This window comes from Cricetulus griseus, chromosome 5 (assembly GCF_003668045.3).
Source record: "Cricetulus griseus strain 17A/GY chromosome 5, alternate assembly CriGri-PICRH-1.0, whole genome shotgun sequence".
In the NCBI taxonomy this organism is placed as follows: Eukaryota; Metazoa; Chordata; class Mammalia; order Rodentia; family Cricetidae; genus Cricetulus; species Cricetulus griseus.
This window is the reverse complement of record NC_048598.1, coordinates 191109453-191170400: the sequence shown is the minus strand read 5'-3', so window position 1 is coordinate 191170400 and position 60948 is coordinate 191109453. Positions and strand designations below refer to the sequence as shown.

At 45.3% G+C, this 60948-nt stretch overlaps 3 protein-coding genes across 3 annotated transcripts; 2 read left to right on the top strand and 1 right to left on the bottom strand.

The window, feature by feature from the left end:
- Positions 1-7592: 7592 nt before the first annotated feature.
- LOC100763422 (interferon alpha-inducible protein 27-like protein 2A) lies at positions 7593-26795 on the bottom strand. Its single transcript, XM_035445917.1, has 4 exons — positions 26774-26795; positions 8926-8955; positions 8249-8410; positions 7593-7792 (listed from the first exon to the last, which is right to left on the bottom strand). The coding sequence occupies exons 1-4, from the start codon at positions 26793-26795 to the stop codon at positions 7593-7595; spliced, it is 414 nt and encodes a 137-aa protein (XP_035301808.1).
- A 920-nt stretch (positions 26796-27715) lies between these two features.
- Positions 27716-29053, top strand: LOC100763703 (interferon alpha-inducible protein 27-like protein 2A). The gene is made up of 4 exons (XM_027416446.2): positions 27716-27722; positions 27840-27869; positions 28362-28523; positions 28980-29053. Exons 1-4 carry the CDS (start codon positions 27716-27718, stop codon positions 29051-29053), a joined length of 273 nt encoding a protein of 90 aa, XP_027272247.1.
- A 6434-nt stretch (positions 29054-35487) lies between these two features.
- On the top strand, positions 35488-36976 carry LOC107978250 (interferon alpha-inducible protein 27-like protein 2A). Its single transcript, XM_027416443.2, has 4 exons — positions 35488-35608; positions 35705-35734; positions 36245-36406; positions 36840-36976. The coding sequence occupies exons 1-4, from the start codon at positions 35488-35490 to the stop codon at positions 36974-36976; spliced, it is 450 nt and encodes a 149-aa protein (XP_027272244.1).
- Positions 36977-60948: the final 23972 nt, after the last annotated feature.

The following is a 60948-nucleotide window of genomic DNA, read 5'->3' as shown; positions in this document are numbered from 1 at the left end:
ATCTCAGCCACTGAAGACTCGCTAGAGGATATACATTCATCCACCAAAGAGAACCTCAAGTCCAACAAAACCCTAACACAAAATATCCAGGAAATATGGGACACCGTAAAAAGGCCAAACCTAAGAATAATAGGTGTAGAAGAAGGTGAAGAAATACTGCTCAAAGGTACAGAAAACATATTCAACAAAATCATAGAAGAAAACTTCCCCAACCTACAGAAGGATATGCCTATGAAAGTACAAGAAGCTTACAGGACACCAAACAGACTGGACCACAAAAAGAAGTCCCCCGACACATAATAATCAAAACACCAAATCTACAGAATAAAGAGAAAATATTAAGAGCAGCAAAGGAAAAAGGCCAAGTAACATATAAAGGCAAACCAATCAGAATCACACCCGACTTCTCAATGGAAACTCTGAAAGCCAGAAGGTCTTGGATAGATACCCTACAAGCACTAAGGGAGCATGGATGTCAACCCAGACTACTGTACCCAGCAAAACTTTCAATCACTATAGATGGAGAAAACAAGATATTCCACGACAAAAACAGATTTAAACAATACATATCAACAAATCCAGCACTACAGAAGGCTCTGGAAGGAAAACTCCAACCCAACGAACATAACTACACTCACAAAAACACTGTCAGTAGTTAATCGAATTTCACCAAACACAAAAAGAAACAGAAGGGCAAAATCCACACGCAATGATACCACCAACAATAAATCCAAAACTAAGAAGAACCAATGAACAATGGACGTTAATATCCCTGAATGTCAATGGTCTTAACTTACCCATAAAAAGATACAGGCTAACAGAATGGATACGAAGACAGAATCCATCCTTCTGCTGTTTACAAGAAACACACCTCAAATTCAAAGACAGGCGATACCTCAGAGTAAAAGGATGGGAAAAGATTTTCCAATCAAATGGGCTCAAGAAACAAGCTGGGGTAGCAATACTAATATCTAACAAATTAGACTTTAAACTGAAAGCAATCAAAAGAGATAAAGAAGGGCATTTCATACTCATCACAGGAAAAGTCCATCAAGACGAAGTCTCAATCCTGAACATCTATGCCCCTAATACAAAAGCATCCACTTTTGTAAAAGAAACATTACTAAAGCTCAAACCACACATAAAACCACACACACTTATAGTAGGAGACTTCAACACCCCCCTTATACCACTGGACAGAACTACTAGACAGAAACTTAACAAAGAAACAAAGGATCTGAAAGAAGTTATGACACAACTGGGTTTAACAGATATCTATAGAACATTCCATCCAAACACAAAAGAATATACCTTCTTCTCAGCGCCACATGGAACCTTCTCAAAAATTGACCACATAGTTGGCAGCAAAGCAAACCTCCACAGGTACAAAAGTATTGAAATAACCCCCTGTATCTTATCAGACCACCATGCATTAAAGCTAGAATTCAACAGCAATACGAATTGCAGAAAACCTACATTTACGTGGAAAATGAATAACTCCCAATTGCACCATTCCTTGGTTGAGGAAGAAATAAAAAAAGAAATCAAAGACTTTCTAGAATTTAATGAGAATGTAGACACAACATACCCGAACTTATGGGACACCCTGAAAGCAGTGCTAAGAGGGAAGTTCATAGCACTAAGTGCTCACATGAAGAAACTGGAGGAAAGTCACATTAGAGAATTGACAGAACAACTGAAAGCTTTAGAGCAAAAAGAAGCAAACTCACCAAGGAGGAGTAGACGCCAGGAAATAATCAACCTGAGAGCCGAAATCAACAAAGTAGAAACTAGGAAAACAGTACAAAGAATCAATGAAACAAAGAGTTGGTTCTTTGAGAAGATCAACAAGATAGACAAACCTCTAGCCAAACTAACCAAAAGGCAGAGAGAGAGCATGCTAATTAACAAAATCAGAAATGAAAAGGGAGACATAACAACGGACACTGAGGAAATCCAGAGAATCTTTAGGTCATACTTTGAAAACCTGTATTCCACAAAATTGGAAAACCTAAAGGAAATGGACAACTTTCTGGATAAATATCACTTACCAAAATTAAATCAAGATCAGATAGACAGTTTAAATCGAACTATAACCCCTAATGAGATAGAAGCAGTAATCAAAAGCCTCCCAACCAAAAAAAGCCCAGGGCCAGATGGCTTCACTGCAGAATTCTACCAGAAATTCAAACAAGAGCTAATTCCAGTACTCCTCAAACTGTTCCACACAATAGAAGCAGATGGGATATTGCCAAACTCTTTCTATGAGGCTACAATCACTTTGATACCCAAGCCTCACAAAGATATGACTAAGAAAGAGAACTACAGACCGATATCCCTCATGAACATCGATGCTAAAATACTCAATAAAATATTGGCCAACCGAATACAAGAACATATCAGAAAAATCATCCACCATGATCAAGTAGGCTTTATCCCAGGGATGCAAGGATGGTTCAACATACGAAAATCCATCAATGTAATCCACTATATAAACAAACTTAAAAAGAAAAACCACATGATCATCTCACTAGATGCTGAAAAAGCCTTTGACAAAATCCAACATCCCTTCATGATAAAGATCTTGGAGAGAACAGGAATAACAGGAACATATCTAAACATGATCAAGGCAATATATACCAAACCAATAGCCAACATCAAAGTAAATGGAGAGAAACTCAAAGCGTTTCCTCTAAAATCAGGAACAAGACAAGGCTGTCCACTCTCTCCATATCTCTTCAATATTGTACTTGAAGTTCTGGCTATAGCAATAAGACAAGAAAAGGGGATCAAAGGGATACAAATTGGAAAGGATGAAGTAAAACTTTCACTATTTGCAGACGACATGATAGTCTACATTAGTGACCCGAAAAACTCTACCAGGGAACTCCTACGGCTGATAAACACCTTCAGCAAGGTAGCAGGATACAAAATTAACTCAAAAAAATCAGTAGCCCTACTATATACAGATGATAAATCCAATGAGAAAGAAATCAGGGAAACATCACCTTTCACAATATCCACAAGCAACATAAAATACTGGGGGTAACACTAACCAAAAAAGTGAAAGACCTGTACAATAAGAACTTTGAGACTTTAAAGAAAGAAATTAAAGAAGATACCAGAAAATGGAAAGATCTCCCATGCTCATGGATAGGTAGAATTAACATAGTAAAAATGGCAATCCTGCCAAAAGCAATCTACAGATTCAATGCAATCCCCATCAAAATCCCAACACAGTTTTTCACAGACATTGAAAGAACAATACTCAACTTTATATGGAAAAATAAAAAGCCCAGGATAGCCAAAACAACTCTTTACAATAAAGGATCTTCTGGAGGCATCACCATCCCCGACTTCAAGCTCTACTATAGAGCCATAGTTCTGAAAACAGCTTGGTATTGGCACAAAAATAGACTGATAGACCAATGGAATCGAATTGAAAACCCTGATATCGACCCACGCACCTATGGATACCTTATTTTTGACAAAGGTGCTAAATCTATACAATGGAAAAAAGACAGCATCTTCAACAAATGGTGCTGGTACAATTGGATTCGGACATGCAGAAAATTACAGATAGATCCATACCTGTCACCATGCACAAAACTTAAGTGCAAATGGATCAAAGATCTCAGCATAAATCCAACCACACTGAATCTTCTAGAAGAGAAAGTGGGAACTACCCTTGAACAAATTGGCACAGGAGACCACTTCCTGAACATTACGCCAGAAGCACAGACATTGAGGTCTGCAATTAATAAATGGGACCTCCTGAAACTGAGAAGCTTCTGCAAGGCAAAGGAAACAGTCAGTAGGATAAAACGACCACCCACAGAATGGGAAAAGATCTTCACCGATCCCACATCTGACAGAGGACTGATTTCCAAAATATATAAGGAGCTCAAGAAGCTAGCCACCAAAACACCAAACAACGAAATTAAATTAAAAAGTGGGGTGCAGAACTAAATAGGGAATTCTCAACAGAGGAATCTGAAATGGCTGAAAGACACTTAAAAAAGTGCTCAAAATCATTGGCCATCAGAGAAATGCAACTCAAAACAACTCTGAGATACCATCTCACGCCTGTCAGAATGGCTAAAATAAAAAACACCAATGACAATCTATGCTGGAGAGGATGTGGAGAAAAAGGAACACTCCTCCATTGCTGGTGGGAGTGCGATCTTGTAAGACCACTCTGGAAATCAGTATGGCGGTTGCTCAGAAAAATGGGAATCAGTGTACCTCAAGATCCAGCCATTCCTCTCTTGGGTATATACCCAAATAGGGCATGTACTTACAACAAGGACATATGTTCAACCATGTTCATAGCAGCATTGTTTGTAATAGCCAGAACCTGGAAACAACCTAGATGCCCCTCTATTGAAGAATGGATTGAGAAAATGTGGTACATTTATACAATGGAGTACTACTCAGCAGAAAAAAGCAATGGAATCTTGAAATTCGCAGGCAAATGGATGGAACTAGAGGAAACCATCCTGAGTGAGGTAACCCAGTCACAAAAAGACAAGCAAGGTATGTACTCACTGATATATGAATTTTAGACATAGAACAAAAGACTACCAGTATATAATGCTCTTCACCAAAGAAACTAGGAAACATGAAGGACTCTAAGGGTTAAATGGTCCCCAGGAATGGAAATGGCATGAACTCCCGAACTAATTGGGGGCATGAGGGTGGGGGGGGAAGGAGCTGCTACAATAAGAGCAAGAGAAGAGGAGAAGAGGAGAGGAAATGGAGGGGCAGAAACATTGAGTTGGGGGAAGAATAGAGGAAAGAGAGCAAGATGAGAGAAACGATATCAGAGGGAGCCACTGTAGGCCCGAGAAGGGATCAGGAACCAGGGAGATCTCCAGAGACCTACAAGGATGACACGATCTGACAATCCAGGCAATGGTGGAGAGGATAACCTAAAAACCCTCCCCCTAAAATGAGATTGATGACTTCTCTTTATGCCATCCTAGAGCCCTCACCCAGTGGCTGATGGAAACAGAGACAGACATCCACAGATATACAATGAGCCGAAATCGGGAATTTAGTTGAAGAGAGGGAGGAATGAAGAACGAAGGGGTCTGTACTAGGATGGAGAAACCCACAGGAACTGTTGGCCTGAACAAGGGAGAGCACATCGACCCCAGATGCTGTCCAGGAGGCCTGTACAAGACTGATCCAGACCCCAGAACATAGATGTCAATAAGGAGGCCTCTGCACTCCAGGGAGCCTCTGGTAGTGGATTAGTATTTTTCCCTGGTGCAAAAAGGGACTTTGAGAGCCCATCCCATATGAAGGGTTACACTCTGGCCCTGGACACATGGGGAAGGGCCCAGGATCAGCATAGGAAGACTTGGTGGACTTTGCTGAGCTCCCGTTGAGGGCCCTACCCTGCCTGGGGAGTAGTGGGTGGATGGGGTTGGGGGGATGGGCTGGGGGTGGGGGAGAAAGTTTGGGGGTGAGGGGAGGGAGAGGGAGAAGGGACTTGAAATAAGCTTGTTCCCTAACTAGAACTAATAAAATAAAATAAAATTAAAAAAAAAAAAAAGAAGTGGTCATCTCTTCTGGCTTGGGTCCCCACTCCCTTACACACACAAAGAATGATTCTAGCTATTGCAGTGCCAGGAAGAATTTTCCTGGGGCAGAGGCAGTCCTCATCCTCCCTCTAAAGGAGTCAACTCGCTGCCCCAGTGTCCAAAACCAAAGGATGCCACGGTCTCCATTTCATAATTCATATCTTCTTTTCAGGCAGTGGTGTATGGGATTGGAAGATTAAAAACCACCATTATCTGGAAAACTCCAGGACCTCATTAGTCTCCTAGAGAGAGTTTTTACACCCACCAATGACCTGGGGTGACTCCCAACAGCTCCTGGATACCCTCTTCATGGCAAAAAGGGAGGGACAGACTGCAGCATGGCAGCAGATAGACCAACCTTTGGCCTGACAGAGGATCACTGCCAGACACAGTAGTCCAGTTAGAGTGGGTTTTCTCTCAGTCTCACCTGACTAGGACTCCAACACTGCCCAAGGTGAGGAGGCTCTGAAGAGTTCTTGCCAGGTCATTTTGCATATATTGAAAGCAGCTGCTAGAAACATATCTGAGTTGTCTAAGGTGACAGAGGTAATACAAAAGTCCTAGGAATCACCTACCGGGTTCCCAAAGGGCTTCTGTGACCCTTACCTGATGCTCACTCCCATAGACCCAGAGTGACCAGAAATGCAGTGAGCAACAGTCAACACCAGATAATGGAAAGAAAACTTCCAAAGTTCAGAAGGGTTTGCAAATATGAATTGATCCCAATTATTAGAGATCACTAACAAGGTTCACCATAATATGACCCTGTAGGGAAAAAATGCAAAATAAAAGTAACTGCAGTGCTTGGGGAGACAAACAGAAGACACCCTGTACCTGAGAGGGCAAGTCAGAGACACCAGGAAAGGAAGAGGGACAAGGGTGCACTGTCGTATGTAACTATTTGCAAATGGGGGAGGTGCCCTAACTGAAAATTCTGACCCTGGACAAGGTCAGTGCCCAATCTGTCCAACAGATCGATCCTGTTTCTGTTGGTTGGACCCTAAATCTATGCTAATAAAAGAAGGTAAAAAGTTGATTTGGGGCCAGGAACGATTCCTAACAGCACATACCCTGTTAAGGTCCTTTTGAAGGAGGACCCCATAGAGGTGGGTAGCCAATGTTAGAATGATGCATTGTCAATCACTTCTGGGTCAACCCCACACCTGTTTTTGTAAAATTTCAGCCATCAATCCAGCCGGTCTGCTGCAACACAAATACCCAACAGAGGCTCTTCTTGATTGCCTGGAAGTGACTGATGCAGTCAAACCTATCAGACCTGACCTAACAGATGTCTACCTACAACCGCATCTCTCTCTGAGTGCTCCCACGATAGACTTCTTCGAGCATTCCTGTGTCCCATCCATTTGTCCCTCCTTCAAGAAGTCTTATTCCCCTTGTCTCTAGCTCTTTGTGTGTCATGTCACTCTGTCCAGCACTGCCTTTTGCATGCCATGGACAATGACTACTACCCTTGGATGAAGGTATGGTCAGTGTCCCAGGACATAAGGCAGGAATTTTAGCCTCCTTTTCAACTTTGAAGACATTGTATGGTGGTGACCATTTTTGATTCTATCTCCTTCCTGAGGCAGCAGGACAGTAGCTTAGCCCCGTGCATCCCCGGAGCAGTGGGATATCTGTGTGCTGCTCATAGCCATGCACATCCAGGACCATCAATGAAGAAGGACCAAGGGCTCTGGGGTCAATGTTCTTGGCTTCCTCTCACCTTTGCCCCAGGACAGGAACCTCTGTTAGCCCAACCTTTAATCAGGAACAAATAAGCTCCTTAATGACAGCATGGGGGGGTTGCCATACAGACAGACCATCTCCAGTGAGGCAGGGATCACCTAAAGCCCTCTACCTATTGACTGTGCTGGCCAACCTGTCACCTCTCATTTATCTCCTGCCTAAGTTAGTCATAGTAAACTGGAAGACTTGACACTCCCAGTACTCAAGTCCCTTCAAAGAGTCACCAGAAGCAAAGGTAAGAACACCAGCACAAGAACTTTATTTTTCATCTTTCTCTGACTTCAATGATGAATTTGGAGGATCATCTTCAGGTTCACTGTCTTCTGATTCTTCTGTTGGGTCCCGCCGTTGTTTAATAAATTCAAGCAAGGTTTCAGAAGCTTGCTCAACAGCTGCCCCAACAGCTGCCCCAACTGAGCCCAGGATGATGTTGGATGATGCAGAGAGTCCAACTGCCCCTGGGATGGAGACAGTGCAGTGACACTCAGTGGCCTGAGGCTTAGAGATACCCACTGCCTTTTGACTGAACCCTAGGGCTCTGCTTTAGACAGAGATATCAAAAGTGGACCACAAGGAGAAGACAGATTTGGGTAAACAGAGATACAGCAGGGGGAGCTCCCAGAGAGCAATGCCCCCTCCATATAGCAGGACAGATGGGGACACCCTGAGAAGGACACCCAGGTAGGGAAGATTCAGAGCCCAGGTAGCATGTATCTTGGACCAGGGCTCCTTCCTGCTTCTGCCATCCAGTGCCCCTTCTGCCTGCACCACAACCCAACCTTACTCACAATGAACCAGAGAGTAGCCATAGAACTAGCAGACATAGGTCCTATATGAGGTGGGAGTGTAGGGAGAGAAAGGGAGATGCCTTTCTTGGCTGGGTCTCCAGTCCTCTTGCCTGGACTGACACTTACCCACTGACTGCAGTGTGGCTACCAGGCTTCCTGCTGCAACTCCACCCCCATTGGCGATTGCTGCTGCTGACATCATCTTGGCTGCTATGGATCCTGCTGCAATTCCTGCTCCAGTGAAGCCCAGGGCACTCAGGGCTATGGGAGCAGCAATCACAGCCCCAACTGTGGGAAGAGGAGTATGGTGTGTGGACTCAGGGAGAAAAACCCATTCAGGAATTCCTTGACTATTTGAGGGGGGTCTTTCTATTCTGAGCAGCAGGGAAAGGGTCCTAAGGTAAAGAAGGATAGGCCAGGGAGCCAGGTGGAGTCCAAGAGGTCTGAGGATGATCTGACAGAGCCATGGTCTTACCAGGTATGTGACACTAGAGAAGTCATCACCCTTCACTTCAGGTATGTGAGGTGTTATTAACTACCCCATACAGTAAAGTAGCAGTCCTCCCCTCCCTCAATGAATTTTCTACTTGCTGCTCATCATAAATACAGCCTGTAGGAGAAGTCAGGCAGGAAACCTTAACCTGGTCTGTAAACTTTAAGCTCACAGCTCTGGTCCTGTCCCTTCACACAGGCAGCCCCAGAATGCAGTAGAAGGCCAGGGCTGAGGTGGAGCCCACAGCAAAGCAGCAACTGCAAGCAGCAGCAAAGCTCCCACAGCCTCCCAGCAGGTGCAGGAAACATACCTCCTCCTATTGCAGCACCAATGATGGTTCCTGAGGAGAGAAGGGTGGGTAGAGGAGATTAGATTCAGTTGATGGCAGTGAGTTCTTGGTGGGTTTTTGTCAGGGAGCCCAGTTTCCATCCCATACCAGTGCTGAGGGTTACTAACTCTTCTTCATGGTGAGATGTCTTGAAAACAGGTAAGCTTAGGAAGTGACTTAAGTCTGAGGAGAGAAGGAAGGACAGTTCCTGGTCAACCAATATGGACATGACCCACCCCTTGCAATGAGTCAGAGTCTTGGGTGAGGTTTGAAAACAACAGGAAGTAGGCACCTGTCCTCTACTGTTTTGCTGATCTCTGAGTAGATGGTTTGCCTTAGATTGGTTTCTGCCTTGGCTGACCCTTAACACACACACACACACACACACACACACACACACACACACACACACACACACAGGCATGGTCAGAGAGAGACAGAGACAGAGGTGATAGCTGTTTGCTGCTAAATCAAAATGAGAGGAACAACACTCACATATATATTCAAACTTAGCAAAAAAAAAGTGGGACAAAATTCATTTATCTCACCTACAATTGCATGAGAGTTTATTGTGGAGCTATGGCTGCATAACCACATAAGACTACCCAAAATGTCATGTTCCCACACAGTAACAGTTTCGTGAGTTTTTTGTATAACAGAATAACGTGAGTCATAAATCAAGGCACTTCAAATACATTTATTAGTGAAGACATTAAGTAGGAGGGTCAAAGTTGATGGGGGAGCCTCTGCCATAGGCCTCAGGTGCTAAATGACCCCCCCCCAGGCATGGTGGGAGCCTGGTTCTTTTTTTTTCTGGAGAAATTTTCTTTAACAAATATTTTTATTTGAATTACAAACAAGATTGAATTGCATGACAATCCCAGTTCCCTTCTCCCTCCCTTCCTTCCCTACCACCCCTCCCAACTAAAACACTACCTATTTCATATCCTCTCTTCTAATCTACACCTGATTAAACCTTTCTGCTCCCTCATGACCTCTGCATCCCTCCTCTTCCCTTCTCATTCTCGCATGTCCCTCCCACCTCTTCCCATGTTCTCAATTTGCTCAGGTGATGGTGACACTTTCCCCTTCTCCAGGGGACAAATTTTGTCTCTTTTAGGGTCCTTCTTGTTTCCTAGTTTCTCTGGCAGTGTGGATTGTAGGCTGGCAATCATTTACTCCATGTCACAAATCCACATATGAGTGAGGACACACCATGTTTGTCTTTTTGTGACTGGATTACCTCGCTCAGAATGGTTTCTTCTAGTTCCATCCATTTTCCTGCAAATTTTAAGAATCCATTGTTTTTCTCCTCTGAGTAGTACTCCATTGTGTAAATGTACCACATTTTCTCTATCCATTCTTCACTTGAGGGGCATCTAGGCTGCTTCCAGGTTCTGGCTATTACAAATAGTGCTGCTATGAACATTGTTGAACAGATGTCCTTGTTGTATGAATGTGCTTCTTTTGGGTATATGCCTAGGAGTGGTACTGCTGGATCTTGTGGTAGACTGATTCCCATTTTCTTGAGGAGTCACCATACTGATTTCCAAAGTGGCTGTACAAGTTGGCACTCCCACCAGCAGTGGATGAGTGTTCCTCTTTCTCCACATCCTCTCCAGCATGAACTGTCATTAGTGTTTTTGATTTTAGCCCTTCTGACACGAGTAAGATGGTATCTCAGAGTTGTTTTGATTTGCATTTCCCTGATGGCTAAGGATGTTGAACACTTTCTTTTGTGTCTTTCAGCCATTTTTGATTCCTCTATTGAGAATTGTCTATTTAGTTCTGTACCCCCACTTTTTAATTGGGTTGTTTGGTGTTTTGGAGACTAGCTTATTGAGTTCTTTGTATATTTTGGAGATCAGCCCTCTGTCAGATGTGGGGTTGGTGAATATCTTTTCCCAGTCTGTGGGCTGCTGTTTTGTCTTACTGACTGTGTCCTTTGCCTTACAGAAGCTTCTCAGTTTCAGGAGGTCCCATTTATTAATTGTTGATCTCAGTGTCTATGCTACTGGTGTTATGTTCAGGAAGTGGTTTCCTGTACCAATTAATTCAAGGGTATTTCCCACTTTGTCTTCTAATAGTTTCAGTGTGGCTGGATTTATGTTGAGGTCTTTGATCCATTTTGACTTAAGTTTTGTGCATGGCAATAGGCTTGGGTCTATCTGCAGTCTTCTACATGTCTGCATCCAGTTATCCCAGCACCATTTGTTGAAGATGCTCTCTTTGTTCCAGCGTTTAAATTTGGATTCTTTGTCAAAAATCAGGTGTTCTTAGGTGTGTGGGTTAATATCAGGTTTTCAACTCTATTCCATTGGTTGGTCTACCTGTCTATTTTTGTGCCAATACCAAGCTGTTTTCAGGACTATAGCTCTGTAATAGAGCTTGAAGTCAGGGATAGTGGTGCCTCCAGAAGTTCCTCTATTGTGCAGGGTTGTTTTTGGCTATCCTGGGTCTTTTGTTTCTCCATATAAAGTTGAGAATGGTTCTTTCAAGGTCTGTGAAGAATTGTGTTGGGATTTTGATGGGGATTGCATTGAATCTGTAGATTGCTGTTGGCAAGATTGCCATTTTTACTATGTGGATCCTACCTATCCAAGAGCATGGGAGATCTCTCCATTTTCTGGTATCTTCTTTAATTTCTTTCTTTAGAGACTCGGAATTCTTATGGTACAGGTCTTTAACTTTTTTGGTTAGTGTTACCCCAAGATATTTTATGTTGTTTGTGGCAATTGTAAAATGGTGATGTTTCTCTGATTTCTTTCTCCACCAATGTGTCATCTGTATATAGTAGAGCTACAGATTTTTTTTAGTTAATCATGTATCCTGCCACTTTGCTGAAGGTGTTTATCAGCTGTAGGAGTTCCCTGTAGTGTTTTTTGAGTCACTTATGTAGACTATCATGTCATCTGCAAATAGTGTGAGTTTGACTTCTTTTCCGATTTGTATTCCCTTTATATCCTTTTGTTGTCTTATTGCTCTAGCTAGAACTTCAAGGACAATATCGAAGAGGTATGGAGAGAGTGGACAGCTTTGTCTTGTTACTGATTTTACAGGAATTGCATTGAGTTTCTCTCCATTTAATTTGATGTTGGCTGCTGGTTTGATGCATATTGCTTTTATTATGTTGAGGTATGTTCCTGTTATCCCTGATTTCTCCAAGACTTTTATCATGAAGGGGTGTGGATTTTGTCAAAGGCTTTTTTGGCATCTAGTGAGATGATCATGTGGTTTTATTTCCCTCAGTCTGTTTATATGGTGGATTACATTGATGGATTTTCATATGTTGAACCATCCTTGCATCCCTGGGATGAAGCGTAGTTGATCGTGATGGATGATTTCTCTGATGTGTTCTTAGATTCGATTTCCCAGTATTTTATTGAGAATTTTTGCATCAATGTTCATGAGGGATATTGGTCTGTAGTTCTCTTTCTTAGTTGTGTCTTTGTGTGGCTTGGGTATCAAGGTTATTGAAGCCTCTTAAAAAGAGTTTGGTAATGACCCTTCTGCTTCTATTGTGTGGAATACTTTGAGTAGAATTGGTATTAGCTCTTGTATGAATTTCTGGTAGAATTCTGCACTGAAGCCATCTGGCCCTGGGCTTTTTTTTGTTGGGAGACTTCTGAAGACTGCTTCTATTTCATTAGGGATTATAGGTCTATTTAAGTTGCTTATCTGTTCTTGATTTAATTTTGGTAAGTGAAATCTGTCCAGAAAATTGTCCATTTCCTTTAGATTTTCCAATTTTGAGGAATATAGGTTTTCGAAGTATGACCTGATGATTCTCTGGATTTCCTCTGTGTCTGTTGCTATATTCCCCCTTTTCATTCCTGATTTTATTGATTTGCATGTTCACTCTCTGCTGTTTGTTAAGTTTGGATAAAGGTTTGTCTATCTTGTTGATTTTCTTGAAGAACCAACTCTTCATTATATTGATTCTTTGTATTGTTCTCCTAGTTTCCATTTTATTGATTTCAGCCCTCAATTTGATTATTTCCTGGTTTCTGCTCCTCCGGGGTGTATTGGCTTCTTTGTTTTCTAAAGCTTTCAGTTGTGCTGTTAATTCTCTAGTGTGATTCTTCTCCTGTTTCTTCATGTGGGCATTGAGTGCTATGAACTTTCCTCATAGCACTGTTTTCAATGTATCCCATAGGTTTGGATATGTTGTGTCCGCATTCTCATTGAATTCTAGGAAATCTTTAATTTCTTTTTCTATATCTTCCTCGACCCAGGAATTGTGCAGTAGGGTGTTACTTAATTTTTATGAATTTGTAGGTTTTCTGTAGTTCGTGTTGTTGAATTCTAATTTTAAATCATGGTGGTCTGATAAGGCACAGGGGGTTATTTCAATTTTTTTGTACCTGTTGAGATTTGCTATGTTGCCAAGTATGTGGTCGATTTTAGAGAATGTTCCATGTGGCACTGAGAAGAAGGTTAATTGTTTTATATTTGGATGGAATGTTCTATAGATATCTGTTAAGTCCAATTGTGCCCTAACTTCTATTAGTTCTTTTGTTTCTTTGTTAAGCTTGTCTGGTGTTCCTGTCCAGTGGTGAGAGTGAGGTGTTGAAATCTCCCAGTATAAGTGTGTGCAGTTTTATGTGTGATTTGAGTTTTAGTAATGTTTCTTTTACAAACGTGGATGCCTTATATTAGTTTACAATGCTGCTGGCCAATTGAGACTTCATCCTGATGGATTTCTCCTGTGATGAGTAGGAAATGACCTTCTTCATCTCTTTTGACTGATTTTTAGTTTAAAGTCCAATTTATTGGATATTAGGATTGCTATCCCAGCTTGTTTCTTGGGTCCATTTGATTGGAAATTTTTTCCCCAACCTTTAATTCTTAGGTACCATCTGTCTTTGAAGTTGAGGTGAGTTTCTTGTATGCAGCAGAAGGATGGATTCTGTCTTCTTATCCATTCTGCTAATCTTTGTCTTTTTATAGGGGAGTTAAGACCATTAATGTTGATGGATATTAATGACCATTGATTGTTCATTCTTGTTTGTTTTTGATTTGATGATGGTGGCGAGATTATTTGTGGGATTCTATACTTTTTTTCTTTTGGCTGTTGGTAAAGTGGGGTTATCTATTGCCTATATTTTTCTGGTTGTAGTTAACTTCCTTGGGTTGCAGTTTTCCTTCCAGAACTTTCTGTAGGGCTGGATTGGTGGATATGTGTTGTTTGAAACTGTTTTTTTTTTTTCATGAAATATCTTGTTTTCTCCATCTATAATGAATGAAAGCTTTGCTGGGTATAGTAGTCTGGGCTGGCATCCATGGTCTCTCAGTATAGGCAGAATATCTATCCAGGACCTTCTGGCTTTCAGAGTTTCCATGTAAAAGTCAGATGTGATTCTGATAGGTTTGCCTTATAGGTTACTTGACCTTTTTCCTTTGTTGCTCTTAATATTTTCTCTTTGTTCTATATGTTTGGTGTATGGATTATTATGTGGCAAGGAGACTTTTTTTTTTTTGGTCCAGTCTATTTGGTGTTCTGTAGGCTTCTTGTATTTTCATTGGCATGTCTTTCTTTAGGTTGGGAAAGTGTTCTTCTATGACTTTGTTGAATATGTTTTCCGCGCCTTTGAGTTGGATTTCTTCACCTTCTTCTATACCTATTATTCTTAAGTTTGGTCTTTTCAGGGTATCCCATATTTCCTGGATATTTTGTGTTAGGAATTTGTTGGACTTAAGATTTTCCTTGGTTGATGAATCTATTTCCGATAGTGTGTCTTCAACTGCTGAGACTCTCTCTTCCATCTCTTAGTCTGTTGGTTATGCTTACATCTGTAGTTCCTGATCGTTTACCCAGCTTTTCTATTTCCAGAATTACCTCAGATTCTGCTTTCTTTATTGTATCTATTTCAGTGTTTAGGTCTTGAACTTTTTCCTTGAGAGATTTTTTGATATCTTGTATTTTTTGGTTTGTTTTTTCCTCCATTTCTTTAAGGGGTCTTCTCATGTCCTCTTTGAGGTCCGCTATCATTTTTCTGAGAATGTTTTTAAGGTCATTCTCTTCTGGTTCATCTGCATCATGATGTTCAGGTCTTGCTGGTGTATGGTCCCTAGTCTCTGGTGGTTTCATTTTGGGTTTTCTGTTGTTGAATGTGCTTTTACCTTGTCCTCTTCTCATCCTTTCTTCTGGTGGGTGTAGCAGGAGTTTCTTGATCTCCTGGTGGGTGTGGGACCAAGGTTCTCTTCTGGTAGATGCAAACAGATCCAATGCTCTGATGTCTGTCTTCTTCTCATGGAGGAGGTGTCACTGTTACCCGGGCATGCCGGGTCCCACCGGGCCGGTGGATGGAGGCAGAACTGACCCCGGCCCTCGGTGTGTCTGATCCCACTTCTGAACTCAGTCTGGCACACAGATCAGATCGCTGGTGTCAGATGACTCTGAGCAGTGATAAATGGGAACCGGAAACAGCCACCAGCCTACCAGGAGCCTGGCTCTTATATGTTCCAAAGGATTTGCCTAATAGTCACAAAGATGATAGGTTAGGTACAGATGGGGACAGTGAGTGGCTATTATAAGGGCTAAAGATGTCCCAAGAAAATTTGGCTCTGGAATTGCAACATTTGAAATTCTCCACAATCATTAAGGTTCTAGAGTTAATCAGGGGCTGTAGAGATGGTTCAGAGGTTAAGAGCATTGGCTGTTTTTCCAGAGGACCTGGGTTCAGTTTCCAGGGGATCTGACACCCTCACACAGACATGCATGCAGGCAAAATATCAATGCACATAAAACAAAAATTTAAAAAATCATTTTGAAGAAGAGTTAATCACATTCATCAAGGGCTCAGACAAAGGTACAGCTTCTCTCCTGCAACTTTGGTCCACACAAATGTGTCTGATTTCAGCAGTGTCCTGCAGAGGAAACTGTCCTAACATCTAGGAGCATTTCCTTCCTCCTCTGTCCCAGTGTAACCTATGCCACCGCCAACCATTCTGACTCCACTGGGCATGCTGCTTTGCAAATAGACCCTCTATTGAACTGGCTGTTTAGATCTCTATGGCTGTTTCCTTGGCATCCAGTTTACTGAGGCATAATTTAGGCAAGATATCCCACTTTCAGTTCAAGCTTCTGTAACTTCAGATTCAGTTACTTATGCAAATACTGTCTCAGATCTAGAAACCCTCCTCACTTCTCTTCTCCCCTACATTGTCTCATTTTTCCTTTAGTCATTTGCTCCCAGCCCTACCAGAGACTCCCATTCAGTCTCCACACACTTGCCCTTCCAGAATGCCTGTGTTTGCCACCTGAAATTCTGCCCTGTAGACATGTGCTAGCCCACTGTCCCAGCCTCTCCTCTAAGGGTGTGAATTCTAACACTGGCTTCTGTAAGTTAAATAACCTGAAATGCTGACATCGATGTGAACCAGTATTACCTGGTTTTATGTTCCTATTGATGAATCTGCAGCTCAGTGCTCTTGTTCTCCTGAAATAGGGTAGATTTCTGCCTTAGTCTGGGTTCCTATTGCTATGATGAAACGCCATGACCAAAAGCAATTTGGAGATGAAAGGGTTTATTTGGCTTAGATTTCCACATCACTCTCCATCATCAAAGAAAATCAGGAGAGGACTCACACAGGGCATAAGCCTCAAGGCAGGAGCTGATGCAGAGGGCATGGAAGTGTGCTGCTTACTGGCTTGCTCTTTTTCAGTGAGACCCAGAGTAGAATGATCACTAATAACCAGTAAACAGAATCAATATTGCACTGTCGTGAAATCCCTCTGCCAATGAAATTAGTTAAAAGCTCTTTGCTTTTGGCCTCAGGAATATCCTTAGAACAAGGGTGGGGGAAGCAGTTACTTTCTTTGCCAAAATACCACAAGAATGGTCTCTAGCCCAGTTCTTTATATTTTTCTCCTATAAAACCTCTTGAGCTCTTCTACATAATCCACATTGCTCTCAGCACTACTGTATAGTGGGAAATTACCAATACGGAGCCAAGTGGAAATATAAGGGTATTTAATAGGGAAAAGCCTTACTTACAGAGCAACCTAGCCAGCCGGCTTGGCAGAGGTCTGTACACAAGTCCAGCGGGGGTCCAAACTGAAAGAGAAACTCAGCCAACTCAATCTCTTACTCTACTAACCTCGCAGGCATGGTCAGGCAGACCTGTAGCCAGCCCCTAAGCAGGCATGGCTACAGGTTACCGTACACTACTGTCTCCAGGCTCCTCTGGGAATGGCCCACCAGACCCACTTAAATCAATCAAGAACTTCCCTAATCCAAAGTCCCAATGTTTCCACAATCCTCCCAAGACAACATGGTGGAGCCTGCCATAGCAATAGCTCACTTTAAGGCACCAATTTCTATAATCGTTACTTTGCTATTGCTGTGAAGAAACACCATTACCAAGGCAATTTATAGAAGACAGAGTTTATCAGGATTATAGTTTCAGTGGTGAGTCCATGACCAATCATGGTGGGAGCATACCAACAAGCAGCAGGCTAGCAGGCAGATATGTAGTTAGGCATAGCAGTTTAGCAGCAGCTAAGAGCTTAAGTCACATTTACATGCAGGAGGCAGAGAAAGAGAACTAACTGGGCTAGACATGGCCTTTTGAAACTTCAAAGCCCACCCCCAGTGACAAGAACTCCTTCAACCAGACCCCACCTCCTGATCCTTCCCAAACAGTTCCACCATCTGGGAACCTATCATTCCAATATATGAGAATTTGGGGGCAATTTTTATTTAAACCACCACACTTACACTCTCCTACAAACATGTGGGAGACTGTTCCTCATCCATTCCTTAACACCACTTAGCTTTGTCATCAAAGGAAGCTGTTGTTGGCTGGAAGTGTAGCTCAACATTAGAGCTCTTGTCTAGCCCTGGTGAGACGTTAGGGTCCATCACCAATATAGCAAAATGAAACAAAATCAACCAAACCACAAACCCACTTTTAGTGACAGGTTAAAATTGAAATGATTACTCAAGTTACATTTCTTTTTACGTCTAGTGAGATTAAACAGTTTATTGGGTTTATTCTGAGTTATATTTTCTTTCTTTCTTTCTTTTTGTTTTCAAGACAGGTTTTCTCTGTGGCCCTGGTTGTCCTGGTAGTGGAACTCACTCTGTAGAGCAGGATTTCACAGAGATCTGAAATGTCTTTACTTCCTGAGTGCTGGGATTAAAGCATGTGCCACCACCGTCTGGCTCTTATGCTTTTTGAAAAATGTGTATGGATGTGGTTTTGTATGTGTTCAAGGATATGAGAGAGGTGTCAGCTCCCGGAAGTTGGAGTTTTAGGCAGTTGTGAGCTACCAGATTCCTGTGGGTGCTGCGAATTGAAGTCAGATCTTCTGCAGAAAGGACTCTAACGTGTGTTCTTAACCGTCGAGTCCTTTCTCCAGCCCATCTTTTCTCATTCCTATACCTGTTTCCTACTGCTATTTTTCATTGTGGACTGGCGAGATGGTTAGTGTGTAACAGCACTTGCTTACCTATAGGCTTTGAGCTGGGCTCTCAGCACCTCGGGCAGGCAATTCACAGCTTCCTATAACTCCTGCTTCAGGGGACCTAACAGCCACTTTTGTCCTCATCACCCACTCTCACACATGTGCCACTGACATACATGTGCATGGAAGTAAAAATTTAAAGACTGAAATATTTTTCTGTGTTAATCATACATATATGGTCTTAATCCAATCACATGTGTAGTACAAATTTAATTTCTAGTTGTCATTGTCTGCTTTTGCTGTGGTGGTTTTGTTTTGAGTCAGAGTCTTGCTATGCAGCCCAGACTAGCCTAAGACTTAAGATCATCCCATATTAACCTTGTGTGTGCTGAGACTATAGGTGTGTGCCACAATGCCCAACCAGGGTTATTTTGTTGTTATTTTGGTATTTGCTTGTTATCACCCAGAAATTTTATAATACCCATGTAAAATGACCAAGATTTTACTCTTTCTGTTTCTCATTAAAAAAAAAAAAACTGCCCCTGCTAGATACAACATACATCATCCTTGTATTTTATTTAAAGTCTTCTAAGTGGTATTCTTTAATGTTAACTTAGTCATCTGGCATTTAGTTGAGTACATATTGAATGTTTTACATAGATTTTTATGTCTTAGACCATTACCCCAACACCATTTATTAAATGATCTTTACTTTATCATTGATTTAATAATCAATTTTTTTCTGCTCAAAACTCATGTACTGGTGTGTGTACACATATATCTGTGTAATGCGTGTGTGTGTGTGTGTGTGTGTGTGTGTGTGTGTGTGTGTGTGTGTGTGTGTACCAGGACACTAGTTCTGAAATTTCCTGTGACGTTCCAAAGATTTGTCTCTTCTAGCAACAACATCACACTGTTTTGATGCTTACAAACTTATTATTTGCCTTAAAGTTTAAATCAAAGTTATATGAGAACACACTTTAAAAAATGAAGTTAAAAGATGCTTTGTAAGGGGCTAGAGGGATGGCCTAGCAGTTGAGAACACTGGCTGCTCTTCCAGAAGACCTGGGTTTAATTCTCAGCACTCACATGGCAGCTCATTATCTGTCGAGTTCATCTTGGTGAGAAGTTCAGTTTACTGAGCTATTTACAGGAGCATGAGCAATGCAAAAAGACCACTCCCGGGCAAAGTTCTCTTCCTCATGATCCCTTAGTACTGCTAGGATTATACACTGCTCAGGCAGGGGTGGGCAGAGCTGAGTAATGGAGTCACAAGCCAGGAGTTTCTACTCTTTATGAGCAACTGTTAACAGCCCATTACCATAGACATAGCTATAACCAGGGTTGGTCTATTCATCTTCTTGATGGACCCATGAACCATCGGTTCTGAAGATGGTTTGTAGGTTCCCAGGCCGCCCTGCTTCAGAAGAGTCATGGTCATATCAAGGCTGGAGGAAAGGCCTATAGCACACCCTTCTCCTTACACCATGTGTCGCTCAGACTATCATCCAAAAGACAAATGAAAGAACACTGGAACAGCACATGTTATAATATGCATATGCAAGGCTGGAGAAATTGCTCAGTGCTTAAGAGCACTGGCTGCTCTTCCAGAGGACCCAGGTTCAATTCCCATCACCCACATAGGAGTCCACAACTCTCCAGTTGCTGGGGATGTGACATCTTCTCACAAATGTACATAAAATAAAGTTAAATAAGTTATATAATAATAATAATAATATGCACATGCCCAAAAGTACTGAAAACAGATGACATAACAAATCAGTTGCTTGTATCCTTACTAGTTTGGATTTCAGATGATAAATTATTCAACAAAAACTCCTGGTTGCTTTTCAAATTTGTTTTGAAAGATGCTATTTGCAGATGATATGATAGTCTACATAAGTGACTGGAAAAACTCTACCAGGGAACTCCTACAGCTTATAAACACCTTCAGCAAAGTGGCAGGACACAAGATTAACTAAAAAAAATCTGTAGCCCTACTATATACCAATGACACATTGGTGGAGAAAGAAATCAGAGAAACATCACCCTTTACAATTGCCACAAACAACATAAAATACCTTGGGGTAACACTAACCAAAAAAGTTAAAGACCTGTACCATAAGAATTCTGAGTCTCTAAAGAAATTAAAGATACCAGAAAATGGAAAGATCTCCCATGCTCTTGGATAGGTAAGATCAACATAGTAAAATGGCAATCTTTCCAACAGCAATCTACAGATTCAATGCAATCCCCATCAAAATCCCAACACAATTCTTCACAGACCTTGAAAGAACAATTCTCAACTTTATATGGAGAAACAAAAGACACAGGATAGCCAAAAACAACCCTGCACAATAGAGGAACTTCTGGAGGCACCACTATCCCTGACTTCAAGCTCTATTACAGAGCTATAGTCCTGAAAACAGCTTGGTATTGGCACAAAAATAGACAGGTAGACCAACCAATGGAATAGAGTTGAAAACCTGATATTAACCCACACACCTAAGAACACCTGATTTTTGACAAAGAATCCGAATTTAAACGCTGGAACAAAGAGAACATCTTCAACAAATGGTGCTGGGATAACTGGATGCAGACATGTAGAAGACTGCAGATAGACCCAAGCCTATTGCCATGCACAAAACTTAAGTCAAAATGGATCAAAGACCTCAACATAAATCCAGCCACACTGAAACTATTAGAAGACAAAGTGGGAAATACCCTTGAATTAATTGGTACAGGAAACCACTTCCTGAACATAACACCAGTAGCATAGACACTGAGATCAACAATTAATAAATGGGACCTCCTGAAACTGAGAAGCTTCTGTAAGGCAAAGGACACAGTCAGTAAGACAAAACGGCAGCCCACAGACTGGGAAAAGATATTCACCAAACCCACATCTGACAGAGGGCTGATCTCCAAAATATACAAAGAAATCAATAAGCTAGTCTCCAAAATACCAAACAATCCATTTAAAAAGTTGGGTACAGAACTAAATAGACAATTCTCAATAGAGGAATCAAAAATGGCTGAAAGACACATAAGAAAGTGTTCAACATCCTTAGCCATCAGGGAAATGCAAACCAAAACAACTCTGAGATACCATCTTACTCGTGTCAGAAGGGCTAAAATCAAAAACACTAATGACAGTTTATGCTGGAGAGAATGTGGAGAAACAGGAACACTCCTCCACTGCTGGTGGGAGTGCCAACTTGTACAGTCACTTTGGAAATCAGTATGGCAACTCCTCAAGAAAATGAGAATCAGTCTACTACAAGATCCAGCAATTCCACTCCTAGGCATATACCCAAAAGAAGGACATTCATACAACAAGGATATCTGTTCAACGATGTTCATAGCAGCACTATTTGGAATAGCCAGATTGGAAGCAGCCTAGATGCCCCTCCAGTGAAGAATGGATAGAGAAAATGTGATACATTTACACAATGGAGTACTACTTAGCGGAGAAAAACAACAGATTCTTGAAATTTGCAGGAAAATGGATGGAACTAGAAGAAATCATTCTGAGCGAGGTAACCCAATCACCAAAAGACAAACAAGGTGTGTACTCAGTCATATGTGGATTTTAGACATAGAGTAAAGTATTACCAGCCTACAATCCACACTGCCAGAGAAGCTAATAAACAAGGTGGCCCCTAAGAGAGACATACATGGTCCCCTGGAGAAGGGGAAAGGGTCAAGATCTCCTGTGCTTCCTCCTGGGAGCACGCGAAGAGGGGGTAAGGAGCTAGGTGAATAAGAAGGGGAGAAGAGGAGGGGTGAGGAGGACAGAAGGGAGCAGAAAGGTTGAGTGAGGGGAAAAATAGAAGATAGCAAGAATGGAGGCACCATAATAGAGGGAGACATTTTAGGTTTACAGAGAAATCAGGCACTAGGGAAATGTCTGGAGATCCACAATTATGACACCAGCTAACAATCTAAGCAACAGAAGAGAGGCTACCTTAATGCCCTCCCCTGATAATGAGATTGATGACTGACTTATATGCCACCTGATAGCCCTCATCCAGCAGCTGGTAGAAGTAGAAGCAGACACCCACAACTAATCACTGAACTGAATTCGAATCCAGATGCAGAGAAGGACGAGTGAAGAGCAAAAGGGTCCAGACCAGGCTGGTGAAACCCACAGAAACAGCTGACCCGAACATCAGGGAACTCTTGCTCCCCAGACTGATAGCTTTGATACCAGCATGGGACAGATCCAGACCCCAGGAACATGGGGTTCAGTGAGGAACCCTCAGAAATCTATGGTAACTCCTGTAACAGTTCAGTACTTATCCCCAGCACAGGTGTGGACTTTGGGAGCCCATTCCACATAGAGGAATACTCCCTGAGCTGAGACACACGGGGGTGGGCCTGGGCCCTATCCCAAAGGATACGATAGACTCTTATGACCCCCTATGGAAGGCCTCACCATCTAGGGGGAGCAGAAAGGATACGTGATAGGTAGGGTTTTAGTTGAGGGTGGTAGGGGAGGACAGGAGGGAACTGGGATTGTCATGTAAAACAATCTTGTTTCTAATTTAAATAAAATTGCAATATATATATATATATATATATATATATATCCTCTCTCTGTCACTATGGACCTGGAGCTGAAAATACAGATGGATGAAAGTATCAGATCTACTTTCTGAAAGGTCAGTAACTCTTGGTCCAGTGCAAGAGAAACCAAGGCACAGTCTAGCCCTTGCTTATTATAAGGCATTTTTTATTTCAGGAAAATTCCATCTGCTTGCACACCACACCATGGTGGCACCTGCAAACATGGTGCTCCTAGGTTTGAATAAGTATGTGTTTTATTTCTGGGCAATAGCCTTAAAGTTTCTATAGGCCACATCTGGGCTTGGTAGCACATGTGATCCCATCAACCAAGTGTCTGAGACAGGAATGGGTCCTTAGCACTGAACTAATGTCACTGGATTGTTGGCAAGTGTCCTCATCTGCTGAGCCATTTGAGTTGCCCTCACTCAGCCTTTACTTCTAAGCCAGGAAAGAGCATGAACCAAAGATCTAAGATGCCTAAACTCTGTAGGATTAATTTCTTCTTAGGAATGATGCCCAGTATCTAATTAAAGAGAATTATAAGATATAGGAAGAATGAAATTCATACTCATGGAAAATACTACTTGATAGAAAGTTTCACCAATTGTCTATATGGCTGAATTATCTAAAACAGTACGTAATCATGTTTAACATAGTAAAAAAAATGTGTAAATATAATGCTTGGAGAAGTTAGAAACTTCAGAATGTGAAAACTGCAACAAGGAATTATATTCGAAGAGACTAAAGTAACACCATTGCCGGGCGGTGGTGGCGCACACCTTTAATCCCAGCACTCTGGAGGCAGAGGCAGGAGGACTCTGTGAGTTCGAGACCAGCCTGGTCTACAAGAGCTAGTTCCAGGACAGCCTCCAAAGCCACAGAGAAACCCTGTCTCGAAAAACCAAATAAATAAATAAATAAATAAATAAATAAATAAATAAAGTAACACCATCTTGTCCCAACTCATTTTGTGTTTGCTTACACAATTCTCAACCTTCTATCCCCTAACAGACACCTCTGTCTTGGGAACACATTTGAGATTTCCATAACTCTGACCATGGTCCTGATGTATTAACCAGAATCATTAATATTTATACAAACTAAACATAAATGAAGATAATTGAAAAAGGTATAAATTAAAATTGTCATGCTATGTCTGAGATAACTATGTTCTGTCAAAACAAATGCAGGGTTACTCTGACACTAACGCTATTGTGGTTTTTGCCTTTAAAGATGTTGGGTGGAGGCACACACTTTTAATCCCACCACTTGGGAGACAGAGGCAGGTGGATCTCTATGAGCTGTAGGCCAGCCTGGTCTACAGAGCAAGTTCCAGGACATGCTCCAAAACAACACAGAGAAATCTGTCTGGACAAAAAAAGTTTTACCACTAATCTTTGGCACCAAGAGACTCTGAGGCATGAGCCTACCCTTGGTTGTGTGTCAAAAAATAAAGGCCTCATGCTTTTAATTAATTGGCTTAATCAGCCTGGTTTTCTGTATCTTTCTCAAGTGTATTATTTCATATAGAAATGAGGAAACTGAAAACTCCAGTAGAAAAGATTAGTTAAATCAAAGAAGACATGAGCACAAGTAAGAAAACCAGAAAAAAAAGTAACAGAAAAAGTATGTTACATATTGATATCATAGTTGTGAAGTAAACAGATGAAACAAAATTCACCAAGACTAAAATGAGTCACCACATCATAGGACAGGATGTGAAAGAGATGACATGAGCAAGTTTATGCTATAAATTTGATAATATAAACAAAATGGAAAAATTCATTGAGAAGTTAACCTGAATTAAGAAGCAGAAAATCTGAAGTCAGTGGCAGTCTGTTATCAGAGCCCCAAAGAATTCCTTCTTCACACAGCCTGGAGGTACAGGGTGCCCATAATGTCTCCCAACTGTATGTAGTAGGCAAATTTAATTCGTAATTAAATTGTGCATTCCAAAAGGTATTCCATGCTCAGCTAGCTGCAATGTGAAATGTATCAGACATGCAAGGAAGAAAGAACTCTACCTGCTCTTTGTGAGCTCTTTCAGAAAATGAGAGAGAGTGTTTCTAATTCGTTTCATATTGTCTTTATCAGTCTGATGCCCAGATCTGACACCAGCATTTCAGAAAAAGAAAACTACACTCTAAGATCTCTTATAGCCAGACAGTGGTGATGCACACCTCTATTTCCAGCACTCCAGAGACAGAGGCAGGTGGATCTCAAAGTTCAAGGCCAACATGGTCTACAGAGCAGAGTTTCTGGATAGTCAGGGCTACAAAGAGAAACAACCCTGTCTGGAAAAACCAATAAGTAATAAATACATAAACAAAGAAAGAGAGAGAGAGAGTGGGGGAGGGAGGGAAGGAAGAAAAAAATAAATGTAGGGAATGGTATTGGCTCAACACACCCAAGACCAAGTTGTCAGCGCAAACATTTATTTGCCCCAGAGGGACAAAGGGCAGGAAATACGAGACAGAGACAGAACACAGAAGGACGCAGAAGGCTAGGAAGGGGGAAGGGAACATGGGAGAGGGGGAAGGGGTACCTGTCTGGAGGCAGGGGGACTGCCTCTGGATAGAGAGGAAACAAACTTAGCCCAGAGACACATCGTAGTTACACTGGTAAAAGGGGAAACCCCATGTGAGGATGAAGTTACAAGTTTAACTGTACTTGAGCATGTTAATTACATGAGCCAAAGAGGATTTTTGATTGTTGGACTTCAACACTGATAGCTGGACCTTGATGGTCAACCTCAGAAGGAGGAAGGGGCTCGGTTGGGGGTGATTATGCTGGTAGGGTTTGCAGAAGGAGGAAGTGGCCAAATAAGGGAATAGACCTTGGTGGCTAGCTTTAGAAACATAATCTGTTCTAAGCATAGCTGAGGGAATGAGGGAGAAGGGCAAAGCCTGCTAGAGCCATGCTTGCCATGCCCTGGTTGACTAGTGTCCCACCAAGAAAAAATAAAGAAAACTGAACAGAAAAATGTCTCCATCTGAGAAAACAAAACTAACTCTGAACTGCAGACTGCTTTGTTAACATCCGGCCTTCCTGTTTTTCTGAAGAGTCACATCTTCTCTTCCTTAGATGTGACCATCAACAAAATCCACTTAGCATGTTCTGTTTGTTAAAGCTATAACTGGCTTGACCAGAAACATGCGAATCTCAGCTTCTGTAAAACTTGCTTACGTCTGGAAAAATCTCCTTTGGGGTGGGAATGAAAAGAACACCCTAAGGTTACGGCAATGCTTAACCCTCTATAAACCATGAGTTATTTCTGCTCTAGTCTGCATCTTTTTAAGCGACAGCTGGAGGCTACAGCTGAACAATACTTAAATTTTTCCTTCATCTCTGAGTGCTGAGAATTTCTCACCAGGGAAGCTTGAAGTTCTCAGCCTCAACACTCAAGCAGAGAAACAGTCCCCACAGTGTACATTGTAACTTTCTCCAAAAGCTATTGAACCTGGAAAGGACAGCATCCTAAAAGATTGTCCTTTAGTTCATCTTGAACTAACAGGTTATATGAGTGTCAGGTCTCATACCCAGGACAAATGACAGTCATACCCACTTAGCATATCAAAGCAGACCTGACAGCCAGGCTCTCCCAGCATCTCTCAGTCCCTACCCATTATAGGGTGTGGCTACCATACTGTACCATGAATTCTCTAGGCCAGGGGCTGGGCTGCCCTTCCCCCACAGGCTCTCCCCTGTATAATCCAGGCATTTTTAGCTACTCACCACTTTTGTACCTTCAACCTCCTGGCTGGTGCACCTGGTTCTTCATCCTCCTCTCCCCACAGGGCCTGGCTCCACCTGGCCATGTCTACTCTGGACTCTCCCAGATATCCATACCTCTGACTATGCTCTCACCCATATCTGCAATAACCGTTCTCCTCCAGCATGCCTAGGGGCAGTCACGTCCTTTCCTTTTTATGTTTTATTTTTCATTACCCACTGCTTTAATATTTTGTATTAGGAAAACACATTTGAAACCAGGCATGGTGGTATATGTATTTAAACTAACACTAGAGAGGCAAAGGCAGGTAGATCTCTGAGTTCAAAGCCAGCCTAGTACGCACAACGAGTTGGTGGGCAGCCAATGCGACACAGAGAAACCCAGTCTCGAAAAAACAAAACAACAGAACACATTTGTGTTTTCTATATAAAAGGCAAACTATGTATGTTTTACTATTAGCTTGACTGTACACACTGGTAGAGGCTTATTTGTTTTATGTTAACCTCTTTCAGTCCCCTTGAGGAGTGCAAGGTTGACACCACTAGCCACTAGTGAACTTAGCATTTCAAAGCCTGAGCCCAGACATCCATAGAATGGGTCAAGAATGCAAGAGATAAGGGAAGAGGCACAAACACAGGGCATCAGGGGGCTCATATCTTGCCTGACCATCTGCTCAGAGGAGCAACTACTTTGTGTCACCACCCCTGTGCCACACACGCTCCTTCCCACCTCCTCATCCCTGTAAAGCTACACTGGCTGCCATATGCTGGAGATAAAATGTGAGATGTAAGGCAGAGGTGTGTGTGTGTGTGTGTGTGTGTGTGTGTGTGTGTGTGTGTGTGTGTGTCTGAGTCTCTCTCTCTCTCTCTCTCTCTCTCTCTCTCTCTCTCTCTCTCTCTCTCTCTGGAAGCTTCCCTATTGCCTTCAAAACTTTACCAGGGGGCTGGCACTGTGCAAGGGGCGGTGTTTGTCCCTATTGGTTCACCAGCAAGAGTCTGTCTTTCTCTCCTCATATATAAGTCACTTTCTAAGCTTACCAGCTACCAAGACTTCTCACCATGTTGGGTTAGTAGACCTCACCCTCCTGTGGGTTGGGAAACTGGGCTCCCTGACACAAACCCACAAAGAACTCACTGCCATCAGCCAACTCTAATCTTTTCTACCCACCCCATCTCTCCCCAGGAACAATTGTGGGTGCTGCAATAGGAGGAGGTATGTTTCCAGCACCTGAAGGGAGGCTGTGGGAGCTTTGTGCTTTGCTGTGGGCTCCACCCCAGCTCTTGCCTTCTGCTTTATTCTGGGGCTGCCAGTGCTAGATCTGTGCTCACTCATTCCAGGGATGACATTATGGTTTCCTGCCTAGTTTCTCCTCTAGACCTTATATATGATGAACAAAAAGTAGAAAATTTATTGAAGGAGGGGGTTAGGGGAGGCATCTCCTGAAACTGCAGTGATTAACACCTCATAAGCCTGAGGCCCAGTGAAGGATGATGACTCCCCAGTGTCACAGCTTGGTAAGACCATGGCTCTGGCAGATCTTCCTCTTAGCCTACACCTTGCCCTATCCTTGGGACCAATTTCCAAGCTTCTCAGATCAACAACAACAACAACAACAACAACAATAATAATAATAATAATAATAATAATAATAATAGAGTGGGTCTTTCCCCCTGAGCCCACACCACCCAACTCCTCTCCCCACAGCTATGGCTGTGATTGCTCCCCCAGTAGTACTGGGTGCCATGGGCTTCACTGAAACAGGAATTGCAGCAGGATCCATAGCAGCCAAGATGATGGCAGCAGCAGCAATCGCCAGTGGGAATGGAGTTGCAGCAGGAAGCCTGGTAGCCACACTGCAGTCAGTGGGTAAGTGTCAGCCCAGCCAGATGACTGGAGGTCCAGCAAAGGAAGGCTTCTCCCTTCCTCTCCCTACACTCCCACCTTACATAGGGCCTGTGTCTTCTAGTTCTATGGCTACTCTCTGGTTCATTGTGAGTGAGGTTGGGGTGTGGTGCAGGCAGAAGGGGCACTGGATGGCAGAAGCAGGAAGGAGCCCTGGTCCAAGATGCATGCTACCTGGGCTCTGAATCTTCCCTACCTGGGTGTCCTTCTCCAGTGTGTCCCCCTCTGTCCAGCTATATGGAGGGGACATTGCTCTTTGGAGAACTCCCCCTCCTGTATCTCAGTTTACCCAATCTGTCTTCTCCTTGTGGTCCACTTTGAGTATCTCTGTCTAAAGCAGAGCCCTAAGGTTCAGCCAAAAGGCAGTGGGCATCTCTAAGCCTCAGGCCACTGAGTGTCACTGTACTGTCTCCTTCCCAGGGGCTGCTGGACTCTCTACATCATCCAACATCATCCTGGGCTCTGTTGGGGCAGCTGTTATGGCCTTGCTTTGAACTTAAGAGATAACACCTCTACCAGTTGAACCCACGGTGTATAAGGAATATCAGAAGACAGTGTACCCAAGATGATCCTCCAAATCCCTCATTGAAGTCATAGAAAGATGAAAAATAAATGTTATATTCTGATTTGCCTATCTTTGGTTTTGGTGACTCTTTGAAGGGGCTTGTGGAATGGGAGTTTCAAGTCTTCAGGTTTCCTAAGACAGATTCAGGCAGGAGACAAAAGAGAGATGACAGGCTGTCCAGCCCACAGTCAGTAGGCAGGAGGTTTTGGGGGACCCTGCCTTAGTAGAGATGGTCTCTGTGACATGAGGATTTTTTTTGGGGGGGTGAGGTTTTTATGTATCTCATTTGTTCCTGATTAAAGGTTGGGCTAACAGAGGTTCTTGTCCTGGAGCAAAGGTGAGAGGTAGCCAAGAACACTGACCCCAGAGCCCTTGGTCCTTCTACATCGATGGTCCTGGATGTACAGGGCTATGAGCAGCATATAGCTAACCCACTGCCCCGGGCTAAGCTACTGTCCTGCTGCCTCTGGAAGGAGATAGAATAAAAAATGGTCACCACTCTACAATGTCTACAAAGTTGAAAATGAGGCTAAAATTCCTGACTTATGTCCTGGGACACTGACCACATGGGGGCAGTCATTGCCCCTGTGATGCAAAATGCAGTGCTGCACAGAGCCCACAATGACACACAAAGGGCTTCGGGACAGGAGGATTTTGGCATCTATGAAACAATTTTGTCACAGGACACTGTTCACTCTGGTGACAGGTACCAGGCACATTCATGTAATACAGAGGCTGGGATCTGATCTCATGAAAGATAGAGAAATAAGGGCCATGGAGAGTCAGGCAGAAGTCTATTGGCACACAGAGAGAAAAGGTTGTGTGGGGGCATCTGTTAGCTCAGGTCTGCAGTCTCGGACTGCATCAGTCACTTCCAGGCAGGGAAGGAGAGGCTCTGTTGGGTTATTGTCTGGCAGAAGCATGGCTGGATTGATGCTGAAGTTTTACAGAAACAGGTGTGGCCTGGTCCAGGAGAAGTGCATGATATTGCTTCATTCAGGCATTGACTTCTCTGGGGTCCCCCCTCGAAAGGGCATCAACAGGATATGTGGTGGTATAATGGTTCCTCAGCCAAAGTCAGTTTATCAGCTTCTTTTATTAGCATAGCTATGGTGCTCTATGGACAGAAACAGGATCAAGTCTGATGGACAGATAGGCCACTGGCCTCTTCCAAGGTTCTAATACCTGAACTAGGACACCTGTCCCCTTTGAAATCATTCACATAGGACAGGATGCCCTTGTCCCCTTTCCTGGTATCTCTGACTTCCCCTCTGGGATGTCTTCTTTATGTGTCTCTGAGCACTGCAGCTACTGCTCAGATCAATCTTTTGCTTTGCATTTTTTTCCCTGCACAGTCATAGTTATTGTTAACGTTTTGATCAATCTCCAGTAATTGGGACCCATTTGTATCCTCAAACCCTTCTAACTTCAGGAGTTTCTTTCTAATACCTGGGTCAGACTCCATGACAAAACCAATACTGGTTATTCGCTGTTTTTCTGGTCCCTCTGTGTCTATGGGAGTGAGCATCAGGTGAGGGTCACAGAAGCCCTTTGGGAACCCGGTAGGTGATTCCTAGGACTTTTTTGTATTACCTCTGTCGCCTTAGACAACATGGAAATGTTTCTAGCAGCTGCCTTCAATACATGCAAAAAATGACCTGGCAAGAACTCTTCAGAGCCTCCTCACCTTGGGCAGTGTTGGAGTCCCAGTCAGGTCAGGCTGAGAGAAAACCCACTTTAACTGGACTACCCTGTCTGGCAGTGATCCTCTGTCAGGCCCAAGGGTGGCTTATCTGCCACCATGCTCCAGTCTATTCCTCCCTTTGGCCATGAAGAGGGTGTCCAGTATCTGTTGGCAGTCTCCCCAGGTCACTGGTGGGTATAAAAAACTGCCTCTAGGAGATTAATGAGGGCCTGAAGTTTTTCAGAGAATGGTGGGTTTGAATCTTCCAATTATACACATCACTGACTGAAAAGCAGACATGAATCATGAAATGGAGACAGGGGAAACCTTTGGTCTTGGACACTGGGGCAGGGAGTTGACTCCTTTAGAGGGAGGATGAGGACTGCCTCTGCCCCAGGAAAACTCCTCCTGGCACTCCAATAGCTAGAATCACTCTTGTGTGTGGGAGTGGGGACCCAAGCTAGAAGAGATGCCACTCCCTGAGATCAAGTGTGACATACATATTACCCCTCCCCAAGCATGGCCAAGTGTAGTGGCATCTTTCTTTCAGCTGTTTTGAATGTTGGATCACCTGGAGATCACCTGCTGTTTCCGTCTTCACTTGTACCTTTAGGAAGTCACACACTTGCACTTCCTGCCTACCTTAGCAATGTTATTTCCCTTCTCAGGTCTTTGATAAAGTTGAAGACTAGATAGACATAGCTATATCCTTTCTTTTCTTAGATAGAAAATGCTTGACACAAGATTTAGGCTTTCCAGATTAGGAAAGCTATCAGAGTAATCTCTGTTGCATGCCATTTGCTTGGGACTAGACATGTAGAATGTGTCTATTGCTCAGTGTTGCTCTTGCTGGTTGTAGGTCTTAATTTGTATATGTTTTTACCTTTCTTTCTCTTTACTCTTATCTGTGTAAGTGCTTCCCTCATAAATATCTATTTTTAATTTATCTTGGGTCTGGTAGACTCATTTAACCCCCCACCTTCAGCTAAGGTCTGTGCTGGGCACATAAAGGGGGAAAGTCAGTTTCCTCTAGTGTGGCTGCAGAACTGAGAGAATGGGCAGATGTTTGGGTTTCTCTGGTGACAGCTGAGACAAAATGTTTAAATTCAGGCCACCAGAAATAATCACTGGATACATAGTGGAGAGAGTGGTATGAATGCAAACCAAGCTGTGGCTTTGAGATGAGTGGCTCAAACCAGATGCCATGCTAAAACGCCTCATAGGGACAGATCCAACCCTCACCTGCTGGGATCTGGGAAGTCATTTAGGTCAACTCCCCACCTAGGGAGGAGCCAAGGAGGAGGTGACCTTAGAAGAGTTATCAGGGCAAAGGGCAGCTTCTGTTTTTACTTTTAGACTCATTCCACCTGAGCACTCACCTACACCATGGGTCTCTGTGACAAGATGTGGGACAGGGAGGTGAGCCTAACCCACCCAAGCCCAGGAGGCAGAGAGGTAGGGCTCTGAGTAACTTTACCATGCAAACAGCACACATGATGTAAGGGAATGATAAGGCTGGCAACAAAATGGTTTTATTTCTTACTTCCAATTAGGCATTTGGCATTGGCAGATTATTCCCTGGGTCTCACTGATATCTCTCTGGGTTGCAATAGCTGGGATGTGTAGTGGTTTGAATGAGAATGGCCCCCATATTCTCACACATTTGAATGTTCAGTTCCTAGATGGTGGAACTGTTTGGGAAGGATTAGGAGTCTGGTCTTATTGAAGGAGGTCTTCTCACTGGGGGTAGGCTTTGAAATTTCAAAAGGGCATGGCTAGCCAGGTTAGTTCTCTTTCTTTGACTCCTGCTTGTGATTCTGACTTAAGGTCTCAGCTGCTGCTCAACTGCCATGCCTTCCTGCATCTCTGACTGCTTGCCTGCCTGCATGTTTGCCTGCATACCTGTCTGCCCTCCTGCCTATTATTATGCTCCCAGCCACGATGGTCATAGACTCACCTCTGAAACTATAATCCTGATAAACTCTATCTTCTATAAATTGCTTTGGTAATGGTGTTTCTTCACAGCAATATCAAAATAAGTTTATAGAAGTTGTGTGCCAGAAAGTGAGCTATTGCTATGACAGGCTGGACTATGCTGTCTTGGGAAGATTGTGGAAAACATTGGGACTTTGGACTAGGAGGGTTCTTGACTGATTTAAGTGGGTCTGGTGGGCCATTCCCAGAGGAGCCTGCAGACAGTAGTGCTGAGAGCAATTTGGATTATGGAGAAGAGCACAAGAGGCTTTATAGGAGAAAAATATTAAGAACTGGGTTAGAGACCATTCTTGTGATACTTTGGCAAAAAATGTACCTTTCCCCCCCCCCTTGTCCTAAGGGTATTCCTGAGGCTAAAATCAAAGAGCTTTGAACTAATTTCACTGCCAGAGAAGATTTCCAAACAGCCTCATATTGATTTTGTTGCATGGTTATTAGTGATCATTATACTTTGGGTGTCACTGAAAAAGAGCAAGCCAGTAAGCAGCACCTCTCCATATCCTCTGCATCAGCTCCTGCCTTAAGGCTCCTGTCCCGTGAGAGTCCTGTCCCGATTTCATTAACGATGAAGAGTGATGTGGAAGTGTAAACCAAATAAACCCTTTCCTCTCCAAGTTGCTTTTGGTCATGGCATTTTATTGTGGCAATAGGAACTCTGACTAAGCCAGAAATCTACCCTGTTCCAGGAGAACAAGAGCACTGAGCTGCAGATTCATCTATAGGAACATACTACCAGGGAAAACTTGTGCACAGCGATGTCAGCATTTCAGGTTATGTAACTTACAGAAGCCAGTGTTAGAATTCACACCCTTAGAGGAGAGGCTGGGACAGTGAGCTAGCACATGTCTACAGGGCAGAATTTCAGGTGGTAAACACAGGCATTCTGGAAGGGCAAGTGTGTGGAGACTGAATGGGAGTCTCTGGTAGGGCTGGGAGCAAATGACTAAAAGGAAAGATGAGACAATTTAGGGGAGAAGAGAAGTGAGTGAGGAGGGTTTCTAGATCTGAGACAGTATTTGCATAAGTAACTGAATCTGAAGTTACAGAAGCTTGAACTGAAAGTGGGATATCTTGCCTAAATTATGCCTCAGTAAACTGGATGCCAAGGAAACAGCCATAGAGATCTAAACAGCCAGTTCAATAGAGGGTCTATTTGCAAAGCAGCATGCCCAGTGTAGTCAGAATGGTTGGTGGTGGCATAGGTTACACTGGGACAGAGGAGGAAGGAAATGCTCCTAGATGTTAGGACAGTTTCCTCTGCAGGACACTGCTGAAATCAGACACATTTGTGTGGACCAAAGTTGCAGGAGAGAAGCTGTACTTTTGCCTGAGCCCTTGCTGAACGTGATTAACTCTTTTTTACAATGATTTGTTTATTTTTGTTTTATGTGCATTGATATTTTGCCTGCATGCATGTCTGTGTGAGGGTGTTGGATCCACTGGAAACTGAACCCAGGTCCTCTGGAAAAACAGCCAATGCTCTTAACCTGTGAGCTATCTCTACAGCCCCTGATTAACTATTTAGAACTTTAATGATGTGGAGAATTTCAAATGTTGCAATTCCAGAGCCAAATTTTCTTGGGACATCTTTAGCCCTTATAATAGCTACTCACTGTCCCCATATGTACCTAACCTAGCATCTTTGTGACCATTAGGCAAATCCTTGGAACATATAGACACCAGGCTCCCACCAAGCAAAAGGGGAGGAACACCATCATTTAGCACCTGAGGCCAGTAGCAGAGGCTCCCCTTCAGTTTTGACCTTCTCACTTAATGTCTGTTCTAATACATGTATTTGAAGTGCCTTGATTTGTGATTTTAGTTGTTCTGTTACACAAAAATCTCATGAGACTGTTACTGTGTGGGGACACGATATTTTGGGTAACTTTATCTGTTTATCCAACCATAGCTGCACAATAAAATCTCTCCATCTTGCAGGTAAGAGAAATAAATTTAGTACCCACATTTGTTACTGGAGTTTCTTTCCAGTCTTGTTCCACAGCTGGGTGAGCCCCAAATAAACACACAAAGACTTATATTAATTATAAATCTGTTGGCTGATGGATAGGGCTTCTCATTGGATAGCTCTCTCTTAATTCTCAACCCATTTCTATAAATCTATGTATTTCCACATGGTCTTGGTTTACTGGAGAATGACTGGACCTGTTACTACTTTGGCAGCTACTTGGTGTTGCTTGCTGGCACCTTTCTGCTTCTCTCCCAGCCTCTTCTGGTCTCCTAGGCCGTACTATCTTCCTGCCTTTATTGACCAAACAGTGTTTTATTCACCAACCAATAAGAGAAAATTATATACACAGAATGACATCCCCATCACACACATTTTTATTGCTAAGTGTGTGTATGAATGTGAGTGTTGCTCCTTTAGGTTTTGACTTAGCAGCAAACAGCTATCACCTCCTTCTCTGTCTCTCTTTGTGTCTGCATTCATGCCTCTCTCTCTCTCTCTCTCTCTCTCTCTCTCTCTCTCTCTCTCTCTCTGTGTGTGTGTGTGTGTGTGTGTGTGTGTGTGTGTGTGTGTGTGTGTGTTAAGGGTCAGCCAGGACAGAAACCAATCTAAGGGAAACCATCTACTCAGAGATCAGCAAAACAGTAGAGGACAGGTGCCTACTTCCTGTTGTTTTCAAATCTCACCCAGGACTCTGACTCATTGCAAGGGGCGGGCCATGTTCCTATTGGTTGACCAAGAAGTGTCCCTCCTTCTCTTCTCAGACTTAGTTCACTTCCTAAGCTTACCTGTTACCAAGACATCTCACCATGAAGAAGAGTTAGTAACCCTCAGCACTGGTGTGGGATGGAAACTGGGCTCCCTGACAAAAACCCACCAAGAACTCACTGCCATCAGCTGACTCTAATCTCTTCTACTCACCCTTCTCTCCTCAGGAACCATCATTGGTGCTGCAATAGGAGGAGGTATGTTTCCTGCACCTGCTGGGAGGCTGTGGGAGCTTTGTGCTTTGCTGTGGACTCCACCCCAGCTCTTGTCTTTTGCTTTATTCTGGAGTTGCCTGGGTGAAGAGCCAGGGCCTGAGCTGTGCTTCATCCCTGGGTGAGCTTAAGGCTTACAGAACAGCTTAAGATTTCCAGCCAGACTTCTCCTACAGGCCTTATATATGATGAACAGCAAGTAGAAAATTCATTGAGGGAAGGGAAGGCAGCTACTAAAACTGTATGGGGTAGTTAATTTTGTCCCATAAAAGCCTGAGGCCAGTGAAGGATGATGACTTCCCAGTGTCACACACCTTGGTAAGACCATGGCTCTGGCAGATCCTCTACTGACACCCTTGCCTCCATTTGGCACCCTGGCCTATCCTTGGGACTTCTTCATTGCTGCTCAGAATAGAAAGACCCCCCTCAAACAGTCAAGTAATTCTTAAGTGGGTTTTCCCCTGAGCCCACACCACCCAACTCTTCTCCCCACAGTTGGGGCTGTGATTGCTGCTCCCATAGCCCTAGGTATTGTGGGCTTCACTGGAGCAGGAATTACAGCAGGATCCTTGGCAGCCCAGATGATGTCATCAGCAGCAATCGCCAATGGGGGTGGAGTTGCAGCAGGAAGCCTGGTAGCCACACTGCAGTCAGTGGGTAAGTGTCAGTCCAGGAAAGAGGACTGGAGACCCAGCCAAGGAAGGTTTCTCCCTTCCTCTCCCTACACTCCCACCTTACATAGGGCCTGTGTCTTCTAGTTCTATGGCTACTCTCTGGTTCATTGTGAGTAAGGTGGGGGTTTGGTGCAGGCAGAAGGGGCACTGGATGGCAGAAGCAGGAAGGAGCCCTGGTCCAAGATACATGCTACTTGGGCTCTGAATCTTCCCTACCTGGGTGTCCTTCTCCAATGTGTCCCCCTCTGTCCTGCTTTATAGAGGGGATATTGCTCTCTGGAGAACTCCCCCTCCTGTATCTCAGTTTACCCAATCTGTCTTCTCCTTGTGGTTCAGAGCCCTAGGGTTCAGTCAAAAGGCAATGGGCATCTCTAAGCCTCAGGCCACTGAGTGTCACTGCACTGTCTCCTTCCCAGGGGCTGCTGGACTCTCTACAACATCCAAAATCATCCTGGGCTTTTTTGGGTCAGCTGTTGGGGTATCTGTTGAGGAAGCTGCTGAAGCCTTGCTTAAATTTATTAGACGAAAGTGGGACCGGAAGAACAATAAATAGTATACCCCAAGATGAGCCACCAAAACCCAAATTTAAGTCAGAGACACATGAAAAATAAAGGTCTTGTGCTGGTGTCCTTACCTTTGCTTCTGGTGACTCTTTGAAGGGACTTGTGGACTGGGAGTTTCAACTCTTCAGGTTTCCTAAGACAGACTCAGGCAGGAGAACAAAGAGAGGGGACAACACAGTCAGTAGGTAGAAGGCTTTAAGCCTCCATGCCTCACTGGAGATGATCTATATGGCAAGTTTTTTTTTTTTTCATTTGTTTTTTCCCCTGGTCATTAAGGAGCTTATTTGTTCCTGATTAAAGGTTGGGCTAACAGAGGTTGCTGTCCTGGGGCAAAGGTGAGAGGTAGCCAAGAACATTGACCCCAGAGCCCTTGGTCCTTCTTCATCGATGGCCCTGGATGTGCAGGGGATGCACGGGGCTAAGCTACTGCCCTGCCGCCCCTGGAAGGAGATAGAATCAAAAATGGTCACCACCGTACAATGTCTACAAAGTTGAAAAGGAGGCTGAAATTCCTGCCTTATGTCCTGGTACCCTGACCGTACCTTCATCCAAGGGTGGTAGTCATTGTCCATGGCATGCAAAAGGCAGTGCTGGACAGAGTGACATGACACACAAACACCTAGAGACAAGGGGTATCTGGAAGACTTCCTGAAGGGGGACAAATGGATGGGACACAGGAATGCAAGAAGTCTATCTCAGGAGCACACAGAGAGATGAGGTCGCAGGTAGACATCTGATGGGTTTGACTGCATCAGTCACTTCCAGGCAATCAAGAAGAGCCTCCGAGCAGAAAGGCTGATCAGGTGGAGATTAGAAGAAAGGACACATGATAGGTAGGATTTTAGTTGGGGGGAGGCAGGGGAGGAAGGGTGGGAGAAGGGAACTGGGATTGTCATGTAATTCAATCTTGTTTGTAATTCAAATTTATATAAAAAATAAAAAACTAAAAAAAAAAAAGAGAAGAGCCTCTGTTGTATATTTGTCTGGCAGCAGACTGGCTGGATTGATGGCTGAAATTTTACAGAAACAGGTGTGGGGTTGACCCAGAAGTGATTGACAATGCATCATTCTAACATTGGCTACACACCTCTATGGGGTCCTCCTTCAAAAGGACCTTAACAGGGTATGTGCTGTTAGGAATCGTTCCTGGCCCCAAATCAACTTTTTAGCTTCTTTTATTAGCATAGATTTAGGGTCCAACCAACAGAAACAGGATCGATCTGTTGGACAGATTGGGCACTGACCTTGTCCAGGGTCAGAATTTTCAGTTAGGGCACCTCCCCCATTTGCAAATAGTTACATACGACAGTGCACCCTTGTCCCTCTTCCTTTCCTGGTGTCTCTGACTTGCCCTCTCAGGTACAGGGTGTCTTCTGTTTGTCTCCCCAAGCACTGCAGTTACTTTTATTTTGCATTTTTTCCCTACAGGGTCATATTATGGTGAACCTTGTTAGTGATCTCTAATAATTGGGATCAATTCATATTTGCAAACCCTTCTGAACTTTGGAAGTTTTCTTTCCATTATCTGGTGTTGACTGTTGCTCACTGCATTTCTGGTCACTCTGGGTCTATGGGAGTGAGCATCAGGTAAGGGTCACAGAAGCCCTTTGGGAACCCGGTAGGTGATTCCTAGGACTTTTGTATTACCTCTGTCACCTTAGACAACTCAGATATGTTTCTAGCAGCTGCTTTCAATACGCGCAAAATGACCTGGCAAGAACTCTTCAGAGCCTCCTCACCTTGGGCAGTGTTGGAGTCCCAGTCAGGTGAGACTGAGAGAAAACCCACTCTAACTGGACTACTGTTTCTGGCAGTGATCCTCTGTCAGGCCAAAGGTTGGTCTATCTGCCGCCATGCTCCAGTCTGTCCCTCCCTTTGGCCATGAAGAGGGTGTCCAGGAGCTGTTGGCAGTCATCCCAAGTCACTGGTGGGTGTAAAAACTCTCTCTAGGAGACTAATGAGGTCCTGGAGTTTTCCAGATAATGGTGGTTTTTAATCTTCCAATCCCATACACCACTGCCTGAAAAGAAGATATGAATTATGAAATGGAGACCGAGGCAACCTTTGGTTTTGGACACTGGGGCAGCGAGTTGACTCCTTTAAGGGAGGATGAGGACTGCCTCTGCCCCAGGAAAATTCTTCCTGGCACTGCAATAGCTAGAATCACTCTTTGTGTGTGTAAGGGAGTGGGGACCCAAGCCAGAAGAGATGACCACTTCTTGAGACCAAGTGTGAGCAGTGAGCTACCCCCCCCCAACCCAGCATGGCTGAGGGCTGTGCTGGGCACATAAAAGGGAAAATCATTTAGTATGGCTGCAGTACTGAGAGAATAGGCAGAGGTTTTGGTTTCTCTGGTGACTTAGCTGAAACAAAATGTTTAAATTCAGGTCACCAAAAACAATCACTGGGAGAGTGGTACGAATGTAAACCAAGCTGTGGCTTTGAGATGAGTGGCTCAAACCAGATGCCATGCTAAAACTCCTCATAGGGACTGATCCAGCCCTCACCTGGCTGGGATCTGGGAAGTCATTTAGGTCAACTCCCCACCTAGGGAGGAGCCAAGGAGGATGTGACCTTAGAAGAGTTATCAGGGCAAAGGGCAGCTTCTGTTTTTACTTTTAGACTCATTCCACCTGAGCACTCACCTACACCATGTGTCTCTGTGACAAGATGTGGGAGAAAGAGGTGAGCACAACCCACCCAAGCCTGGGAAGCAAGAGGTGGGGCCCTGAGCAACCTTTACTATGCAAACAGCACATATGATGTTAAGGGAATGATAAAGCTGGCAACAAATTGGTTTTATTTCTTATTTCCAATTAGTCACTTGGGCTTGGCAGACTATTCTCTGGGGTTAACTGTTCCCTCTCTCGGGTGAAAAAACTGGGCAGCGTACCCTCTGCCTCCATGTGCCCTCCTGGAGCAGGAAGGCCTGGAACTCTCAAATGCCCATCTCTTGGGCCATGAGTATAGACCCTGCAGAGCCCAAGAGTAACTTTGATGACATGGAAAGTCCAGCAGCTCCTACAGAAGAAACAACGGATGAAATACATGAAATGGGATGAAACTATGGTTTCAGAGAGGGTCATAGTTGCCAGGGTCACTCAGGATGGCCTGAGGTACAAGTCTCACAATATCCCACCTATTTCAAAACTCTCCAGGATCTGTGTCTAGCACAGTTACTTTTGCAAGGAACTGTTCCATGCAGGAACTCTAGGGAAAATCAATCCAGTGGGATAGCATCCCCCTCTGCAGGGAAGAAGGCTGGACCCCAGGTGGAGGTTTGAACCCCAGATAAGCTGGTCAGGGATCCTCCCCTCCCTCCTCCACCTCCCCTGATGAAACCCAGAAGGAAGGTAAAGCAGGAACAGAGAACCTGGGCTGTGTCTTGCCCTCCCTTGAGTCCTCCTGCCATGACACTTACCCACTGACTGCAGAGTGGCCACATAGCCACCAGCCACAACTCTGCCCACATTCACAAGGCTGACAAGTATGGATGCACTGATCAAGATTCACAGGACTAGGCTCAAAATAGGTTAATAAAATTTTTTTTCAGGGAGAAATCAGTTACATAAGAAGCAGGTGAGTGCCAGAAGTTCCTGCTCCAATGATTCACCCAGGCTGTTCTGGGTGACCCGACCAGAATCAAGAGAGAGCCACCTGTGGTCAAACCCCAGACCTAAAACTACTCTCAGTCATGTTTGCACCTGTGACCATGCCCAGAAAGGTGTGGCCAGTGCTACAGGTGAGGGTGGGGTGGATATCTCACTACAGACAATGACATCATCTTATCTGCTAGAGACGTCCTGTCCCAGTGAAGCCCACAGCACTCAGCATGGGGGAGGAGATTCGGGGGGGGGGGCACAGCAGCTACAGTCATGGCTGTGGGAAGAGGAGTTGTGCCAGGTGGCTTTGTGGAGAGGGACCCCCGAAATTACTTGTGGACCTGCTGGGGTCTGGAGAAGGAGAGAATGAGCAGAGAAGACTAGGTCCAGGCTTTCCCTCTTCCCTATAAGGCCTCCTTGGAGAAGCCCAGAGAGCAAAGGTAGAGTGCAAGAGAAGAGGCAGGCTCTGAACCAGTGGTGGAGCATGCCTTTAATTCCAGCACTTGGTATGTAGAGGCAGGCAGATGTAGGTCATTTCAGGGCCAGCATGGTCTCTAGAGCTAGTTGCCTGTCTCAAAACAAGCAAACAAACAAACAAACACAAAAAATCAAAGAAAACAAAAGCTCTTTTACACACATATTGCCAAGCAAATACCATAGAACTACAATTAGCAAATAAAACCTACCCATACATAAAAGAGGCATGTCTCAGAGAGAAGAGCCACTCCAGAATCTTCAGGCAGGCTATGTGAGGTGAGTTTTGGGGTGCAGAGGTTGAGACAGGTCTCAGAGTTCAGGAATATGGAGGGTGGCTATCAGGAGGACCTGGGTGCTGGCATGTACCAGTGAAAGACCCCCGGAGACTCAGGACCCCAGGATCTTAGCCCAGGACCTCGGCCACCCCAATCACCATGTGGAGGTGGAAACTTGATGCAAACAGCAAGAGGCTTTATTGCAGTTGTTTAATGAGCTAACCCCATGGCGGATGGCTAGGAAAGACACTGTGAAGCCACTGCATAGAGACCTTATAGGGCAGCGTAAGGGGAGTGTCTAGGGGTGCGCACAGGCTCAGGATTGGTGTGCCTCCAGACTTGGAGGGTTTGCCCTGTGTTGATTGGTCAACTGGTTGTTATGGCCCATAGGCCCTCCCAGGGTGGTCGCTATGTTCTGTGCATCATTGCTGTGTACTTGTCCGAAAAGCACACCCAGAGCTGTAAAGCATAGTACCACCAGCTAACTTCTGATTGGTTCCTTGCCACGAGGCAGACACCTGACCTCCTAGTGACCAAGTCAGGCAAGCACGTGCTAGGCTGTTATGGCTGCGGAAATGGGGAGCTGGTCCCTTCACCAGGAGTATCCCCAAGTCTCCCCATCCACATGTAATTCTGTTTTCTACCTGTCTCTAGCCATGTCCAGCCATGTGCCTGGAACAGTGTTGGGTCCAGCCAACCTATTCAAACAAGCCTGTAGAGGGGAGTGAAAATTTGAGAAAAGAAAGAGACAGTAGAGCTGGCAGGGCTCCCAGTGAATACTGTAAAAAGAGCCCCAAGTTTATTATTACTCATAGTTCTTATATAACCCAATCAAACAGGAAGGGCAGAAGACTTCCCTACCATGATACAAGGAACAAACACACCTAATTTAACCTTATTAGTACCCAAAACACAAGTAAGACATCCAGTAGCCACACCTTTGGCCAAACATCCTGTTAATTAACCTTGAGGAGCAAAATTATGTGTGAACTCTCTGACCTTAAGTCAAGATTGAATGCAGCAATATCTGTGGGAGCATCATCTGTGCCCCCCCCAAAAAAACAGGTTTTGCCCCTTTATCCAGAAGGTCTCCCGGCTATTGGCCCTCCCACAGTTGCACTTTTACAGCTGTGTGTACACTGACTAAGAAGCCCAACAACTCCCACCGGGGTCTAGGCATGGCCTAGGCATGGTATAAGTGGCCTCAGGCCACATGCCCAAATCCTCTCTAACTGACAGAGTTCCCGCCAAGTGCCTATATGGGTAAAACTCTGGTGAGATATTGGCAGTGTCACCCCCACCCCCCTACAGGGGGCAGTCCTGGGAGGGAGCAGTCTCAGGAGAGGGCATTCCTAGTGGGGGCAGTGCTAAGGGCTGCTCTTCTCATACAGTGGACCTGGTCTACACCTTGCCTGGACCTCCCCTGCCTGGTAACTCCTGTGAAACCTAGAGCCTGGGGTTTGGAGTCCTCAAATGCCATAGGATTCATTTTGGCTGTAATTTTGCTTCGTAACTGGTTTCTGTCTCTGCCCTGATCACTCCACAGGCTTCTCTATGCTACGGCCTTTGAACTTTTTGTGTGGCCCAAGGGAAGAGGTTTTTCTGTACCATTCAGGTTTCTCCCTTCTCTGCATCTTGAACTCAAAATGTACCCAAAATGTGACTGGAAAAGGACTGAAGCATCTGTCACAGAATCTACCCCCACCCTTACCCCTCCCCACCCCTGCCTTCCATGCTGCAGTGCAGGGATTGCTGGTGAGGAGCTGACCCTGGGCAGTTGGGTTCTCCTGCCTCGTACTGCTGCTGCTGTTCTCCCGTGGGTTAGGGATGAGCTCCTTTCGACACAGAGGTTCCTCTGCTGGCAGCAGGGGGGTGTGGGTGTAGCACCAGGGCCTTCTGATTCTTTGAAGTCATTCTATGACCCAGGTAAGTGTCACTTACTGAGGTCATCCTTTCCCTCATGGGCACAAGTCCCTCAGTTGTTGTCCGTTGCCCTCCTGTCCAGCTCCTACAAACCCCATTCCCTGGTCACTGGTCCAGGGTCTTCTACAGTTCTCTCCAACCCACACCAAAACCTGGTCCAGAATGAAGGAGCCTCCTCTGCCCCATGTGAGTTGTGTCAGCACTTTGCAGCTGAAGTCCCCAGTTCTACTGACCATGTCTCTCATCTGTCATGATGTACCTTGTGTGCTGAAAAAGGAGCTGGAACAGTCGTCCCGTGATTGGGGAGCAAAGTGGACTCCAGCCTCCACACATGCGGTTGCCTGAATTTTTCTTCCTCCAGAGTGGGGCACACAGCAGGGATTGACAGCGACTTCCCTGTGTCCACAGCATCACTGTGGTCACTGTCTAGGACCATATAGGTCCCTGGATGCAGATATCTCCTTTATCTGAATCTTTCCATAGGGCCCATGTCTGTGGACTTGTGGGAGCTGGGTCCTGGCTGGAACTTCTCAGCCCAGATGTTTCTGCAACACCATCATGTCCAGGTGGCTAGCTTGGTGAGCTTCACCGGTCCTGGCAGCTCATCAGAGCATCATACTTCATTGCTGGAGCACTTAGCTCTCAGAGTACTGCCCCTTCCTCTCCTCCAGGGCCTCCAGCCCTACCTAAGGGCATGCCCCAGGGTCCTTGCAGGTTCTCGAACCTGCTCTGTCTACCAGGGGCAGTAAGCTTCCCTCCCCTGGGGTGCTCCCAATTACATTCCCAGGGTCAACTTGCTAGGCAGACCACGTCCTTGGCTTCCTTTGTGGTCTAAAGCGTGGACACTTGGCTGTAGTTGGGCTCTAGCCCACCAGGTTCTCTACAGTCTGGGGACCCACCCATCAGTCCCAACGAAGGAACAAATCCAGACAGCCTTGGCTGAGGCTGAGACCTGGGGGGCTCAGCGTGGCCAGTGATGGGAGATGAGCAGTGGTTCTCAACCTTGGCCCTTCCTCAGGGGTTGTATATCAGATACTGCATATCAGATATTTATATTACGAGTCAATAACAGTAGCAAAATGAGTTATGAAGTAACAAAATAATTTTATGGTTGGGGGTCACTACAACATGAACTGTATTACGCAGCATTGGTAAGGTTGAGAACCATTGGATTTAGAGGTGCAAGAGAGAAGGTGTGAGTGCTGGGTCTTTCTCTCCCCTACACTGGGGGCAGGGCCCTGGGAGGTTCAAGTAAATTGACCTGCAGGCCCCAAGGCCACCCTGCCTCCTATCGGGACACTGAGGCTCAGGGGCCCAGGTCTTGCTCAAGGTTGCATCATGGAGCCTTATTGCCCCTTTGTCCTTCTTTTCTCATTTATCTCCCCCCAGCCTTCTCTCTGTTCTTCCTTCTTTTCTCATTTATCCCCCCAGCCTTCTCTGTTCTTCCTTCTTTTCTCATTTATCTCCCCCAGCCTTCTCTCTGTTCTTCCTTCTTTTCTCTTTTATTCCCCAGCCTTCTCTCTGTTCTTCCTTCTTTTCTCATTTATTCCCCAGCCTTCTCTCTGTTCTTCCTTTCTTCCCTCCCATCCTTTCTGCCCCCACTATAGTTCTCAGCCCCCTCCTCCACATTCTCTCTATGGGATGCTCTGAGTTTCCAGGTGTTGGAGGTGGGATGGGGGCGACTGCTTTGCCAGACCCCAGCCTTTCCTCATTGCACATCTGCATTCTAGAGGCAGGGACCTATGGTTTGGTGGGGCAGCCATGGGCACTGAGGTTGAGTGGTTTCAGGGCTGTGACTCTACTGCTTCCCTTACCTTGAACTCAAAGGGGGCTGTATCAGGCCAAGTTTTAACTTGAGCCTGGGGAAGTTAGAACACCTGTTCAGAGGCCTCATACTACCACCTTGAGCCAGGACCAGGTCACCATCCTCTGTGAAGGGGCAAAGCGGTGGGTCTGGGACCTTCTGATTCCCTCTGAGTCCTGCCTGCCTCATGTCAGTAGAGACTGGGGACAAGGCAGCAGATAGGGTAACAGAGCTGTCTCTTCCAGGAAGGCTTTCTGTGCAGTTCGGACTCCTGCTGTGTAGGCATCCACCCTGGCATTCAGGCCTCTTTTTCTGCAGCTCTGGGTGCTTGTCTGCTCTGTGTCCTTGGTGGAGCAAATCCTGACCCGGTAACTTCCTGCCTCAACTGAGACCCCTCCCACATCAGGACGTTTTTTGGGAGACCCTGGACCCAGACTGATCTGCTTGGAGGAGGGAGGGCACTGCGGTCCAGAGCAGGTCTATGACATTACATATTTCCTATCTGGTCATCTGTGGCTAATGGCACTGCCAGGTGGTGGCCCTTTCTGAGGACTCCATGGAGCAGTCCTACCCTTGGGTCCCATTCCAAGAGGCCTCCTGAGGGAGCAGTAGGCCCGTGGAGCTGGACCACTTGTGTGTCTACTGAGGCCTCCCTGGAGGGCCATAGAGTACCTAGAGGGGCCCAGGGCTGCAGTTGGGCATCTCTTGGGGGTAAGTAGGTGGAAGGGGCTCTTCCTTTCAGAATACCTAAAGTCCTATCTGACTCAGGTCTGACCTTGAAGGATGCTGGCTGCTCTTGAGTCTCCTTTCAGGTAGCAGGAGGAAGCACTGTTTCACCAGGTATGCCACAGATACCACCCATAGCCATGCACCTACCCCGTACCTACGGTACAGGAGCCTAGGTAAGCCCATTCCTCCAATCACCTCTGGAAGCCCATGAGCTGAAGCCAAGTGTCTGCAGTGGTGCTAGGCCTGCAGGGTAATATGAGGTCCAAGGGCCATGTCTGGTGCTCCCGGGTAGGCCAGGTGACAGAACTAGGAGGGAGTCAGGCTAGTCTCAGGCCTGAGCAACTTCTAAATCCTCAGTGCCCAGATGGACTGGGCTGGTCCTTAGCCAGCTTGAAAAGAACAATCATTAAGTATATTGGAGCACATACTTGGCAAAAGTCTGATTCATCTACAAATTTGCCTGCCTCTGTTGTTTTAGCCTCAGCACATGGCTGCATCTTAATCTACTGCTAATTTAGCCAGAAACTGCAACTCCTCAGTTACTGGCCTGCTTCTCTAGCAGGGGCCTGACTACTCAGGCCACAGCCTAGCTGGAATTGTTCCTGCAGGAACAGCTCTGTCTCTGCCGATAAAGGTAGCTTTAACTAAATCTCTACCATTCTGTTTAGAGTAAGACTCGAGATTCAAAGGCTGGGGTGAAAACCTGCGAGCTCAGAGAGGCTGAGTGGCAACTAACTGACCCTCTTTCCTTGCTGATGTCTCCGGAAGACCCCCACTTCTGCTTCACCAAATTAGAAAAAGCTGTGCCGCTCCAAACCCCACCCTACTACTTCCCGTGTGTCTCACTCCCCACTTCCCCTTGTCCTCCGATGCTCTGATTACTTTCTGCCAACTAACTGTTGACTCAGCCTCCTGACCCAAGTTTAATTTTATTTCATTGACGCAAAGGCAAACTCAGGGTTCACAGAGCGATCGAATGCCCTCTAATATGCCTCTTCCCATAGCAGCCAGGATGCTAAAGAATGTCCCGTTTATTTATCAACAATGTGTCTGTTTAGGATTACCGAATGGGAAAACTGACTATAAATGGCTTCCACAAATGCTCAATGAATATACTTATCGCTTCCTTCAATTTTATCTTTGCCTTCCTTAGTTTTATCTTTCGGGTTGGGTCTTAATGGAAGAGTGGAAGGCGGTAGGACAAGGTGGAAGGAACCTCCGTGGGGAAAGGCTGGGGGAGCTGACTCCTGCGCTTTGGTTTTGACCACCTCCTGCAAGGACGTCTTGACAGGACCAGATGAAGTGACATGAACCCATTGGCCCAAAAGTTGATGACTGGATGCTTAAATGTGACAAGCCATATAGCAAGATACACTATTAGGTTAGGGACTAGGAAAACTGCTTCATGGGTTGTTTTGGGTCTGTTGTAGTAAAACCAAATGGCAATTTTGAGAGTTATTTTTCTTGCCTAGGGAGAGATGAAATTTCTTGGGCTGTAGACCCACAAGATGTGGGCTCCAGTTTCTTCCCATCACTGCCTTGAATTTGAGATGGTCAAAATCCCAGTGACTGCTCTTGTGGGCAGCCCCATTCAGGAGGCGGGTTTACAGGCATCTACCTTGACGAGCAGGCTGGCTTCCCCTGTGTGAACCAGGTCATAATGGGAACTTCCTACTTCCACACTTGTGGGGTGGGGGAGCCCTCAGATTTGAGTAATCAAGTGTCCCTGCATGACCACTTTGGGTCCTCTTCTGTAGAGTCCACATCCCGATAGATGTGTGCAGGAGATGCCGTATTCCCCAATTTTAGATAGAAGAACTCTTGGAGGCATTTTTTTTCAAAGTAAAAATCTTTATCATGGTCCCAGGTCTACTTGCTCACTCCCCAGTGGGAGAGAAGAGCAGCAGGGATATTGGAATGGACAATTTCTAGGGAATAAGGAAATGTTGGATTCAGCCATCCTCAACCAACTGGGACAGACAAAATGTTCACAAAAAAGTCCCCAAAGCAGAGCTTCGTGTTTACAAAAGAGTTTAAGGCTCAGCCAGTTTCTTAAGATTAGGACACATTTGGTGTCCGGTGTTAATCACTGGTATAAAGGGTTTTACTTACCTCATGCTTTATGATCTCTGGGGTTATAATCCCACTGTGACAGGCTTTACATTTCCATGCTTTATGTTCCCTAAGGAAAATGTTTCATGTCCTGCTTTTCTTAGGGAGGTCAATTAATCCTATAGCAGACTTTGAATATCACCCCAGATCCAGGTGAGGAGTTTTCACTAGCTGCCCCAGTTTCTGTTTTCTTTCTGGTTTTGTTTTGTTTTAACAGGGTTTTTCGTATGGTAGCTCAGGTTGTTGTCCTTGAACTCTATCCAGTCTTCCTGCCTGAGCATCCCAAAAGTGGAATCACAAAGGTGAACCCCAGGCTAGTGCAAACTCACTGTTGACAAATTAACTTCAAATGTTAGTTTAGCCGGGCATTGGTGGCGCATGCCTTTAATCCCAGCAGAGGCAGGCAGATCTCTGTGAGTTCGAGACCAGCCTGGTCTACAGAACGAGTTCCAGGACAACCTCCAAAGCAATACAGAGAAACCCTATCTCGAAAACAAACAAACAAACAAACAAACAAAAAATGTTACTTTAAATTTCAATCAACTGGAGAGATGGCCCAGAAGTTAAGAGCACTCTGTTGCTCTTGCAGAGGACCCAGGCTCTATTCCAGCACCCATACAGTGGCTCACAATCATCCAGTTCCAGGGGATCTGACTGAAGCATTGCCCTCCTGGCTTTGCCATAGATGCCACCTAGGAAGATGTGTTATTAATAGCGGCCTAGGTTACTTGAACACTCTTTTTCTCCCGTTGTGTCTGTACACATCCGGAGGAGGTTTCAGCCAGGATGGAAAATTCAATATCTGCCTTCATTTGTTGTTGTTGTTTGCTTTTTTTGTTTGTTTTTGTCTTCTTTGCTACTATAGCCCCATTGGCTTGGTACATGTTAGCCACGTAAGGAATGTTTGTTCAGAATTGGCGGGCAGTGTCAGTTGATAACCAGACCTCCCCATTCTCCTTTCTCTTCAGGTTGAGGGAGGGGTGGGGGATGACGAAATGGAGCAAAAGTTTACAAGGCACCCAGGAGACTAATGTGGCAACATTATGTGTGTGCCAGCTGCCAGCTTTCACGGTGCCTTGCGCCAGATCCTAGAAGCAACACTTCACGTCAGTGCTCCACCCACCCCGAGGGGTGTCTTTTTCTGAATACTGAGGGGAATTGGGAGTTTCTGGGTTCAGATGGTGTTTCCTGGGGGGTGATAGCCTGTCATCTTGGTTTGTTGGCTTCCAAATCTTTACCCTCACCCCAACAACTGTCCTTGTGTTTGTTTTTATTCTTTGGATGTTTTTGGACCAGCAAAGACATAGACTTGGCTTTGTCAATGGGGATAGTGTGTCTAGCCAGATGGCTTTGAGAGCTTTGCCCCAAGGCTGACCTACCCCCACCTCCTCCCAAGAGGCCTTGCCGGACAGTTCTTTCTCAGCAGGGACTCTGGCACCCCCCTCAACAGTCAGGAAAAGGGTCCAAATGAAGCCTGCTTCTGTGTAGGACGTGAGTGTCTGCAGGAGGAGGGCCCATGGGCTCAGCAGTGTCTACCCAGCATCCAGTGAGCAAAGGCAGGAGATGAGCACGACTTTCATCAGGACTTCCTGCTGGCTGTTAATTTTTATGTTCGTATGATTCATTACCTCTCTAGGCATGGAAAAGCAACAGGTTATTTCCTTTCAGTCATTATACTGTTTCTTAGCAAGGAGTCTAAAGTCCAGGTTTAAAACATAGTGGGTCCCCTCTCCCCCGAGCTGTGGTTCCATTTATCTGTAAGTAACAAGTTTATTGTGGTTCTTACATCCCTCCATGTGTCCGAAAGGGAAAGTAACTGCTAAGGTGTTAGGTGACAAACCGGGCCCTTAAGATGACAGCTGTGATTGGCCTGAGCATAAACTAGCAAAGATGGACATGGGGAAACAGAAACCTAACTCTAACGGTTCTCAGAAACCTCGTGATTTGTGGGGGGCGGGGTTTGTTTATCAATTAAAAGGTCATGCACCACTGGCCAAAGGACATCTGCTACCCATAAACTGGCCTGATTGTGACTGGCACATCCCCCTCGAGGCAGGCACAGCCTGGGACCTTATCCTATCCAAGTCAGGAAAAAAATCTCTGAGAGAACAGAATCTGCCCCTTAAGCTTTCAGAATCCCTGTCAAAGGTTACAGGGATCTTATCGTCTCCCTGACTAGACTGCTGCTCTCTCCGATGGAGAGACAGCCTGGAAACTTGTCCCTCAATAAACTTTATTTTCTCCCCCCACCCCCAGTAGTCTGTCTGGTTTCGCTAAGTTTACTTAACTCAAATGAAGGATGAAGGGGTCTTAGAAGCTGGAGGCTGTGGTGGTGCACACCTTTAATCCCAGCAGAAGCAGGCAATCTCTGAGTTCAAAGCCAGCCTGGCCCTCAGAACAAGTTCCAGGACAGTGAGTTCCAGAGTTAAAAAAGAAATCCGGAATCAAAAAAGAAAATCTTTTAGTTTTACTAGCAACACAATTTTCAATATCATGGGTAATATAAAATATTGGTAACTGAGTGTCCATGTATAACATTCAGCTACGTGAAGTTTAATGTAGATTTGGGGTTAATAGCACTGTAAACTAGACTCTATCTACACTCACCAGCACAAGGTTGCCTGCTTCCTAGCTTCCCACTGGGCTGGGGGCATGCACCCCCACTTGTTCCTGCTCCTGCCCACAACATAGTTTCTAATTGTCTCCCAGAATAAGGACTTCTAGAGGAGCAGCTCATTTGAGTTTGGGAAAATGGGAATCTCTGGGGCAACCAGGTGGCCAGTAACTCCTGGCCAGGGTGGGCCAATGGACCCAGAATTCAACTTGAAGGTTCTGTATTCTGGGCAGTCCCAGAGGATAGCCGTCACAGTATACAGATAGAAGTAGTGTCTTAGGTGGGCCAATAAGGTGAACGTACAATATAATAGGGCATGGAATTGCGTATGTGTATGGGGACCTGGGAGGAGTTCAGGGAGGGAAGATGATATGATCAGAAAATACTGCATGATTTTTGTTTCATTAAAGCAGATTTTAAGTAGCAGTGTTGAAATAGGTACTCAGAAAACACACAGAGAAGGTACACTTTAATGTCTTGCAGTAGCCACACATGGTGTGGCTACTTTGGTAGCTCTGAAGTTCCATATGAAGGAGTAGCTAAAACTCTCCCTCTCTTTTGCCCCGACCTGCGGGGAATCACAAGAGCTCACACCCCGATGTGCTTGCTGCAGTCACCAAAGAACCTAGAACGGAAGGGTCAAGGGGAACAAAGAACGACAGCAAGACAGGTTTCTGATCAAGCTGCCAATTTTTATTTCTTACAGGGACCTTACATAGGGGTGCCAAGTGGGGAGCTTGGCAGGAAGGGAGAGGTTGTTTGAGGCTGCTTGCCTGATAACCAGGCTGAGGAATGTCCCAGTGCGTGAATCCTTGTGGGTGCAGGAGGTTACCAAGGTCGCAGGGTGCAGGTGTTAGATAGTGGGTTAGAAGGGGAAAGGGTTGCTAGGTAACCTGACCATGAAATGTATCTTTACTTCTCTAAGCTACTTCATGAGCCCAAAAGTTATGTATCAGGGAAGAAAGGATTGAAGGATTCTTCTAATTATAGTGTGTTTATACTGGCAGCTTCTGCCCAAGTCTCTTATAGGTCCAAGGTTACTTTTGCCATGGCCCCCAACTCTCTTTGGCCAATGATAAGAGAAGGTAGCTATCTGTAGAGTCATTTGAGTGGAGGTATAATCTGAAGAAGGAAAACTGAGCTCTGAGCTGCTAGGTTTGCACACCTGGTTAGGACACGTCCTTTTTTTTTTTTTTTTTTTCTGTAAACGAGATTGCTGGTAATTTCTAGAAAACTGCAAGTCTACATCTGGGAAGCTTAATGAAGCTAACGCTTTCGGAATACTTTTGTTTTGTTTTGATTTTCGAGACAGGGTTTCTCTGTGTAACAGTCCTGACTGTCCTGGAACTTGCTTTGTAGACCAGGCTGGCCTCAGACTCACAGAGATCCATCTGCCTTTGGCATGTGCCATCACTGCCCAGCCTGCTTTTGGAATTCTTGACTCTCAGCTCATGAGCCAGAGTTTACTGAGCATGCCCCCCTTCTGGGCCAGAGCACCCTTCAGGGAGAGGAGACTTCAGGGGCATCTTCCTAGTTTCAGGCCCCTGTCTCTGCCCCTTTCTGCCGCACTTACAAAATACTCAGGGTTAGGAGACATGAAATGAGCAGCAAATGATCAAAGCCCAGAGGCAGAATGTCTAAGTCCAGAGTCTGAAGAAGGCCCAGAGTCACGCTTCATCTGTGTAACCCTTCCCGTTCTTGGACAGGAAGCAGGGTGAGCTGGGCCCTAAGCCAGTGGCATCCATTTCTGTGTACTGCCTTTCACCATGTGTGCAGTCTGCATCCCACACAAGTCTGCTGTCACCTTGGAACCAGACACAGCCTCCAAGGACATGACGTGACAAGTGCATTATTTTCCAGAAGACATGAATGAGGGTGCACACAAAGACCTGAAGACCCACACACTGGGAAAGACGAGTCCGTTAAGGCATCATCAGCACAGGAGGCCAGGAAGCTGCAGTGTGTTTCCATGACAGAAAGCTGGTCAGTAGAAGGGACAGACCACAGTGCCACACAACCTCCTGGAAGAACCTCACTTGCCTAATTTACCCCAACACACACAGATTCTCTCTCTCTCTCTCTCTCTCTCTCTCTCTCTCTCTCTCTCTCTCTAATAAAATTTGGCTGCATGTAGCACTGACCCATATTGTTTGAACAAGCTAAGGACAGTGTTCACTCTTAGGGAGAGGAGGGGAGGGTGGGAGGGAGGGAGAAGCAGAGATGGGGAAGAATGGGAAGCAGCCTTCTAGGGCATGGAGCCTATGGGTGGGCTCACTATATAAAATGCATCTGGTTTGTGTATAATTTGAATACACTTACATATGCTTCTGCATACACAATTATGTGTCAAAATCTCAAGGGAGCTAGAGACGGTTCAGCAGTTAAGAGCTGAACATGTTCTTGCAAAGGCTGTAGTTTGTTTCCTAGCAACTATATTAGACAGCTAACAACTGCTTGGAACCTCAGCTCCAAGAAATCCAATCCCCTCTTCTGAACTTCGCTGGTACCCACACTCCCACACACACATACATAATCATACATAAGACAAGTAGAGATAATTTGAATTTTTCCTTTCCTGTGGGTGTGTGAGGGGCCCTTAAAAAATAATAAATATTTTGGGGGAGTGCCTTGCCTTTGATGCAGAGAACAGAGGTGTAGGCCACACAACTGGTTCTGGGCCCTTGATAGAAAGTGAGAAATTTCTTGTTAAGAAACAAAACAAGGGGTTAGAGAGATGGCTAAGTGGTTGAGAACATTTACTGTTCCTGCAGAAGACCTGAGTTTGGTTCCCAGCACCACAATGGTGGCTCACAACCATCCATGGGCACACAGCAAGTACCCATACATGCATGCATGCAGGAAAGCACTCATGCTCATAAAAATAAATCTTTAAAAAATAAAAAAAAAACACCATTTGTTCATCAAGTGGCATCATCAAGAAAATAAAAGCTCAGGCTGGAGATTGAAAACAGCTTATAAGGCATATACTGGATGTAGACTTCATATCTAGAAATGTGCAAAGTATTAGAAAGATAGCCTGATTTTTAATGGGAAAGCCAGGTATGGTGATGCAGGCCTGTAATCATAGCATGTAGGAGGTGTACATCGGAAGAATGGGGGTTTTTGCTTTGTTTGTTTGTTTGTCGGAGACAGGGTTTCTCTGCATAGCTCTGGCCGTCCTGGAACTTGCTCTGCATATGAGGCTGACTTCCAACTAGAGATCTGTTGGCCTCTGCCTCCCAAGTGCTGGGAGTAAAGGCGTGCACCACCACTGCCCAGCTCTTGGAAGAGTGTGATCTCAAGGTCAGCCTGTTCGACAGAGTGAGACCCTATCTTAAAACAAAATGGAAAAAAGTATGTGTGTGCACTTGCCTGGGCAAGCACCCACTTGGGCACCCTCAGGGGGGAACAAACTCTCTACTGAATGAGAAGCGTGAAGAGCCCATAGCACAGCACAGGTTTCCAGCATCAGGAGACATTTGGGACACAGTAAAAGCTCACCATACCAAAAACCCTGGTTGGAATTTAAATTGGTACTATGGCTTTGGGTGGCTGTTTGTAAACAAAAAACACAAAAATTTCACTCGTGCGGGGTGTTGGTGGCACATGCCTTTCATCCCACTACCCGGGAGGCAGAGGCAGGTGGATCTCTGTGAGTTCAAGGCCAGCCTGGTCTACAGAGTTACAGGACAAAGCAATACAGAGAAACCCTGTCTTGAAAAAAGAAACAAACAAACAGACAAACAAAAAAATCCCTCGTAGGTACTCTAGAGCAATGAAATAGCATCCGCACAATGATTTGCACACACCATTCAGAATGGCTTCATTTATGATGGTCCTCGGCTGACACGTTTACCCACAACGTGTCTTAAGCAGGTGATACTTGTTCATTAGAGCATCTAGACAGTACAGCTGTACAAAGTCAAGGACAGGCTGAACCAGCCCTCCTGGGGATATGCCACCCACCTGGTGAAGTGGCTACAGGGTCAGGAATTTTGAGCTCTGGCTAACAGTCTCCACCGGGCCTACAGACCACTCACACCTGAGGGGTTGGAGTTTTGCCAGCTAATTGTGGCTTGAATAATGGAGTTGGGAGGATTTGCTTCATGTGTTGAAGTGCCCTCTTATGTCCATATTTGGAACGGCAAACACACCCTTGGGTTGGGTAGAAGTGAGGGGGTTCTGAGGTTCGTCCTCAGACTGAAACGGTTGCAGGGGTAGCTGTGTTCTTTGGCATATCCACATTTTTTTCCAAGAAAGCGAGATTTTAGCATTGCAGAATTATGCACACCTTCCTGTAAGAAGCCTCCCAGCTCTCACGGCATCTCCATCAGTGTTTTCTTCCCTGTTCCGTGCAGGCTCCTGGAAACCATGTTGTAAACATGACCTTACTTCTCAGACCACATTGACAAGACCACGGATGGGAACTTGGAGAATCCAGTCCAACCAAGGGTTTTTCCCTGGGATGCAGAGGCAGCCACCACAGTTTCTGTAGTGAACGACAGGGAGTGGCGGAGCAGCCACAGTCTGTAGGCTGAGCGGGGGAGAATAGCCAGTCCTCTGAGGAGAAGTGTGACAACATTTAGAGAGACACCAGTGCGTAGGTTCCAAGATGCTTCTGATGGGGCATCCTCACTGTCAACTTGCTAGATTTGAAGTCGTCTAGGAGACACAATCTGGTGTGTCTGTGAAATGTTTATCTAAGGAGGGAGACTCACCCTGAACGTAGGTGGTGTTATTCTGTGGCCTGGGGTCCCAGAGTGTCCCGCGCAATAGTCTCGCCAGCAAGAACCACACAGGACATTCGGATCCTTCTGCAGGAAAGCTTTAATGCGTCTTGAGAGGAGAGCATAAGCTTACCAGAGCGGAGACCCCGAGCCAAGAATCCCGTCCCCTAATAAAGGCTGGCAGCCCCGCCTGGGACGTGTCACCCTATGATTGGCTTCAGCTCCTCAGGCCATATGAGCCACGGAATAGGCAGAGATCAAGGAAATGGAAAATTACCCAGCGCCTGTGCAATAATTTACATTTAGTGCCTGCAGGCACCATCATTGTAATGGAGAATGCAGGGACGGCTCCCTACACCAGAGAACACGAGCCCAGCTCTGGCAGTTTTTCTGCTTCCTGACTGTAGTCGCCATGTAACCAGCTGCCTCATGCTCCTGCCAACGTGCCTTCTCCCTGACCATGGTGGACTGTACTCTTAACTTGTGAGCCCAAATAAACCCTCCCTTCCTTAAGTTCCCTTTGTCAGGCATTTTGTCTTCACAATGAGCAGAGTAATGAATGCTGCTCCTCAACCTTACTATGCTGCAAATCTCTTCTCGGTGGACATTTATAGTGACTCATTCATTCATTCATTCATTCATTCATTCATTCAGTCAGTCAGTCAGTCAGGAAACCCTTACTGAGACTTTCTACATGTCAAATGCTGCTCTAGATTCAGAGAAAAGGGCAGTGGAATGCTAGCAGGTCGGGAAATGGATACTAAACCAACCAGGAAATACAGTGCAGTCAAAGGTGCTGGGACTCCGAAGACAAGAAGAGAGGAGAGACTATGTCTGCTGTAGTAAGAGCGGCTGTGTTAGTAGGGTCTGAGTCTCTTTGTGCTGCTGTAACACTAGAAACCTATTTCTCCACCTAGATAGTCTGGATGTCCAAGATGGAGCCAGAAGTCTGTACCTCAGAGGAGGAAACACCGCCACCTCGTGGTGGAAGTCAGAAATGCAGGGGAGCCCAGATGAGTCAACTGAACCCTTTCAGAAAGGTTGGCACCTCACCCCACTCACCACGGATTACCTATCTAAGGTCCCGTTTATGTCTCTGTCTCTCTCTCTGTGTGTGTCTCTGTGTGTGTCTCTGTGTGTGTCTCTCTCTGTCTCTCTGTCTCTCTCTCTGTCTCTCTCTCTGTCTCTCTCTCTCTCTCTCTCTCTCTCTCTCTCTCTCTCTCTGTTTTTTGAGACAGGGTTTCTCTGTGTAGCTTTGGAGCCTGTCCTGGTACTCGCTCTGGAGACCAGGCTGGCCAGGTCCCATCTCTTAATGCTGTCCCAGTGGCAGCAGTTGGCTGATGCTTTGGGAGCTTCATCTTCTTCCCTCCATGAAACTGAGAGCTGGGCAATTGTGATTAGAGGGAGGTGCCCTAGGGGAAGCCGGGGGAAGGGGAAAGGGGGGCGGGTCTCTAGTTGTCTAGGCCGAGGCTCATATCCAGGCAGTGGTCAGTCAGGGCCACCTGCCTGGCGTCTGCAGGTTATACAATGAAAGCTGTCCTCAAACTCACAATTCAACCCCCTCTCCCATTTCACTGATACTCAGGGTCCTCCTAGAGCAATGCTGCATCCCTCTTTTTGGTAGAGATTTGTATATTGAAGTTGTATTTCACAAGTCTGGTTCCAGGCAGAGGACGTGGGAGAAGACCCTGGCAACCCGAAGAGCTTCCTCTGTCCCATGTAAAGGAAGGACAGAGGCACACTGGGCCTTGTTGGGTGTGGGAGCCCTAAGGGCCAGATTTTCTGATGTTAGAAGAGGAGTGGAATCTTATATGAATAGTCACTGTCAACCACAATGGGACCAGAGAGATGGCTCTATTGGTAAAGTGCTGACATTGTAAGCACCAAGACCAGACCCACATAAAAAACCAGGTGCAGCGGTACACACTTGTCCTCCCAGAGCTGGAGACAGGCAGATAGATGCCTGCCAAGCTAGCTTCCTCGGAGAGTTCTGGGTAATGAAAGACAGTGGTGCAAAGAAAAAGTATGTATATTTAAAGAGTGTCATCTATCCTACACACACGCAGTGCTCTCACACATACCTGCACACTCACATGCACATTCACAAAGACACACGCAGTGCTCTCACACATACGTGCACACTCACATGCACAAAGACACACGCAGTGCTCTCACACATACCTGCACACTCACATGCACATTCACAAAGACACACACACTGTCCCCTAGAATGAAGTGCCCCCCACTCCTTTGTATGACAGAGACTGCCTTGTTTTAAGGCTCCCTCTATCCCTGGGAATTGTGTGGTGCTTCCAGCAGAGTAAGAAGCATCTCAAGACCCCCTGTTGGGTTGGAAGGACCCACATCTGATCTGATCTGAGTTTGTTTGCTCGTTCAGCTCCTATTCATGGACGTTGCTCACACTCAGCATCTTGCATTAACTGTGAACAGCAGAGTTAACTGAGCCTGTTTTGCAAGCCTTCCCAGGAAGCATGCAAAGCAGAGCATCAGTAGGGTACCAGGTGACCTGGAATCGTCTGTGGTGGCCCATTTTCCCACCTTATTAATCTATAAAAGACGCTGTCATGGAAAATGAATCCCAAGCCACAAGCCCTCATTTGCACAATAGTGGGACAGTCCCTCACTGCACAGCCACCTACCCCGATGCTTCCACTCCTCTGCCAAAATCCTGTCACCTGCTTTCCAGCCCTCCTGAGAGGAAAGTGACACTTGGTTCCAGGAGTAAGGTGGGGTACCCTTTACTGGATGCCAAGGACTGGATCCAGGCAGGGAGGGGGGCTCTCCAAGGCACTCTTCCCAGCTGCTTCTGTGCTGGCCTCTTTTCCTCCCATCTCCTGTCACACTGACCCACAGTGTTTCAGTCTGTGGCAGGTACAAAGATGATGCTGGATAAAGGGTCCTCGGGCTGGGCCCAGCTAAGCCACGGTTCTGGTGATCAGGGTCCAGCTGTGGCAGCTTCAGCAGCTCCAATGCTCACAGGTGTTCTGTGGATCAGTGGAGACATCTCTGCCCCTGTGTTCTAGAGCTCAGCCTTTATTCTAGATAACACTGTAGGATGCAAGCTGAGCAGACCTCAAACCACTCATGCTCACTATTTTAACTTTGTTTCTTCTTCAATTTCTTCAAGACAGGGTTTCTCTGTGTAACAGCCCTGGCCATACTGGAATTCACTTTGTAGATCAGGCTGACCTCAAACTCACAGGCATCCACTTGCTTCTGCAGGTCTCTGCTGGGATCAAAGACCCGTGCTACCAAGCCTGGATCACATTTTAACTTTTTTTTAAAAGAAATTTTAGCTTAAAAAGTCTCTCTCTCTCTCTCTCTCTCTCTCTCTCTCTCTCTCTCTCTCTGTGTGTGTGTGTGTGTGTGTGTGTGTGTGTGTGTGTGTGTGTGTGTGTGTGTATCTGTGTGTGCACATGCCATAGTATGCTTGTGGTGGTCTGAGGATAGATAACTAGTAGAGGTGTATCCTAGGGCTCCAACTCAGGTCATGCTTGATGACAAACACCTTTATATCCCAAGCCACCTTCTCTTTCTCTCTCTCTCTCTCTCTCTCTCTCTCTCTCTCTCTCTCTCTCTCTCGTGTGTGTGTGTGTGTGTGTGTGTGTGTGTGTGTGTGTGTGTAAGGGGTGGTGGAAGGAGGAAAAAGAAATAATATAATTATATATTTTTTAAAGATTTTATTTATTTATTTGTATACAACATTCTGCTTCCGTGTATATCTGCACACCAGAAGGGCACCAGATCTCGTAACGGATGGTTGTGAGCCACCATGTGTTTGCTGAGAATTGAACTCAGGACCTCTGGAAAAGCAGTCGGTGCTCTTAACCTCTGAGCCACCTCTCCAGCCCCCTATTATATATTTTTTAAAGTTTTTTTTTTTTTGGTTTTTTTGAGACAGGGTTTCTCTGTGTAGCTTTGGAGGCTATCCTGGCACTCGCTCTGGAGACCAGGCTGGCCTGGAACTCACAGAGATCCACCTGCCTCTGCCTCCCAAGTGCTGGGATTAAAGGCATGTGCCACCAACGCCCAGCTATAATTTTATTTTAATTTCAAAAAAGAAAATAAAAAATAAATGTCTTGATGAGACCCATTACTATGTGTGCTACAATAAAAGTGTAATTTAAGAAAAAACAAATGCGTTATGTAGCATATCAAGTGATTGTTAGAAAGAGTGGTGGTGCGCGCCTTTAATCCCAGCACTGGGGAGGCAGAGGCAGGTGTATCTCTGCGAGTTCAAGGCCAGCCTCTAAAGCTACACAGAGAAACCCTGTCTCAAAGGGGGAAAAAAATCCCACAAACCCACACATCCATTAGCAGGACCATTAAGCTGCAGCTGCCAGGGCAAGGGCAAGGCTGGGGAAGGGCTTTGGGCTAGAGCAAAGCTTTCGATCTGTCTGGAAAGGACTATCAAGTTTGTGCCAAGAGGGCTTCCCACATTACCTCATGTAATGCTCACCGCAGCCACATACAGATGGTAATTTTAAATCTTGAAATGGAGCGAGGGCTCCCATCCCTACAATTTCCAGTGACACTCCTTACCGGTAATTACTTGAGTGGACTTTTGTGGAAGGCATTTCCCAGAACTGCTGGAGAATTTGGGAACTCGGGTCATGCAAGTCCCCTTTCCTTCAGGCTCCGTGAGAAGAGTGCTTAGTGGAAGGGCCAGTGTGCTTGCTGTGTGTTTCAGTCACTAAATGTGTCCACTCTGCGGCTCTGCACCCAGGAGGTACGGCTGTTGTGTGCCCTGTCTCCCCACTTCTCTCGCTGACCCCAGTCCTGGGTCTCCAGGTACCAGTCGGGAGACACTTTGTGGCCTGGGGCAGACGGAAAGCCCTCCAGCTCTTTTAGTGCCATTCTGGTGTCTGAGACACAGGTGCTCACACCTTCCGTGGAATCTGGCCAACAATTGGCTTGAGAGTGGGTACCAAGGAGCTCTGGAGACTGGGAAGAGCTACCGTGGATGCCAGCAGGGTTGGCAGCGGAAGCCCTGATCTATTTCTCATCTCCACCATCTCATCTCCTCGGTATCCATTTCCTGCCTGGCCACAGCCAGCCCTCCTGCCCCTCGCTTTCCCTTCTCCCCACTGGGAAAGGGCTGTGTTCCACACACTCGGCCTAAGGCAACCTTGTCCATTCTGTGCTTGGGGAAACTGAGACTCCAGTGGCCAGTGACGCCTGAGAAGTTCTTCTCTGGCTGAGCTGCATTCAAACTAAGAATGCGAGGCTCCAGATCTCACATCCTGGCCCGCACACAAATTGGAGGAAAATGCAGATTCTGATCCAGAAGGTCTGGGCGCGCCCTGGGAGCTTGCACCTCTTTCCTTTTCCCTACTGTTCATTTTTAAATATATATTTATTGTTATTTTATGTGTGTGAGTATTTGGCCTGCAGGTAGGTATGAGTGTCATGTGTGGCAGTGCCGGCAGAGGGCAGAAGAAGGCTTTGGATCCCTTGGAATGCCCGGGGAATGGTAGGAACCAAAGCTGGGTTAAGCAAGTGCGCTTAACCACGGAGCCATCTCTCCAGCCCTCGATTCTACATTTCCCACGAGCTCTAATATGAAGTTCTTTAAGTAAACTTCACCTAGAAAGTGTGTGTTGCTTTATTTATTTTTAAAGTATATGTTAAAAAAAATCATTCCTCTTGATTCTCACTGTAACCCAGTTTCTTAGTTA

Coding starts and splice junctions, on each gene's coding strand:
- LOC100763422 (XM_035445917.1), bottom strand. CDS start 26,795: ATGGGTGAGAGCATAGTCAGAG. Junction 8,956..26,773: donor GGGTGAGAGCATAGTCAGAG/GTATGGATATCT, acceptor TTCTCTCCTCAG/GAACCATCATTGGTGCTGCA. Junction 8,411..8,925: donor TGGTGCTGCAATAGGAGGAG/GTATGTTTCCTG, acceptor CTCTTCCCACAG/TTGGGGCTGTGATTGCTGCT.
- LOC100763703 (XM_027416446.2), top strand. Junction 27,870..28,361: donor GGGTGCTGCAATAGGAGGAG/GTATGTTTCCAG, acceptor CTCTCCCCACAG/CTATGGCTGTGATTGCTCCC. Junction 28,524..28,979: donor AGCCACACTGCAGTCAGTGG/GTAAGTGTCAGC, acceptor TCTCCTTCCCAG/GGGCTGCTGGACTCTCTACA.
- LOC107978250 (XM_027416443.2), top strand. CDS start 35,488: ATGTTCCTATTGGTTGACCAAGAAGTGTCCCTCCTTCTCTTCTCAGAC. Junction 35,609..35,704: donor GTTAGTAACCCTCAGCACTG/GTGTGGGATGGA, acceptor TTCTCTCCTCAG/GAACCATCATTGGTGCTGCA. Junction 35,735..36,244: donor TGGTGCTGCAATAGGAGGAG/GTATGTTTCCTG, acceptor TTCTCCCCACAG/TTGGGGCTGTGATTGCTGCT.